The 72,089-nt window shown below is 36.9% G+C and overlaps 1 protein-coding gene and 1 pseudogene across 1 annotated transcript; both read right to left on the bottom strand.

The window, feature by feature from the left end:
• Positions 1-4,492: 4,492 nt before the first annotated feature.
• LOC114053997 lies at positions 4,493-9,533 on the bottom strand (annotated as a pseudogene).
• Positions 9,534-15,660: 6,127 nt separating this feature from the next.
• Positions 15,661-59,269, bottom strand: LOC114054105 (UBX domain-containing protein 2B-like). Its single transcript, XM_027877219.1, has 8 exons — positions 59,111-59,269; positions 50,753-50,859; positions 45,134-45,293; positions 44,003-44,086; positions 35,289-35,398; positions 20,068-20,205; positions 18,187-18,348; positions 15,661-17,595 (listed from the first exon to the last, which is right to left on the bottom strand). Exons 1-8 carry the CDS (start codon positions 59,267-59,269, stop codon positions 17,433-17,435), a joined length of 1,083 nt encoding a protein of 360 aa, XP_027733020.1. The 3' UTR covers positions 15,661-17,432.
• Positions 59,270-72,089: the final 12,820 nt, after the last annotated feature.

Here is a 72,089-nt window from a genome sequence, read left to right as displayed (position 1 = left end):
TTTTTTTTATTAATTTCTTTTGATTTATCAATAATCACTTCCATATGCTTTTGAGCTTAAAATTTTTCTCCCCCTTCCTCCCCAGCACCCTCCCCAAGACGGTGCACAATCTGATCTAGGCTATACATTTACATTCCTATTAAACATATTTTCACATTAGTGAGGTTGTAAGTAAAAATTAAAACCAATAGGAGGAACCATCAGAAAGAGGAAACAAAACTCAACAGAAGAGAAGAAAAAAAATAGCAATTCAATTTCCATAGTTCTTTCTTTGGATGTGGATAGCATTTTCCATCACAAGACCTCTGGAGATGTCTTATAGCCTTCTAAGTTTATCAATATTAGTCATCACACAGCGTGGCTGTTATTGTGTACAACGTTCTCTTGGTTCTGCTCACTTCACTCAACATCAGACCATAGAAGTCTTTCCAGGTTTTTTCTGAAGTCAGCCTGTTCATCATTTCTTATAGCACAATAGTATTCCATCACATTCATATACCACAACTTGCTCAGCCATTCCCCATTTGATGGGCATCCTTTCAATTTCCAATTCTTTGCCACCACAAAAAGAGCTGTTATGAATATTTTTGTACATGTGGGTCCTTTTCCCATTTGTATGATCTCTTTGGGATATAGCTCTAGAAATGCTATTGCTGGGTCAAAGGGTATGCACATTTTTATAGCCCTTTGGGCATAGTTCCAAGTTGCTCTCCAAAATGGTTGGATCATTTGTGATAGCCTTTTAAAAAAATTAAATTCAATAAACTTTTAATATGCTAGGCAATGTGCTAAGCACTAGGGATGCAAATAAGAAAAAGAAAGACAGTCCCTGCCCTCAGGAAGCTTCAGTCTAATGAGGGAAGACATTATACAAAAGCAAGCTGGAAAGGAGTTGGGGAAGAAACTATCAAGTATCTGGAATTGAAACCAAGCAGAGCTGCCTAAGGAAAGAGGAGACTGAGCTCTGTAATAGCCTTCTAAATGAATGGTCTCTCTCCTCTCCAACCCATTTACCACATAGCTTTCAAAATATTTCCCTAAGGTCCAGGCAGGGGTGACCATTCACTTTTGCTCAACAACCTTCAGTGATTTCCTCTTAACCTCAAGGTACAAACTCTTTAACCTGTCCATTCAAGGTCTTGAACAATCTGGTTATGGCCACCCTTGCAGGCTTATTTTACATGACTCCCCTGTATACTCTCTGTTTCAGCCAAGCTGGACTACTAGCTATTTCCTGAACTTGACATTCCATCTCTCTCACTTCTGGGCATTTGCATGAGCTGGCCCAAGCCTGGAACAAGCTCCCTTCTGGCTGGTTCTGAGAATTCTTTTCTTTTTTTTAAGTCTTATTTCAGGTGCTACCTCCTCTATAAATCTTTCCCTTTTTACTATAATCATTAATACTTTCTTCTTCCTCAAATTACCTTCTATTTACTTATCTGTATCCATATTGTCTTTCTCACTAGAATGTAAATTTCTTGAGGGCAGAGACTTATTTTTTGTCTTTGGATCTCCAACACCTAGCACAGTCCAGATTCAAGAAGTGGTTCTGGATAAGTATAACAGAGTAGGTAAAAGTAGTATTGTATTTTAGGAACATATACTCATGTGAGAAAATCTAGGCAGCTAGGTGGTTCAGTGGGTAGAGTGCTGAACTTGGTATCAGGATGACCTAAGTTAAATCCAGCCTTACGTACCTCTGAGCTGTTTGATCCTGGCAAGTCATTTAACCTGTCTGCCTCAGTTTCTTCATATAAAATGTGAATAAGAATAACTTTACCTCCCAAGGTTGTTGTGAAGGTAAAATGAGATAATAATCATAAAGCACTTTGCAAACCTTAAAGAATTTTATAAATCCCAGCTATTAAGTATTAAATCCAGGAACCAGAGGGAGGGAAGCATGGTGAAGATCAATGTGAAAGAAACATGTAATTTTGTAATCACAGTATATTACAGAGCATGAGGACAGAAAGAGATAATAGATTAGAAGATTGGGAAAGACATCATGAGCCTAGAATAGAGACATCAGATAGAAGAAATGAGAAATTTCAATTATTCAGACATGGACTGGAGCTCTTTCTTTGCTAAAAGGAGAGAAGTTAATAGGTTCTTGCTTTAATGATAATTTCATCCTTCAAAATGCAGAAAAACTAACTAGAGGAAATTCTACTATGTATCTGATTTTCACTAATAATGAGAAACTGCTTGTTAGGGTAAGACTCAAAGAGTAGTTTTTTAACATTTCTATGTCAACATGGCAGGTCTCCACTGGAATGCCTCAGATATCTATATCTGACCTTGCACTATTGAGTTATTTTTTTAATTAATTAGAAAATTTTTATTGAAGCATCAAGTTTTATTGTACAAATTTTTAAAATACATTTTACCTCATTAAAGTTCAACATGAAGAGAGAAATTATGACACGAAAACTTCCCCTCTTCTTATTATACTCAATTCTAAATTAATTCTAGATTAATATCTAGATTATAAATAAACTCTATATCAATAATATCAAGATAAATTCTAGATTAATATCAGTTCAATAGCATTTACTTTTCTGCCAGTGGACTTTGTTATCAGATTTATATAAATTTTTGCATTTTTCAGCTAGTTAGAAAGTGATCTTTAGTATACTTTTAAAAATCAGACCTTGAGCCAACAAATGTCATCATTAAATCTCTTCAGATGTTGCTTAAGATTAAAATCTTTGGTTCTCAAAAATATAAAGCACCAAAAAGTATCAGATGCCACATTACTTGTGGATTTCAGAATCAAATTGACCATGTTGGTGGAATGCTTCTTTAACAAAACCTTCAGTCAACAATATGCCTAAAATAAAGGGTAAAACTGTGTTCCAACTACTCCATTACCAACTCAGCAGATTTTTAAGTTTATAAACATTAAAAAACAGAGGTTCATTTATAAATATGCAAGAAATAAAATGCCACTACATCAATCCAGAAAGAGTCAAAACAATATTTTAAAGACCAGAAGGAAATATAAAATTTAAGTTAATTTTGCTGGATCCCACAGCTGCCTAAATCCCTGAAAATGTTGACTCTTGAAAGCCTGCATCTTCTAGTCATCCATTAAATGATCTTTTATGACTATGTCTTGTTTTGCGAATAGCATTTTACTTCACTGTCTGTCTTAATAACTTAGATAGTTCTCACTTTGTGCAAACATTCACTTGATGCCATCAAATCATGGTTAAAGGAATTACCATATTAATTAAGAGGAATAGAAGATGATACAGCATAATAATTACATGTATCACAATATTACAAGATTTTTAGTCATAAGAGAAAAAGGTATTGTTTCTGCTTGGAACAATACAATTATGTTACTAGTCTATTAATCACAATTAGGACTGCTAAGGAAAAAGTTATGATAAATAATCCAAGCTGACCAGCTTATCTAGTCTGAGAAGTTCCATATTCTTTACATTAAATCTCCCTAAAAATTTTGTTCATAAAAATCCACTTTAGTAAGAATTTGAAATCTGTGGCTATACTTTTAGTGTGCTTCTAACTGTGGAGTATGGAAATGACATTGTTAGAACCTTCAAATAACTCTGCCAATGCACTCTACTATTAAGCAAAATATATTGGAGTAAACATTGGTGCCTCCAACTCCACCCTGCCTACCACCAACCTTGCAAATCACACACAAAAAAGAGACCATTAAACCCATCATGACACTAATTAAGATCTGAACTAAGGGTTTTTCCTCTCAAAGGTGAAAAGCTAGTGTCAACTCCCTATAACAGTATATTGCTCATTTTATAAAGGGGGAGGGGGAATCTTTGAGCTTAAAGAACTAAAGGGAGCAAAAGTAATGTTCCAATACTTAAAATCTGTAATAAGCAAAACCATCAGATGTAGTTATCATTAATTTTCTTAAGAAGATAAAATTTGTAACTCCTCAAGTGAAAAGGAATTTTTAAGTAGGAATTCCTGGCTGCTCTACAAACAAGACGCTCCACCTCTGGGCTCCAGGCATTTTCTGGAATGCCCTCCCTTCTACACTCCAACTTTACTGGCTTCTTTTAAATCCCAACTAAAATCCCATCTTCTACAGAAAGCCTCCCCTACCCCCTCTTAATTCCAAGGCCTTCCTTCAATTATTTCCTATTCATCTTGTATGTAGCTTGTTTTGTATTTGTTTGCATACAATTCAAAATAAGTCTATTATGATTATACCTGGGGCTTTCCCCAACTACAGGGTGGTGGGTATGGAAAGCATGGCCCCCTGTGACTAGAAAGTGGCCTTCTATTTGTGTTTGCTTTTTGCATTTTTCTTTTTTTTTTCTTGTAGTGAGGCAATTGAGGTTAAGTGACTTGCCTAGGGTCACACAGCTAGTGAGTATCATGTGTTTGAGGCAGGATTTGAACTTAGGTCCTTCTGACTCCAGGGCCAGTGCTCTATCCACTGCGCCACCTAGCTACCCCTATTTTTTGCATTTTCCTTAATCAACTCTGCTGTTGCTATTTATTGATTCTTAGTAAAACTGGTAAGGATGAAATTGTAATCATTGAACTGAGTAATCTGGCTATCAAGACATTTAAACCCTTTAGTCTTTTAAGCTAATGAAAATAATATATGACATTCAGAACTCTGATTTAATAAAGACTGTAGTCACAAATTTTCCAAGCTTAAAAACTTCCACTACTTTCCTGATCAGGTTATTGTGAGAGGTCTGACTTAGAGTAGTTTCAAAACTAATATAAGAAAATTCTGGTTCAGGAGAGATATAATAATACAATCCAGGAGTGTCCAATAATTTCCATCTGATTTTATTCCATTAATTAAATAACCCAAAGGATTGGATGGAGGTGTACTGGACAGAACATGGTTTTACAAATTCCATTCGCATCAGTGACATCATTTACGGTTAACATCATTTTTCATGTAGAATAGGTCTTTAGCTGTTGGGCCAAGCTCACTGATCAGAATTTCTAGGATCTGATATGGCTGATTAATACCTGATTCTTTGGGAAATACAGAACATATAAGTACCAGCAATCAAAATTTATACACTTCATACAATTGTTGTTCAGTCATTTCAGTAGTGTCCAGCTCTTTGTGACCCCATTTAGGGTTTTCTTGGCAAAGATAAAGGAGTGGTTTGCCATTTCCTACTCCAGTTCATTTTACAGATAAGGAAACTGAGGCAAACAGGGTTAAGTGACTTGTCCAGGGTTACACAGCTAGTAAGTCTGAGGCAGGATTTGAACTAAGGTTTTCCTGACTCCAGGCCTGCAGCTCTATCCACTGTGCCACCTAGCTTCCCCATACAATATGCTGCTTCATTTAGGAAAATTTCATTAAGGAATTTTATTTCTTCTTGTAAATTCCTGTGTGGGTACTCTTGGTGGGAAGCTTTCATGAAATTTTTATGAGAAAAAAGCTTTGAAATAAGTCAAACCCACTGAATTTTGTGGCAAGCTTCCAAATTCAGAGATAGTTATTTCTTAATACCAGGTTTTCCTGAAAGAAACTACGTGTTCTGAATACGATTTGAAACAATTCTTGACTAGCACAAATCTTTGAGTCCTTGCCTACCTCTTGATCTTGAAATTGTTTTTAAATGACAAAATGTCACATTTTAAGACATAGTATTTTGAAAAAACAATGAAAATATTTATTTAACTTATATGATCGACAATAATAATTAGGTAGGAATACCAATATTCATGCAGCTCCATAATTTTTTTCAGGTAAAAACATGAAACTAACATGCATTGCTCTTGTCCATTAATTAATGCTCTTTGGAAATTTTTAATTCCAGGTTATCTCTATCTTTACGGCTTGCGTGGAAGATGAAGCAATGAAGTCAATTTAAAAAGAGAATGACAAACAAATCATGACAAGTGGCAAGCTCTTCACGGTATCAGCCAAAGGGACCTGTTGACAAAGCCAACATTCACTTCAAGCTGGCTGGTCTTCTAGGTTGTGAGTCACACATGATTGCAGCTGCGGTGTCATTTGATTTTCTACAACACTTTGTTTATTTTTAAGTTATTGTCTGTACTTTAGCATAGTTTATTAGCATTAAACTTTATTAACCTCATATTGATTTGAGATCTCAGAAAATACTTTGTAAATCTTAAAGTACTAATAAAGCATCAGTGATTTCATATGGTATAACATTTGAAAGAGGAAATTATAAGTATTACCAGTAGAGCAGCTGGGACAATCCCTCCCTGTCACATGGGATCCCCAGAAAAGTTATCTCAAGTTTAAGGGATTCTTTGGGCTCACATTCACGTAAAATTGATTTGCTCCTACAAATGCTCCTACAAGTGCTTACTCTTACCAGTTAGCCAGAGAATACAGTTCAAATTAAATGCATTTAATGAAATAGCACTTTTTGTTTTAATGTAACAACAGAATATTTCTCCATAAACCTAGAGCACATTCCCCCACACGTATTCATACTATTAGTAAGAAGAATGGATACACTTAAGGAAATTATGCAGGGCAAACTTGTAAGGAGCACTTGAGGTCATGGTGCATACATGGAGGGGGCACCAACATAATGAGCATGAGTAGCCAAGGTAGACATGTGGAGGATTAAACAATGTTTCTAACACCTAAAGATTGCTGATGCATTCTGGGGATGACATTGTGCTTCTCCCAATTTCTGCTGGGCTTGGATGGTATACAATCCCTTCTTGACAATGCTTCAATGGTCTAATGGTTTTTGATGGTTAGTGCTCTGTTAGTCTTATAATTGGGGGAATCCACTGGGTATATATTTGTGAAATTTCTTTTACTTTTAGCTTTGGTGGGAGTCTTCGATTGAGGTGCTGTTTCCCATAAGAGGAAGAATAGGCTCTATCACATTCTTTAGCTTATGGGCCAGAGGTATAAGGTTCAGTTTGTCAGACAACAAGCATCTATTAAGCAATTTCTATGGGCCAGATTCTGAGCTAACTGCTGGTGTGAAGAACAAAAACATGGTGACCTCCATTACAGTTCACATTCTACGGGGGATAGAAATAACTATGTACACAGAAGAAATATACAATATAAATGGAAGGTAAACAGAGGGGAAGCACAAGTATAGGGGAGGTCCTCAGGGTAGGGGGTTGGGGGGAACCAAGAAAAGCTTCTTTTTGAAGGTAATGTTTGAACTGAATCTTGCATGGATAGCCAAGAGATGAGAGTAAAGATGAGAGTAAAGAACATTCCAGGCATGGGGAACAGCTAGTGAAAAAGCATGGAGCTGGGAGATGCAGTGTCCTGGGTGAGGAATAGTAAGTAGATCAGTGTACTTGGATTATGATCCAGTGTATATTGAAAGAAGTAATGTAAGAAGATTAGAAAGGTAGGAAGGGTCCAGGTTGGGAAGGATTTTAAATGCCATACAAAAGGAGGTGGATTCAAGATGGTGGAGCAAGAGGAAGCAATTCTGCCTAGCTCATTCAATACACTTTCACAATAACCTAGAAAATATACCAGACCAAATTTTTGAGCAGGAAAGCGAAGAAAAAATCACAGTGAGTCATTTTTTCACCTCAGGGCTGTTTAGGAAGATAGAGACACTGGATAGGGAGTGGGGGTAAGGGGTGGGGATTGGGAAGCATTACAATATTCAGTGACTGAAAGTGATCTAAGACAGAGCACCAGGGCACTAGGGAAGAAAGAGATTTCAGAGGACTCTTGAACCATCCTGGGAGCAGAAACAGGTGCCATCTGACAGCTCTGCTGCTCATGACTCAGTTTGGGGTCACAGATTCAAGACAGAGAGAAATGGTCTTCAGTGAGTGTGGGGACTAGCTGGGTATTGAGAACAAGTTTTGGAAATGTAGCTATGTGGCCGAGTCCAGGAGCAGAGCAGCAACTTGGTTAAGTTGCATAAGGTTCAAAGTCAAAAAGTAGGCTTGAAGAATGACCAAACAAAAAAGAACTCAACCATAAAAAGCTCAAGACAGAAACAAAGAAGACTTGAAAACATCTACAAGTAAAGAAAAATACAGAGTGGACACATGCTTAACAAGAATTCCAAAAAATGTTAAAGAATTTTTTTTAAAAGATCAAAAAAAGATTTTGAAAACAAAATAAGAGTGGTTGAAGAAAAAATGGGAAAAGGAATAAGGGCTATGTAAGAAAATTATGAAGAGAATTAATAGCTTGGTAAAAGAAGTACAAAATATTACTAAAATAACTTCTTACATATTAGAATTGGGTCAAATAGAAGTTAATGACCCTATGAGGCATGAAGAAATAATGAAAAAAAAGTCAAAAGACTGAAAAAATAAACTATGAAATATTTCAATTTAAGAATAATTGGATTAGCATTATATTACCACAGTCAGAATTACACAAGATTTGGCAGCCACGACTGAAGGAATAAGGGACTTAAAACATGATGTTCCAGAAGACAAAGGAATGAGGATTACAATCAAGAATAACCCACCCAGCAAAACTGAGTGTAATCCTACAGGGTAAAAAAATAGATATTTAATAAAATGGAGGACTTTCAAGCATTTCTGATGAAAAGACCAGAGATGAAAAGAAACTTTGCCATTCAACACAGAACTCAAGAAAAGCATAAAAAGTAAACATGAGTGAGAAACCATTATGGATTAAAGAAAGTTAAACTTTATATTCTTATATGGGGAGATGATAATGTAACCCCTCAGAACTTTATCATCACCAGGAGTTTTACAAGGAGTTTAATTTGACAGAGGGCCTGGATGTGATTCCATTATGTTTGGATGATCTCAAAAGATGAATGGTGGGGAAGAGAAATTCACTGGGAGAAGGGGGAAGGGAGAGGAAGAACGGGGAAAAGTATTTCCCATAAGTTGGACATTCAAGGAAGAGTTTATACAATGGAGGAGGCAGGGGTGGTAGGGAACAAGCAACATTTGAACCTCACTCTCATCTGAACTAGTTCAAAGAGGGGAAGAATACACATACATGCACAGTTGGGTACAGAAATTCATATTATCCAAGATGGAAGTAGAAGAGAAAGGGATTATGAAAAAGAGGGAGGAATAAGAGGAAAGATAGATTAAGGGAGGCAATGATCAGAAACAACAGACTCTTAAAAGGGGGACAATGCAAAAAAAGTGTTGAAAGGAAATAGCAATTGCAACTGTGAATGGGATGAAGATGGAAGCTAACAGAATGGATAAGAAACCAGAATACAACAATGTATTGTTTATAAGACATGTACTTGAAACAGAAATATACCGTATTACACCATATAATTGTTACACCCTGTTTTGTTTTGAGTCCAAAAATTGGTTTATAACCTTTCATTGTGTAATCATTGCATGGTATAATTCTGTTTGTCACACTGCTTAAAAGGCAAACAGCAGCAATGTCTTCACCAGTGCATACCGATACGCTTTTATCTCTTGCACATTGTGAGGCGCGAGGCTAGAATTCTCAGTGCAAGTGCACTGTCAATATATTTCCAAAAGCCAACTTGTGTGGTTTTTTTAAGAGTGCTATCGTATTAATGGTATTGTCACTCCACCCAATTAAAAGCCATAGGCGCAAGGGGAGTGGGCATGCAGGCGAAGCTGCCATGAGTAAGTCACAAGATATAAGTATATTACCATATATTCATGAGTATACCCTGCATCCTAATATTGCACCAAAGATAGTTTAGTAATAAATGATTTTTAAGTAATACCAGCACTATTTTTTTTTAAAAAAAGCTTCACATAATGGTTGCACCCCACTTTTTTGTTTTTGTTTTTTTTTTTGATGAGGCAATCGGGGTTAAGTGACTTGCCCAAGGTCACACAGCTAATACGTGTCAAGTGTCTGGTCTGAGGCTGGATTTGAACTCAGGTCTTCCTGACTTCAGGGCTGGTGCTCTATCCACTGCCCCTTGCTCCCCACTTTTTTACAAAAAGTTTGGCATAAAATCTGTGATGATTATGTGGTGAAATACAGTACATTCAGAATTAAAAGAGATGGGTGCAGAATCTTTTATGCTTCCAAAGCAAAAAAGGCAGGGGTAGTAGTTATGATCTAAAACAAAGTAAAGGCAAAAATTAACTTAGTTAAAGGAGATAAATAGGGAAACTACACTTTGCTGAAAGGTACCATAGGCAATGAGTTGATATCAATACTGAACACATAAACATCAAATAACATAGCATCTAAATTATTAGAAAAAAAGTTAAATGAGTTAGAGAGAAATAGTGATACTATAATGCAGAGAACCTCAATTAATCCCTCTCAGACCTTGGTAACTAACCATAAAATAAATGAAAAGTAGTATAGGGATGAATGGAATATGATCTGAATAGATATGATAGACATCTGGAGAATACTGAATGGGAAAAGAAAGGAATACATGTATTTCTCAGTGGTGTGGCACCTTCACAAAAAATGTATTATGGCATAAAAATCTCACAAATGTAGAAATCAGAAATATTAAATGAATGCAATTTTTCTGACCATAATGCAATAAAAATTACATTCAATAAAGTGTCTTTGAAGCATAGATTACAAAATAATTGGGAAGTAAATAACTTAAAAAAGTGGGCCAAAAACCAAATCACAGAAACAGTAATTTCATTAAAGATAAATGAAAGCAATGAGACAATATACCATAATTTGTGGGATGTAGTCAAAGCAGAATTTACAAGAAAATTTGTATTTCTAAGTACTTATGTCATTAAAAGATAGAAAGCAGATAAAAGAATTGGGTATACAACCAAAAAAACCCCAGAAAAACAAATTTAAAAACCCTAATTAAACACCAAAATATAAATCCTGAAAATCAAAGGGGGAGATTAACAAAACTGAAAGTAAAAAACTAATGAACTAATAACCAGAAGCTGGTTTTTGATTGGCTAATTTGATTTTAAAAAAGGAAAAAAGAAAACCAAATTATCAGTATCCAAAAATGAAAAAGGTGAATTAACACCAATGAATAAGAAACAAAAGCAATTGTTAGGCACAATTTTGCCTAACTATAAGCCAAGAAATTGTCAATTTTAATGAAATGGATAAATATTTACAAAAATATAAATTGCCCATATTAACAAAAGTAGAAATAAAATACTTAAATAACCCTACTTCAGAAAAAAAGAAATTGAACGATCCATAAATGAACTCCCTAAAAAAAACCAACCTCAGTACCAGTTGGATATACAAGCAAATTCTACCAAACATTTAAAGAATTAATTCCAATAACATATAAACCATTTAAAAAAAAATTGGTAAAGAAGTTCTATCAAATTCCTTCCTTGACGCAGATACGGTCCCGATACCTAATCCGGGGATAATCAAAACAGAAAAAGAAAGCTATAGACCAATTTCTCTAATGAATATCACTGCAAAACTTTTAAATAAAATACTATAAAGGGGATTATAGAGAAAAATAACAAAGATCTAACATCATGACCAGGTTGGATTTGCACTAGGAATGCATAGCTGGTTCAATATTAGGAAACTTTAATTGACAATACTGACAACCCCCCCCCAAAAAAAAACCCAAGTCATATGATTATTTTAATATAGAAATGTAATAGATATAGAAATATATTTTTGACAAAATATAACACTCATTCTTACTGGTTGGTTGGTTGGTTGTTGTTCTTTGCTCTCAAAGAGGGCCAAAATGACATCACTATATTAGAGTCAAGTTACAGTGTGTCTGACCAATATGAACTTGGAATGCTCTACCACAGGTCAGGCACAAATAGCTCATGTGAACATTTGGACTGGTTTCTCTAAATTTGTACATCTCATGCTTCTTTTGAGCTGCTGCAGTTCTACTTTGCTCATAGATCACAGCCCCTTCTTTCATGTGGACTTGGCATACTGGGTGGTCCTTTGCCAGTGTCTCCCAATGTCACACAATCAATTTTTCAGAGAGACTTTGAAAAGTGCCCTTGTTATCACTTCTTCTGATCACCATGTGAGCGCCTTCTTTGTGTGAGTTCTCTATAAAGTAATCTTTTAGAAAGCATGGGAATAAATGAAGATTTCCTAAAAATGCTAAGTTGTATCTATCTAAAAACCAACTGTAAGCATTATCTATAATATGGATAAACTAGAAGCCTTTCCTGTAAGATTAGAGATGAAGCAAGGATGTCTATTATCACCACAACTATTCAATATTGTATTAGAAATGCTAGCTATAGTTATAAGACATGAAAATGAAATTAAAAGAATAAACATAGACAATGAGGGGAAAAAACTATCACTTTTTACAGATAATACGGTGCTTTACTGGGAGAACCCTAGAGAGTTCATTAAAAAACTAATTGAAACAATAATTTCTGCAAAGTTACAGAATATAAAATAAATACACCAATAAACAATATTACCAACAAAACCCAGTAGGAAGAAGTAGAAATTCCATTTAAAATAATTAGACAGTATAAAGTATTTGAGAGTCTGCCTGTCAATATATACACAGATGAATTATATGAACACAATTACAAAACATTCCACACAACTAAATAATTGGAGAAATATTAATTGCTCATGAATAAGCCGAGCCAATGTAATAAAATGACAATACTACTTAAATTAATTTATTCAGTACCATGTGTAAGGAAAATACCTTATTATTTATTGTTTGAACTTAGCTTTGTTGTTCAGTAGTTTCAGTTGTGTCTGACTCTTCATGACCCAATTTAGAAAGGTTTTCTTGGCAGATACTAGAGAGGTTTGCCATTTCCTTCTCCAGCTCATTGTCCAAAAGATGAACTGAGGCAAACAGAATTAAGTGACTTGCTCAGGGTCACACAGCTAGTAAGTGTCTGAGGCCACATTTGAACTGAGGTTCCCCTGACTCCAGGGCTGGCATTCTATTCACTGTACCATCTAGCAGCCCATGAAACTAGCTTTATGTGGCTAAAAATCGTCTAGTCTGGACATGCTGACCTCAAAGATGTTTCAGCAAAGGAGGGTGCTGTTTTTTGGATCAACCCAAAACACTTGTTTTCAGTTAGCCTACCCAGGTCTTGGGTCCAACCAAAAAGCTTGTATTTTTACTTTGCCCAAATTTTACTGAATGTTTAGATTTACCTTTTGATACACATTTCAAGCAACCTTACCTGGAAACTGTCCTTTTCTGGAAAATATCTAACTTCCTACACATGAGCCAACTAGCTATGTGTCCTTAATGCCCTTGTTTGAATTATATGTGAAACTTGTAGAGACTCCAGAGGGAGTCACACCTTTTTTTTTTTTTTTTTTTTTTTTCTGGCTCTTTCCTGTGCTCAACCAATTTAATAAAATTCTTTCTAAAAAGTTTTTTAGGTTTGGGGTTTGCTCTCAACAAACAATTTTGGTGTCAGAAGTGAGATTTCTAACAGTCTACCACGAATGGAAGGATGACCAATATGGGATCAAATTAGGCATTGTAACATAACTATTGTGGAAACGTGTTTAATATGACTGTACATGCATAGCCTATATTAGATTACATGCTGCCTTGGGGAAGGGAAAGTGGGGAAAATTTGGAATTCAACACCTTGTAAAAGTGAATGTTGAAAACTAAAATTAAATAAAAAATAAGGTGAAAACAATTGGGCATTGTAAGACCCTGGTGAATACTCAGACTGGTACTTGGGTGGGTTGAGAACTAGCCTGGATACCCTTATCAGCAAATTAGTAGTTTTCTTGCATTTTTTTGGTTTGTTTTTATGCATGACTAATGTTGAAATGTGATTTGTATGTCATATTTGTATAGGGTTTTGTTTTTCTTGCCTTTTCAATGGAATATGGAAAAGAAGAGGAATTTGGAACTGAAAATAAAATAGAATTTTAAAAAATGACATAGGATTTTATATTTGATTCTGGAGTTATCAGAGAACAGCTGGAATTTATTAATGGGTTAACACAGACCTACATTTTAAGAATAACACTTTGGTAGTTGAGTGGAGGATGGAGAGAGTAGAGACCTATTAGAACACTATAGCAACAGTCTGGGTGAGAGCAGCCATCAGGCTTCTGAGCAATCTCAAAGCCTCTGGCCTTTTACAAGTATCTCAAACTACAATCATACTGTCAAATACACACTCACATATATATATATGTATAATATACATACATGTATACATACATAAGTGTATAGATGCATTTATCTATCCATTCCCTTTCCTAGTTCCAAACTGAACTCAGCAAGGGAGCAGGACCTATATCTGACTCTGTCTGGAGGACCGAGCTTTTGGGCCTTCGAGGGAACCTTGGAGTCTATCAATTCCAGCTTCCTCATTTTACAGATGAGGAACTGAAGTCTAAAGGAGTGAAGTGACTTCACAGTTGTGAAGCGATGGAGCCAGAGTTCAAACTCAGGACCGCTAAATTTCTACATACCACAATGCCTTTCAGTTTTTTTTTTACTTCATCTTCTGCAACAAATGGTAATACGTTGGCTTGAATCATCTTCATTGTGGTCTTTTTTTTATGCATGCTCATCACGAGCACTGACTGCAAAGGCAATATGACCAAAGGGCCCATGAAATGCTGTTTCATTTAGATGTTCAATGAAATGAACTTGTCTGACTTTTACTTTTCTCTCCTAAGGAAACTTGTGAGGCTCCCCTTCCATTCAGTCGCAATTTTAAAAAATGTCATCTTATTAAAGTGATGAATGAATGAATTTAAAAAGCATTTACTAAATATTTAAGGCAAATATTAAATATTTACAAATATCTGCTAGGCATTGTGCTGATTACTGGAGAGACAGATACAAGAGCAAGACAGTCCCTGCCCTCAAGGAACCTACATTCTAATGGGGAAAACAACACACACACAATGAAGTGGTGGACAGGAAAGAGTACTGGCCTGTAAGGTCACTGGATTGGTCTGTGGCACAAAAAGGCATCTGATAATGACTTTCCAGAATCAATGGTAGTGTTCATTCAATTACAGTTCCTAGAGCAAGGGAAAGCAAGGGAAAGCTATGTATAGATACAGGGTAGAAGGCTGGAAAATGGCTGGAGTAAAAAAGTATGGCTGGATCTGGGCCTGCCTGATATAGTGAAGTCTCACCAATCAGGACACCCTCACCCCCTCCAATAGTGTACAATTTCACGAAGCTATTCTAAAGCTTGTAAACTTAATGAAGATTTCACATTTGGAACATCAACAGCTAAACTAATGTTTCTATATTGCTGATAGATATAGATTGTTTTATTCTTAGGACACACCCTTTCCCACCACTTTGCTACCAGCACTACAGAAACAGAATAGGACTACAAAGGACAGAAGGACATTATCTATGTTTTTTTGTTGGTTTAATCAGCTGCTGCAGCTAAATAATTCAGGTAATCAGCCTATGTGATTTTTGGCTAGGACTTTAGTACTGGACAATAGGCTGAGTCTGAGGCTGGGACCATGCTCAAATTCTTTCCAGTTTGATAGACTCTAACTGTGTTTTGCCCACCCTAGATCTATCCTAATGAGGCATCAAAGTAGGGTTTTTGTTGAAGATGGTCATCACATATTTTTAAAAGCTGATTAAAGACATATACCTGCATATACACATATAATGACTTGCTCTGACTCCACTCTAATAAAAATACAGATCAAAGAAATTTTGAATAACAGAAACCAGTGAATTTATCAAGTACAAATTTCTTTAATGATTAGCATAAATTGAAAAACATTGTTTACACAATCATGCAAAACTACTTTTTGAGGTCAAAATTTAAAATAAATTATATTAACTTAATAAGTAAAAGGTCTTTCAGGAAAACAGCATTCAACAAAGTAAAATATTATGAAGTATTTGTTAAACTAATGTTATCTCTTCTGAGGGTTTAATTTTCTTACATGGGTCCAAGTATTTTGGAAGAAAGTTATGCATAAACATGACAGCCAATTTTATACATGCAGCTATGGCCACTCTCATCAAATGTAGAAGGAAACCCACAAAAACGAAATTTCAAAGAATACAATAAGGTTTGGGTTAAATTTCTTCACAATTTTAATTTGCTTATCACCACAAGGCTGTTTCAAACTACTGGCAAGAGGCAAGTATCTCCTCTATTCTGAGTATAACTTGGGGTTTGGGGGGAAAATTCTCTCAAAGGGAAAGGTTAGCAGCCTCATTATTATAACTGCTTGCAGAGCTTGCATAGGCTCCGTCTATGTCCAAGGGGAGAAAAAAAGTGAACTGTTTTCATAATAGCTTTGTAAAGTTCACTTACCCCAGTGCTATAAATTTAGTAAAATGGCAGTGACAAAGCACAGACAGACATTCTTAAGTGCCCTTGTTATAGAACGTGCTGGGGAAAGCTATGTAAGCAAAAATGGTGACTTTGAAAGAAATAAAAAAGCATTATCCCAACACTTCAAATGCTGCCATTCATATCATCCCTTATCTCTCCTGTATCATGGTTCTAGTAACTATTTCAAATATCTATGTGGATAGTTTTTCAGGCTAGAAATGCCTAAAAAGGACCATTATAATAGTACATTTCAAAGAGGCTACAGGAGTTATCTCTTGCTCTGGCAATTCTGCCAGGGAGTAGGAAGGGACAGGAGGTAGTGTGCCCCAGGTTGAACAAGACTGTAGATGACTAGCAAACAGCACAGAGTTTTACCAGTTGACAGCGTCTGCTTACATCATTACCTCTAGTACTGCTGGCATTTATGTGTTTTTGTTTGGTGTCAGACACAGTAGTATGATTAGAATGGAGAAAAATTATATATGCTTGAAGGTCAAACTAGATTATTTGGTATCACAAAAATACTCAATGCAATTGATGGCAATGCATATGTAAAAACTTAGTGTGTTGAAAAATGACTTTTTGCATAATCAATCTGCTTCTAAATCAGAATATAGTTATATTTTCAATATAAATTATAGTGAAAGAAAAATTTCAGTTAAGCTGATCAAGAAACTTTTGAATGGCAGTTTGTCAACATAACATCAAAATACTTTAGTGTAAATCTTACCAAATATAAGGTATATATTCAAAAAGGTGGTTTTATTTTGTAAGGGTTAAGCATATTTTAAAAAAAACTGTCATGTCACTGTGGAAGTAATTCATTTTTAGTAGAGAATTATGGAATTTATAAACATAAGGAGGTTCAGTTATAAAAAAGTCTAAAAATCCAAATGAACAATTACTGTATTGGACCAAATATTGGCTACTCCTGGATACAAGCTGTATCCCTCCTTTTTTTCCTTTCAAAGAGATCTATAGCTGAATGTTAGGGGAAAAATTACCAACTACACTCAGGTTTTTATACAAGCCATATTTGGAGGGAGAGTGTGGCCTATATTTGGACCAACACAGAATAGAAAAAGTCCATTCATAAAATGGATTTAGGTACACTGGAGCTGGAAGACAGAACAATAAAACCAAGATTGATCTAGGAAAAAAATAGTTGTGGTGATTCCTATTTTTTCTGAAGTACTTTTTTTTCCTTTTTAAAATTTGGCACATTATTTATCCCACATGCTACTGCAGAGATAGGAGCAAGATTACTTTAGTTGTTGAAGAATCACAGTGTTAAGTATATCTGCTTCTTGAAGTGTCAGGCTTTCATCAGTTAGCTCTTTGTTTGGAAACGATGTAACAAGAACAAAGCCAAGAGTTGCAAATTCAGGGCGGGACTGTACAATAAATTCTCGGACATCCACGATCCTGAAGAAAGGACATCATAGTAAGTTATGGTTGAAAAAGATCTGTTTATTCTAAAGAGGTTGAGGATACTTGAAAACAGAATTATAAACATTCCCCAATAATCCTGTTTCTAATTTTCACTATGCAGATTTGTTTTCTTAAAAAAAAAAAAAAAGCAATGTTCAAACCAGTCTCTTTTAGGTTGATCACAAATTCCCAAATAGTGAAGTTCAAAATGAATAAGGGTTACATTATCAAATAATGGTTTTCAGAAAAATTCAGATATTTATAATTTCTATACATTCACTCATCAATAACGCTGCTATATATTCCAGCTCTTGTGTTTTAGAATCAGTGGGACACTGTGCTTTCTGCTTTGATTTATTTTTGTATGAATATTCAGATGCAGAAAAATACTTGTCATGTGAAACCTTCTCACATTTAAGGACACTTTTGAAAATATTCAGTGAAAAATGAAAAATAAAAGTACATATCCAAACCATTTATGTTTCTATACTATTAAAGTCACTTATTATTTTGTATAATTTTAAACCAGATGGCATAATATATGCTTATTGTAACTGATAATTTGAAAGTACAGTATTAGCTTACCTATGTGTGTGGTTGAATCTTTGTATCAACCGGCTTCCATCTGCTAACCTGATTTGAATTTTTGTTGTTGGCACTGAATCATCAACAAGAACAACTGCATTTACTATTGACTTTTCCTCCTCTTCAGGGGAAGAAGGTGTACTGACTATTTCAGGTGTAAGACTAGGAGAAGGCAGAAAATAAAAAGAATTCCAAACCAGAATTTGCAAAAAAAAACCCCAAAAAACAAAAAAAACAACCCAGTGTTTTAGCAAAAATATAGTTAAATAAAACACTAACACAGCAATAGAGATGATTCAACTTTTCTCCCATCTACAATAGTAACTGATGATTTTCAATTATTCCCCCCAGTGGAAGCCGTCAGGAACACTCCAACTTTTGAGTTTGCTATGCTTTTCACTCTCATCCTAGGGTTTCAAACATGAATTTTATGTTAATTATGGTTGCCAAAACCTTTCTTTTTCTAACCTGTTAATCAGAATATTGTCTGAGTAGAGAGAGAGAAAAACGATCAACTACATGATAAAGTTTGGGAGCTATAAGCACCTTTGCCTTATTCTGTTATTTGTATAAATGTTCTAATAACATTTAAAGTAGGTATCTATTAACTCATTCTAATGCCTCATTATATTACGTACATGACCTTGAATCCTCAAGCTAATAAGCACAATTCCTAGTACATTTTGCCAATGGGGAAAATCTTGGTTATGGTCTCATAGCAGACTGTCCAGAGGAGCTGTCAAGCCTGGTCTGAAAAGGTTCATCATTAGAGGCCTGAACACAAAGGGATGATTTTTTTTCTTGCCATGGCAACCCACAGAACAAAAATATGTAGTCTAGATGGCTCTGCTTTCATGGAATTAATGGAAGAATGGCAGAGAAAGGGACGAAAGTGTTAGTAATTTAAAAGTTCCTAAGACCCTCTTCAATTATTAAATTATTGATTTCTTAATGTAATCTTTGCCCAGTGAAACTGGCTGACACACTACAGTAGGAACTAAAGCACATTTATGCTGATTATTCTTTCTATAAAAATTTGAATAATAATAGGTTTTAGCTACTTAGTACAGTTCAGAACTTCTCAAAAAGGTGAACAAATGCATTGGCTGGTATTTAATTACATGGAACTCAATTCTAACAATCATAGGATATGGAGCTGGAAAATTGGAGACGAGAAAATAAATTTTGTCTTCATAATTGTGTCTGCTTCACTTTCAACTATATACAGATGAATACACTCTCAGTATGAAGGTACAGTGATGCATATGTATTACATATTAGGAACATTCATTGAGCATAGAAAAAACAGCAGTATTTTTTCCACATGATTTGTCAAATAAAATTTTTAAAAAACGTGACTGAATTTCTTTTACGAAGACTTTCATTTCTAGAAGATCCATTAATTGAGGTATAACTATAGCACAACAGTCTGCACACGGAGAACTCAGCTATTATTTTTAATTGTATACTCTTGACTTTAGAGATTCAACACCTTAAGCCTGTAGAAACTGGTTGCTTTATTCAACTTATCCATTAGTTTTAGAACTAATTAATTCTATTAGGCTTGCATAAGTAGGACTAAGGGGCAGACATAGTTAAAAATGAGTAAAAGCGTGGGAAAACTCCAAGGGAGTAAATCCTAGTAGAACTCAATCCAACTAGTTTTAATCTTGATCAAAGTCAGGCCTTCCTATCTGTAGAGTCAATGGTACTTTAGTGCTGCCTGTCTGTCTGTCTCAGTCTTCAGGTTTTTAATGTAATGGCTTTCATAATTCAAGAACAATTTCTCACCGTTGATATTTGTTTTTTCCTCTTTCTATTCCTTTCCCTCCCAACCCTATGCTAAATATGTAAAAAATATTTTCTTCTCTCATGTTTTACCTTCCAAGTTTTTGCCCTTCTCCGCTAAAAGCCTTGAATCGCAATCTTGGTTTTATATATTCTTGCTCCTGGTGATCCTCCATGTCCAAATTCACCTGTCCACCATGGACCAGTCGCTGAAGCTCCAGAGGAATTTCACTTTGAGAGAGGGGAAAATTTAATTGATTGTTATTATAACCATTGGGGTGAAGAGGTCAAAAATGTACTAGTACAATAGCCTTAAGTAGAAGTTTTCCATAAGGAAATTACAGGTTAATAGGTTTTATTTCCTAAAGTTTTATAAATTCATTATATCATTCCAGGGGTTACCTTTAATTTTTTTGGTAGCAGAATCTTGAACAAATCACATCTGAATTTTTGTTGATGAAAGAAAATTATGATGAAATTCTGATTGATTTTTTAAAAAAATTATTTTGTGAAATAAAAATAACTCATTTCACATGTGGGCTCACTTAAATTTACATGATACTATGCAGACTTACGTTTTCCCTTTCTCTCACCATTCCTCTCCCCAGTACCAATTTTTGCTGCAGTGGGAAAGGCACTGCTTTTGCTATTCACTTGCTGAAAACAGGCACTGACCTGCCTCCAATCCCTGGCTCTGCCCCAGGCCACTAAGGCTAAAGAACAAATCCTCAGCCTTGATCCCTGGTAGCATCTGAGTGATTTGCCGATTATCACTACTTGATAATGGCAGGAGGGGTTAGGACTTAGAAAAGTAAGGACCTCTTGTAACTTGTAAATAAGCATTTTTACGTGGAGAAAGATTTAAAAAGTTTAAAGGTGAATTTAAACATGGAGTAATACAGCACTCCATTCACCTCAGTTCAAAAGCTTTTTAAACCTTCTAAGACTCATAAGACAAACTTACCTTATGTTTCATTGACAGTATTAACAAAGATTACTTGTATATTCATATTTATAAAACATCAAACAAAAATTAATAAGATTTTAAAGATAAGAACAGTGTAATTTGTAGATACATTCAGGGCTGATTATAGTACAAATGCAGATCACAAAGTTCCTGATAATTTATGGAAAAGGAATATTTCTACTGTTTGAGATCTACTGACAAATTAAAAAAACATAATGGTAAGACTTCAATACAAATAAAACAAACTTGACTAATAAAATTTTAAACTTGACTAAGCACTCAGTCTCAAAAATAATTTTAAAATATCAAGTTTTCAGTAATATATACTGCTTCTAAGTGGAAAGTGCTATAAAAATAACCAAGTGATTTTGGAACCAACTGACATAGTAAAAGATTCACTGATGCTTTTTCAGACTTTCCCATCATTCTTACCTAACTGTAAAGGGAGTGAGTAAAAGGAGGCAAGTTACAAACTTCTTAATCTCCACTGTTGATATCAGTTAACAACCTATTGTCTGGATGTCTGTGATGGCAGGTATATGTTTTATTTAAACTTTCTTTTCTCTTTAACATCTACCACAGTGCTCTGTCTATATCAGGGGCTTAATAATTATTGAGAGGTGTCATGGTGTAATGGAAAGAGTGGTTAGCATAGAGTCAGGAGGGACCTATATTCACATTCCTACTCTAATGATTCCATATTACATGACCATTGGAAAGTCATCTAACCTTTTTTGTACCTCATAATAAGGCCTATAGCACTTTCCTCTCAGGGTTATGAAGATACTAGATAACATATGCAAAATACTTTGTGACCCTTAAGATACTCTATGAGCCATTTTAATATCATCAAATGAATGAATAAATCAAAAGACAACAAGAGTTGTTATCTGCTAGTTTTCCTCATTATCTTCAACACTTTCTCAATTACTTTAGATTGGGGGGGGGTCACAATTTTCCTCTCCAACTGATTTCATTATCATATTCTGTGATATTCAGTGTCTATGTTCACAATCCTAATACCCTCGTCTCAAGATTTCTCCATCTTGAACTTTATTAACTTTTATCTCCATTTTATTTTAGACACCTACAAGCACAATAGTACCTTAAATGGCACCATCACTCAAACACATTACTGTCAGATATTTAACTCGTTAGAATGTGAACTCTTTGAGGAGGGACCATATTTCTGCCTTTCTTTATATCCCCAGCATTCAGCACAGTGCCTGGCACACAACACTCACTTAATGTTTGTTGACTGACCAAATTCTGAAATTCTCCCTGGTTATAATCAATAAACTATAAACTTCATGAAGGCAGAATCTGTTACTTTGAATTTTTATGGCCTGACATAGTAAATGTCATAGGTACTTAAACAGTGTTGAAAAAAAATCAAACCTTTTTTACTTATTACTCTCTCACACCTATCTGAATCCATTATTTACCTTCACTGAGCACTCTAGTCCCTTGACTTCTCTCCAGTCTCTCTGTCTACTATTCAATTCCTCTACTCCATCTTTATTCTAGCTTTACTTACCTTTCTATCCAGGGTAAAATTTATATTTAGCTACTTTAAAAACTCACTATCACTTGCCCTCAGATTTTTCTGCCACATCTTCCTTGCTAATTCCCAACCCTATACAGTCTCAACTTGCATCTCTCTGGCTCTGAGTCAGTGATTTAGTCTACTGCAAATTCATGCTATCTATCCTCAGCTGAGAAGCCTCAATGAAGCTTGGTAGCTTTTATTTATCTTTGATTAACTGTTTCATGTTCCCAACATCAGCTGCTACAAAGCTTTCACACTCTCCTTAGGCCTCCCAATCCCTACCTCCATGTATTCTTGGGATCTTCTGAGCATATTCTTCCTCACATAATATCCTAATGATTGATAGATCCAAAAACAAACTATTTGGATAAGGCTTCCCTATTCAACAACTACTATCAGGAAAACTGGAAAGTCATTTAGCAGAAATTAGGTTTAGATCAATGTCTTTTACACCATGAAGCATGATAAGCTCCAAACGGACTTGAAATGTAAGTATTACCAAAAACATTTCGCTAACATTGAAATTATCCCCCAAATTTCTTAAAAAAGGGAATGAAAGGAGATACTTGAATGATGACAGTTAGGAAGAAAATTCTTAACCAAACAAGGCATACGTAGAGGTGATTATAAGAAGTAAAACAAATAATTCTGGCTACTCAAATTAAAAAACTTTACACAAACAAAAGCAATTCAAATAGAATAAGAGAAACTGCTGACTGGGATAGATTGGGGTAAGTATTCAAAACAAATATCCTTGATAAAGACCAGACATCTAAGACACATAGGGAGCTGAAACAGATATATAAGAATATGAACCATTCCCCACAACATAAAGTGGCTAAAGCATATAAAGAGATAAACTACCAACAACCATGTGGAAGAATCTCCAAATCACTAAGAATTGTGAAATGAAAACTAAAACAAATCTGAGGTTTTACTTTATGCCCATCGGATTATCAAAGACGACAAAGGATTAAAAATGTTAAGTGTTGGAGGGGCTGTGGAAGCAGGTGCTCTAATTTACTGTTGGTACAGTAAAGACTGGTTCAACCATTCTGAAAAAAATGGGAAGTATACTAGACGCCACTAAACTGTACATACCATTTGACTTATCCATATCACTGGCACATAGGCCATGGAGGCCAATGACAGGAAAAAAGAAAAAAAACAACACTGAAAGTCATCATAATTCTGATCAATGCAGCTTCCAATCTTGACCTCAAAAGGAGTAACAAGTCACGACTCTTCAAGAAAGAGATGAGTCTTGTAGGCATGGAATGAGATGTCTGTCAGATGAGTTATGTCTTGATTTTATTCTGCCTAACTGTACATATAAAAGGGAAGATGGAGGGGCACATCACTAGAAAGTGACAGATGTTTTTAAAAAGAACATCAAAACATTAATGAAAGTTAATTTTTTTTAGAAAAGTATATACTACCTCTATTTCAAAATTTCACCATTATCTTCTTCACAATATTCATCTCCTTCCCTCCTGTCTCTGGGAAGAACTGTCTGTTCCATCTTTCCGCAGGCCAACTCCTCTAATTTGTACTCTTAAAAAAATTTATGTGTATATATATATATATATATATACATATGTATGTATATACACATACACACATATACATATACACACATGCCTGTATGTAGAGATGTGTGTACCCTCCCTCCAATACGAGCAGCTAGGTGGTGCAGTGGATAGAGTGCTGGGCCTGGAGTCAGGATGAAGAGACATCCTGAGTTCAAAAGTGGCCTCGGATGCTTATTAGTTGTGTGATTCTGGGCAAGTCACTTAACCCTATTGTCCTCATCTGTAAAACTGAGCTGGAGAATGGCAAACCACTCCATTATCTTTGCCAAAAAAAACCACATATGGGGTCATGAAGAATCAAGTGCGACTGAAACAACTAAACAAACAAAATACCCCACCCCAACACACCTCTATTAGGAAGTGAACATTTCATCATTAATCTTCTGAAGCTGTGGTTGGTCATTATGCTGGATCCCTAATTCTTTCAAAGTTGTTTTATCTTTGCCATATTGTTGTCATTGTATTTTCATTATTTTTCCTGGCCTAGTTTATTAGCTCTGCATCAGTTCATGTAAGTCTTCCTGGGTTTCTCTGAAACCATCTTCTTCATAATTTCTTATAATACAATAATATTCCATCACATTTATATACAATAATTTGTCTGGTCACTCTCCAACTGATGGATACCCTTTCAGATTCCCATTCTTTGCCACCTCAGAAGGAGCTAAAGATATTTTTGTGTATCCTTATGTAAAATTTGTTTTACTTACAGCTGTTTCCCTCAATCTAATCTCCCTTTTAGAATTACCACTCCTTCCTTCTCCCTCCCATTTCCCTGATGACTAAAATGTATTTTTGTACTGTGAGTGTGCATATGTGTGTGTATTCTTCCCTCCTTTGACCAATTTAGATGTCAAGTGCTCCCCCCTACCCCTCCTCTTTGTTTGTAGATGTCTACTTGTGTACCCTCATTACATTTCCCCTAGCCTTTCCCTCCCTGCCCCACTCAGTATATTCTTCTTCCCCTCTCTTTCTATACTTCTTTTAAGATCATGAAGACATGACAGAATTCCCAGCCCTTATTTAATTAGACTGCCTCTATGACCATTGATGATGACAGGGATCAGAAAGAACACATGTATCATCTCCTCATAATTGAATTTAAGTAGTTTATCATTGTTTAGTCCCTTGTGATTGTTCATTCATGTTTAACTTTCATGTTTCTCTTGATTTTTGTGTTTGAACTTCAGAGTTCCTATGCATCTCTGGTCTTTTCATCAGGAATACTTGGAAATTCTCTATTTTATTAAAGATCCATTTCCCCCCTCTGGGATTATACTTGGTTTTGATGGATAAGTTATTCTTGGTTATAAGACTATGTCCTTTGCCTTCTGGAACATCATATTGTATGCTCTTCATTCCTTTTCAGGGTAGCTGCTAAATCACATATGATCTTTCTTCCTAGCTGTTTATAATATTTTTTAATTTGACCTGGAAGATCTAGATTTTGGTTACGATGTTTCTAGGAATTTTCATTTTGGGGTTTCTTCTAAGAGGTCACCAGTGGGATACTTTCTATTTCTACTTTGCCTACGGTTCTAAGAGATCTTGGCAGTTTTCTTTTAAGATTTCTTAAAAAAACTTTTTTTTTGGTCATGGCTTTCAGGTAGTTCAATGATCCTTAAATTTTTTTTCTCCTTGTTCTGTTTTCCAGGTCAGTTGTTTCTGTTATGAGATAATCTTACATTTTGGTCTATATTTTCCCCTATTATTTTGACTTTGTCATATTTCTTCTTGTCTTACATAGTCACTGGCTTCTATTTGGTCTATTCTAATTTTCAGGGGGTTTGTTGGTAAGAAGGACTTTGTAACTCATGTCAAATTGTGAATTCTCTTTTCCAATTCTTTGTTCCACAGTTCTTGTTCCTTTTCCATTTTTTTTCTTCCAGCACTCTCACTTAATTGATAATTTTTTTTTAAAGAACTTTTGCTTCATCTCTTCCAGGAATTCTAGTCAAACTTGTGACCAAGCTGTGTTTATCTTTGAAGCTTTACTTGCAGACATTTCGGAATCATCCTCTTCTTCCAGGTTTGTGTCTTCAGCACCACTGTCACCATAATACCATTTTGTGGTAGGATTCTTTTACTATTTGCTCATTCAGCTAGTGTACTTCATGACTTTGAATAGGATGTTAGGACTGGGGTCTGCACACTTCTGAAGGAAAGGTCAAGGCTGGCTGCTTTCTTGGGGGTACTGAATTTTGGGTTACTCTTAGGATCTCAGAGATAGCTCAGTCCAGGGACCTGCAAGCTTTCGGTGTTCCCAAGTGGTCTGATCCAGGGCAAAGTTTTATTGCTGCTCTCCTGGTCTAAACTCTGCAAGCTCCTGACCTGGGTCTGAACAACTACCTGGGTCCAATGGCTGGACTCAACCATTATTAATCAGCCGAAATGCTCTGCTGGATCACAGTGACGAAACGGAAAGATTTCCATTGGCCTGAGATTCCTATTTTGCTGTTATTTTGCTGCAGACATCCAAGAGAACCGGAGACTGGAACTGCAACCCCATGCCAAATTGCTACTGAATGCTTCTAAACTCCCTCCTCTCAGTATGTGGCCCAGGACCTGTGGCCAATCCTCACCTGGACTGCGACCCTCGGGCACAGGTTCCAACCCCTCTTCAGTCCATCCTGAATCTGTGACCCACAACAGGGTAATGTGCGACAAAACTGCCAGTTAGCACCCATTTTTGCAGTTTGCATGAAGTCACTGAGCTCCACATGGGTCTGGGATCACATCCTGCCCTTGGACACATCCTCACCCTGTGCTCAAGGGCTCTGCATGGGGCTTGCTCTTTGACCATACCCTACCTCCAATATCCAAAGACCTATGTCTCCTTATGTTGATCTTGCTGGAAAAATGACTCACTATGATTTTTTCTTGGATTTTACTATCAGGATTCAATTTGGTACTTTCCTAGATGTTTCAAGGTTTTGGGGGGATTTTTTGAGGGGAAGAAAGTTGGGGGAGCTCAACTATACTTCTTCCTATTACTTTGCCATCTTGATTCCACCTCTTTACTTTCACTCTTGATCCCATCTTCTCTTTACATAATTGCTTCATTAATTAGGCCTATATTTCACATATTTTCAATTGTTCTCTCTATTGGAAGCAGCATGGTACAGTGGTTAGAATGCTGGTTCTGGATTCCACGAACTTAAGTTTAAATCTTATACATGACACTGGCCAAAGCCAGTGACCCTCCCAGTCAGCGATACAGTCCGTCAAGAAGGATTATTAAGTGCTCACTATGTGCCAGGCACTGAGCTAAGCACTAGGGATACAAATAAAAGCACAAGCATATTATGCATTTTTTTCTAACGAGAGAGCCCACATTCTAACAGGGAACTGAAATTCTAATGCAGGAGGCAATGTGCGAAAAAACTGTACACATCAGATAAAGAATGGAAAGTAATCTCAGAGGCAAGGCATTAGTCAGGGATGGTGAAAGGGAGGGATTGGAAAAGGTCTCCTGCAGAAGGTGGGACTGGAGCTGAATGTTAAAGGAACCTGGGAAGTCAGGAGACAGAAATAAGGAGGGAGAACATCACAAGGATGAAGAAAAACCAGTGAAAAGCATAGAGTTGGGAGATGGAGTTTGTGATGAAGACCAAGAAGGCCAGTGTTACTTGATCACAAGAATAAATGAAGAGTAAAATATAAGAAGGCTGGAAAGTTAGAAACACAGTCAGGCTTGGCTTTAAAAATCAAAGAGAAGATTTTAAATTTGACTCTGGAGGTAATAGGGAGCCACTGCTGTGTTTACTATGTAAAGGGTGGAGGGGTAGGGTGACAAAGTCAGGCCTGCACTTTAAGAGCCTTAAAGGGTATTGTACTAAATGGTCTGTAAGGTCCTTTCCAACTCAGTATCTATTATTTTAAATGTTGGTTCCTTAGCCTTTGCCTGTAAACATGCACATACTCCAAGTTAAAACAAAACAACAAAACCCTTCCTTTGCCCCAGTTACCTCTCTAAGGTACTACCTTCTTTCTCCTTTCTTAACCAAAGTTCTCAAAAATGGTAATTTATATTCTACTCCTTTACTGCCAACTCAACTCTTATCTCTTTGTAGTTGAGCTTCCGCCAAGAAGAAGAAGGGGATAAAACCTCACTCTTCCCTGGTTAGACAACTCAAGTTTTGTAAGGTGATTGATATTAGAAAGTGCCAAACTTCACTGTTGATATAATTAATTCCCCTTTAGTTCTTTTGTTTCAGTAGTGGACCTTAAGCATGGTGATTCTGAGATTGATTAGGCACAAGGAGTGATATGCAGCAGCTGTGAAACCACACAAGATGCAAAAAATCAGGTCAGGCAGGCAAGCTACAAGCATTGCTAAGCATTTACTACGTGCTAAGTGTTAGGGATACAAATAAGAGTAAAAATAATGATAGTTCCTGATCTCAAAGAACTTAGATTCTCACAGGGGAAGACAACACAAAAAAGAAAGCAGTAAAGCAGGGGTGCATGGTGGGGGAAGCCCAGAGAGTCAGGGACATAGCAGAGGAGAATGAGGCATAGCGGCACTGGGCCCCTCCCTAAAATGAATGTTCCAGGGAGAACTTATCAATAGGAAAAGGGGACCACAAGGATATTCTAGGGATAAGAGAACAACTGGCTTAATGTAGGGGGAAATTCCAAAGTGAGAAGGCAGTTGAGACATGGTGTTGAAGTCCAGAAGAAACCTGAGAGGCCAGAAAGTCTAGCCCACTTATTTTAAGATGAGGTAACTGAGGTTCACAGAAGCTAAATGACCTGCCCCTGGTCACAAAGGTTTTGACTTTGACACTCTTGCATAAGATATACTAACACAAACACTAAAAATTATCTATTCTCCAAGGAACAAGGGAAGAATTTCCAGGAATATTTTTAATCAATGATTCTGTAAGTTTTAACACAAAGGGTTTTCTGCAAATCTAAATAAATCTAAACAAATAATATAAAAAATAATAAATATAAATAAATCAAATATAAAAATAAAAAGAATTTCCCTATCTATATTTTATAGATATAAAAGATATGTATTTATTAGTAAAGTTAATTTTTCAATCAAACATATATTTCTGCCTAATTCAGCTTACTGAATATAAATTTACTGCTGATTCATAGGAGTTATTTTCTAATTTTTTCCATGTTACCCAATTATTACTATGTTAGAACAAAATTTTAATTAAAGCTCCTATAATATATAAATAAGCAAAACTGAATTTGAGAAACTACCAAAAAGAAACCCTTTACTGTTAATGGAAACAGTTTATTAATATTTGTTTAAGATTATGTTTATATTGTAAAGCTGTTGTGGTAGGATTCTAGCAAGGTCTCTCCTTCCTGGGTTCAAGGCAAGCAGCAGGCCCTGGGGATGATTAAATCAGCAGCAGAGGCTTCCAGAGTTCTCAGCCCACAGATGGTAAGAGGGCTGGACAACTGGTCAGAAGTAGATTACAGTGGACCCTCTGTTGGCACTTGGTACAGGACTCTGTTGCATTGCCCATACTTGGTTCCAGGTCACAGTCTCAGAGTGAGGAGGAGCACTAGAACTCTAGAGCTTGTGGCTGCAGGAGAGTGGGGACCCTGGTCACAGTTCCAGGGCAGAAAAGAATGCTTGTGGTCATTCACAGACCATTCACAGGTCACACAGCACAGGCCAGGAGAGCAATGACCACACCTCTCCTTAGATCATACCACCTTGAAAGAACTGAAAATTTACAGACCCCAAGAACTAGCTCTGAAAACAGCAGCACAAAAAACCTGAGTGTACCCTGGGAGCAGAGCCCAACTTTAACATAAAGTTAAAAGTCAAGAAATAGGCTGAAAAAATGAGCAAGCAAACAAAAAAAGAACCTGACCACAGAAAGTTACTGTGGTGACAGGAAAGTTCAAAACACAAACTCTGAAGACAACAAAGCCAAAACTGCTACGTTCAAAGCCTCAATGAAAAATGTGAAGTGGTCTCTGGCCCAAAAAGAATTCCTGGAAGAGCTCAAAAAGGATTTTAAAAAATCAAATAAGAAAGGGAGAAAAAAAATGAGAATGATGTGAAAAATCATGAAAAAAGAATCAACAGCTTGGTAAAGGAGGAACAAAAAATACTGATGAAAATAACACTGTAAGAAACAGAATAGGCCAAATAGGAAGAAGCACAAAAATCAACTGAAGAGAAGAACTCATTAAAAAGCAGAAGTAGCCAAATGGAAAAAGATATAAAAAAGTTCACAGAAGAAAAGAATTCCTTAAAAATTAAAATTAGGTAAGTGGAACATAGCACAAGATATCAAGAAACAATAAAACATGGGGCAGCTAGGTGGCGCAGCAGATAGAGCACCAGCCCTGGAGTCAGGAGGACCTGAGATCAAATCTGACTTCAGACACTTGACACTTACAAGCTGTGTGACCCTGGGCAAGTCATTTAACCCTATTGCCTAGCCAAAAAAAAAAAAAAAGAAAAGAAAAGAAAAAAAATAGAAGAAAATGTGAAATATCACAATGGAAAAACAACTGACCAGGTAAATAGACTGAGGAGAGAAATTTTTAAATTACTGGACTACTTGAAAGCCATGATTAAAAAAAAAGAGCCCAGACATTTTTTTCAAAAAATTATCAAGGAAAACTGCCCTGATATTCTAGAACCAGAGGGTAAAATAGAAACCGAAATAATTCACTAATCACCACCAGAAAGAAATCCCAAAATGAAAACTCTTAGGAATATTATAATCAAATTCCAGGGTTCCTAGGTCAAGGAGAAAATATTGCAGCAGCCAGAAAGAAACCATTCAAATATCATGGAGCCATAGTCAGGATAACACAAAATTTAGCAGCTTCTACATTAACGGATGAGACAAGGCTTAGAATTTGATATTCCAGATAGCCAAGAATCACCTACCCAGCAAAATTGAGTATAATCCTTCAGAGAAAAATGGATATTTAATGAAACAGAAAAATTTCAAGTATTCCTGATGAAAAGACCAGAAAAGACCTGAATAGAAAATCTGACTTTTAAATGTAAGACTCAAGAGAAACATAAAAAAAAGGAAAGAAAAATCAAAAGGCATTTGATAAGATTAAACTGTTTACATTCCTACATGGGAAAATACTTGTAACTCCTAAGAATTTTATCACTATTAGGGCAGTTAGAGGGGGTATACATAGACAGAGAGCATGGGTATTAGTTGACTATGATGGGATGATGTTTAAAAAAATAAAATGAAGGGGTGAAAAAGAGGGAAGCACTGGGAGAAGGGAGAAGGCAGAGGTAAAATGGTGTGAATTATCTCACATCAAAGAGTCACAAAAGAGCTTTTACAGTGGAGGCGAAGATGGCGGAGGTGTGGTGGACAATGCTTGGATCTTAATCTTACCAGAACTGGCTCAAATGCACTAACATACACACTCAGTTTGGTATAGAAATCTATGTTACCTATGTTACCCTAAAAGGCAGAAGGAAGGGAAGGGAAGGGGTGACAGAAGGGAAGGTAGATTGTGGGAGGCAGTGGTCAGAATCAAAGCACTTCTGCGGAGGGACTGGGTGAAAGGAGAGAGAATAAACAGGATGAAAACAGAATAGAAAGAAATACAGAGTGAATAATCATAACTGTAAAAAATGTTATAGCAAGTTCTTCTGATAGAAGTTTCAGTTCTCAGATATATAGAGAAGAGAGTCAAATTTTTAAGAAAACAAGTCATTCCCCAATTGATAAATGGTAACTATACCCAAAGTGCTATAAAATTTTGCATACCCTTTGACTCAGCAATACCACTACTAGGTCTTTTTCCCAAAGAGTTTTTTTTTTTTAAAAAAGGAAAAGCACCTATTTGTACAAAAATATTTATAGCAGCACTTTCTGTGGTGGCAAAGAATTGAAAATTGAGAGGATGCCCATCACCTGGGGAATGGCTGAACAAGCTGTATATGATTGTGATGGAATTTTATTTTGCCATAAGAAATGACGAGCAGGAAGCTTTCACAAAAACCTGGAAAGACTTTACATGAACTGATGCAAAATGAAGTGAGCAGAACCAAGAGAACAGTGCACACAGTAAAAGTGAAATTTGTATGATGATCAACTATGAATGACAGCTATTCTCTAAAACACTTCTGAAGGTCTTATGAAGAAGAATGTTATCTACCTCCAGAGAAAGAATTGATGGAGTTTGAATGCAGATTGAAGCATACTTTTTTTTAAACTTTATTTTTCTTGAAGTTTTTTTGGTCTTTGCTTTCTTTCACAAGATGACTAATATGGAAATACATGTTGTATGACTGCACATGTATAACCTATATCAAATTGCTTGCCTTTTCGATGAGGGGTGAGAGGAGGCAGGAAAAGAGAAAATTTGGAACTCAAAACTATAAAAAACGAATGTTAATTTACAAGTAATTAAAAAGAAATGTTTTTTTTAAAAAAGAAAGGGAAGAATGGCTGGAGCCAATTTGTAAAGGCCATTTAATGCCAAAAAGAAGAATGTATTTTAGTCTAAAAACTCGGGAAACCACTGAAACTCTTGAGCAGGGAAGTGGCATGATTAAACATGCAATTTAAGAGTATCAATTTGTCAACTGTTTGGAGGATGGATTGCAGAGTGGAGAGCACAGAGGTAAATTAGGAGAATATTGCAATAGTTTGGGGAAGAAGTGATGACAGCCTAGACCAGGATGTGTTTGATGTGTGCAGAAAAGGTAATGAATGAAAAAGATTGTGAGGAATACAATCAACAAGACTTGTGAACGAAATTAATATGGAGGGTGACAGAAAGTGAAAAACCTGACAATTACTAACTAGTCAACAATTGAGGCGTATAACTTTTTAGATGGAAGTCTTGAGGCTTCTTCTGTAATGAAGAAAGGAAAGAAAGTATTCTAGCTCAATCACTCATACTATGAAACCTGGCAAGTTCCTTTGGAAATATAGCTGAAGGAATTTCTGTCATTTCTCAGGGGCTTAAAATGTTGCACTGAAAACCATGGGAAATTTCCATCTTCATCCCACAACTGAAGGCAGGTGACTATACTATACTGTAGAAAAGGGGTTAAGTTTTTTTGACCTGGCATTACCTAAACTCTGTCACGGATTTCTTTAGTCTCTCACTATTCTCGCTCTTCAAGGTAAAAAAAATTTGGTTAAAATTCTCTTCTAGGCTCTTATCCTCTTTGATAACAAAGATTCATCCCCTTTGATATTCTAGTGGCATCCTAGGGACATGATAACAGAAATTCTTTCCTGCTTCAGGAGAATATTTTAAACCATTTTAGCCTTTAGAAAAGTGTCTAGTTCTGATGATACTTTTCCTAGAGATAAATACAATTTTATACTTCCATAGCTTTGTAAAAGGCACAGCAAATACGGCTCACACATATGAAGTGTTTAATAGGGTGCAACATAACCAAAAGAGTTTCAAAGAAGGTAAAATGGGTAATTTTCATTACATAAAATAAAAAAAAATGTACCTACATTAGAAGAAAAGCTGGAAACTGGGAAAAATCTTTCACAAGTTACTCTGATAAAGGTTTCATTTCACAGGGAAACTGAGTCAAATTTATAAGAATAAGAGCCATTCTCCAACTGGTAAGTGGTCGTCAAAGGATATGAATAGGTGGTTTTCAGAAGGAGAAATAAAATCTATCAATAGTCACGAAAAACTACTCTAAATCACTAAAAATTAGGGAAATGCAAATTAAAACAACTTTGAGGTACCACCTCACACCCCTCAGATGGCAAAAATGACAGAAAAGGAAAATTACAAATGCTGGAGGGCATATAGGAAAATAGGTACATTAATGCTTTGTGGGTGGAGCTGTGAACCAATCCAACTATTCAGAAAGCAATTTAGAATCATGCCCAAAAAGCTATGAAATTGTTCAATGAAAAACCAGCAATACTGCTACCCCAGGGGATGAAAAAATGAACAAAAGGATCCATTTGTACAAAAATAATCATAGCAGTTCTTTTTGTGGTGGCAAAAAACTGGAAACTGAGGGGATGCCCATCAATTGGGGAATGGTTGACCAAGCTATGGTATATAATGTGATAGAATGCAATTGTGCTGTAAAAATGATGAAGGTCATAGGTTCAGAAAAATATGTGAAGACTTTAATGAACTGATACAGAGTAGAGTGAGCAGAACCAAATCTACACAGTAACAGCAATTTCATAAATATAATTAACTGTGAAAGACTTACTAATTCTTATTAACACAATGACCCACCACAATTCCAAAGGACTCACTGAAAAATGCTATTCATTTCCATACTGACAAATGATGCACTACAAACTGAAGCATAATTTCCCCTCTCTCTTTTTTGGGGGGAGAGGGGAATGGCTAATGTGGAAATTTGTTTTGCACAGCTTTGTATTTGCAATGGGTTTTATATTTCTTGCCTTCTCAATGGATGGAAGAGGTTGTGGGGAAGAGGAAGAGAATTTGAAACCAAAAATAAAATAAAATTCAATGAAAAAAAAGGGTACAACACAAATTATATTGTTATCAATTAATATTTGATCAGGGCTTCAAAATAACCCCCTTATGAAGTTCCTAACTACAGAGTATCTGAGTATAATTTGATTGTTTATATTTTTAAAAAAAACTGAAAATATCTAGAGTTTATCCTCTTCTTGCACTAACCTTTTGAAATCTTCTGCCAGTAGTAAATGCCACTTAATAGATTTCTAACATAAGTTGCTGAATTTCAGGCATACATGCACTGAGAGTCACCCTGTCAACAGTAAGCAGGAGAGTGGCTTAGTGGGTGGGAAGCTACATTCTAATCCATTTAGTGAATAGTATTAAATCATCAATATCAAACAGATTTGGCATAAAAGAAATAAAAGTCTCTCCCTTAGAAACAAACCACTTCTTATGAAACAATTCGTTGTGAATTTTCAGGAAATGGCAATGATTCTCCCTCTTACTTCCCAAATGTATTTCCAGTAACTCTGACAGAGCTCCTATAGTACATAAGTATTTGAAACATTGACAGCTTTATAGTGGATAAATTAAAGAGTAAAATAAGCTACGTGTTCAGGAAGTAACCACTTAATTAGGGAGAAACACATAATGACTTTTCCTAGTATATCAAATGCTTGACATTTTAGTAGCCACTCCGTGAAAACTCTTAAGTTTTCATACTGAATCATAATGGTCTAATTAAAAAAAAAAGTCCCCATTTTTCAATACTGCATAAAAGATAGATTACCACCAATATATATCTTACCCTCTTTTAACAGATTCTAGAAACTGGGCGTTTGTTGGATCAGTATAAGATCTTAATTCTCCATCATCTAAACTGAAGCCATTGCTCCAAAGTTTGAGCAAAATTTGAACCTATTGAGCAAAAACAAATAATTAAACATGTAAAAATGATATCTTTTGGACAAATAACTATCCATATTTCAAATATTAACTTATCTAACAACACACTGAGTCATTTATTTAATCTAAGACAGGACACACTATTATTTATATCAGAGCCAAAAGACAAAACATATCAGAAACCGTTCTTTTGCTTGGCAGATTATATATCTGAATAACAGAATGGATATAACTTGCCAAAATTACTCGTGGGTCATGGAGTCCTGACAATGTCTTTAGAGGTAAAACTATATAATAAACTAATAAACTATATAACTTACTTAAAATATTAAAATCAACTTTAGTCTTACAATCAATAACTTGGATGAGATATCTAATAAGGGTGGGTTTTATAAAAGTGCACTGTGTCAAATGAGTGATACTTTTTTTTGGTACTATGCTTTATTCTAATCTGTGCTGAAATATACACATACTTTCCAATTCATAATTTTCCAGTATATCAAAGTTGGAAGGGACCTCAATGTCTACCTAGTAAAATACAAACCTGAAAAAGAATTCCGTATACAATACAATAGGACTGAGTCATTTAGCCTCTGCTTCAAAATCCCTAGTTATAATCATTCCATTCAACTTGAGTGTTCCTAGCCCTTTGATTTTCTTTTCTCCAAAAATTATTTTAAAAAACCATGCCCAAACCAAAACACACTTCAGCCCCTCAAAGAGAATATAACACCAACAACCTTTTTCTGTTGCTCTTCGTTTTCTCCACCAGTCCCAGCTCATTCTGACCTTTAGCATTCCTGACACTATTATTACAGTATTATGCCATGCACTTATGCTCATGTACCATCTTCTACATAAAGCCCTTCCTGATTCCCCCAACTACTAGTGCCCTCACTTCTTAACTACCACATTTATTTATATTTATTCTGCTTATATTTATTCTATATATACCTACATATGTACTTGTTCTCTCCCATTAGAATGTATATTCCTTGAGTACAGCGATTATTTTATTTTTGGCATTTATATCCCAAGTGTCTGAGATAGGGCCTGGCACATAGTATAGATTTATTTTTTGTCAAATGAACCTGTTTGTTGTTTTTTTCATTCTAGCTTTTGTACATGAACATTTAAAAATCTACCTACACAAAGTTTTACACTGATATGGAGGCAATTATGAGTTCTCTAGGGCTAGGCAAGCAGAGCATAAACTCTGGTGAACTCTATTATGCTGGAATGGCTTAGCATATAAGTCTGGCAACAGGATGAATCTGTTTTCCAAGTATCAGCCCAGCTAACTAAGGAAAGACACAATAGCAGTAGGCTGGCCAACTAGTAATGAATCTGTTTGGCCTAGCAACTAATGAAACAAAGAAAAAAGTGTCTTTTAGTTTTCTATAACCCTGCTTCTACATCTTCAGTAATGGTGGCAGAGAGGTGAAAGGTGTTAGAGGGTACTAAAAATCAGTTTTCAGTATGTCAACAAATTTTAATTTGCCTTTTGGTATTCTAAATGTGAGATGCTTGTCCAATGATTAATGAGAACACATTACTGAAAAAATCCAATCAAAAGAATCTAGACATTCTTGTTATAAATGAGAATAGAAAAAAAGAGGAAGGTGTGGCAAAATGGAAAGATGGCTCATTGCTATACTTTCTGAAGATGCAAAGAAAGTAGTTGATGGAGTGGATTTTACCATATGCCCCAAGGTAACAAGAAACATTACCACATGAGAAGTTTTGTCATTCATGTATTGTAACACAAATGATAAAGACTGGCAAAAAGACCACCATGAAAATAACTGCAGCTTACCTAACACATCAGTTGCTAAGGATGAAATGCAATTAGTTCTGCAAAGAAATTACCACAAAAAAGAGACCAAAAAGAGGCCAGAAAGCACATTAGTCAGCAACACCTGTTTTATTTGCCAAATAAAGATGGCTGTCAATCATCTCTAAGGCAACACTAAGTAAGAATAAAAATTAATTTGTAAAATCTCACAGAGGATTATGGACAATTATCAGAAGAATCATCTCATAAAGCAAAGAGATGCAGTGTAAGGTAAAAACCAGTTTAAAGAAGGCTTGGCAAGATATCCGATTAATCAAAATTATCTCAGGTGCATTAAAGGAATGAAAACAGAAGGAAAACTATGAACAGAAGAAAAATGGAAAAGGTTTTTAGAAATCATTTAATAGTTTTCATCATCAAGGATAATGAAACTACCACATTTGGACTTCAATACTGCAGTCCCAGATATACTTTCAAAGGAAATAGAAATAGCACTATAGAGATGGGGCAAGTCACTGGAATATATCAAATGTATAGAGAGGAGATCCATGCTGAAGGTGATGTAATTGCGAGGGCAATGAAGGTCCTATATACTGGGCATCTGAAAGAGGAGAAAAATTAAAAGGATGGAAAAAATCTTAGAATTTATCCATACTAAAAAAGGCAACTAAGAGAATATCAATAACTATTCAAGTATATCCCTACTTTCCTATCTAAAGAAAATCCTTATGAGAGTCATCTATATACAATTGAGGGTATCCTTGATGAGGGTATTAATAGGGAACAAGCAGGCTTATGGAAGTGATATTCAATAACAGACCACACTTAGATCCCTGTGCTTACTCAATATTGATTATGCTGATTCAAAACATGTGAATCAGCAGAATAAAATGCTTCCTTACAGGTTTTTTTTAAATAACATATTGTTTCCCCTCCATTCATCAAAATCATTCAAGACTCTCTGGAAGATAAAACAAAAGAAATAACCCTCTTCAATGGCCATTTGACAATAAACATCAGGCGAGGCATAAAACAGGGAGATGTATGCTCACCAAAAGTATTCACTACTGTGAAGGAAGAGATTTAGTGCAGAGTCCGGATGAAAGAGGGATTCCTTAGGGATGGTGAGATCCTCCATATGCTCCTGTCTGCAGACTGACACTGTGCTGATTGCATCAAGCCCCAAAACATTGCAGAGCCTCCTGGAAGAGATCTATAATCACTCAAGAGAATTCGTCTTGACTATGCACATAGGTAAAACCAAGCTGATGAAGAATGTCTATTACCCAGGTTATAAAACATATTTGGACAAACAACCTGTAGAGCTTGTATCTGGAACAGACAATACAGATGCACAATGAGTTTGGTTCAGAGTTAAACAGGAGGAGAGCACCTTGGATGGCAATCAGAAAATTTACAAAGTTCTTTTATTGACCCCAAAGTTCCCATGTAAGCAAAGGCCCATCTTTTTAACATCTACATTCTACTCAGTGCTGCTATATAGGAGCAAGACATAGAATATGATGTTCTCCAAGGAATTAGAAAATTAATACTACACCAAGGGCAATGGAGAGGCTCATGGTGGATATGAAGAGGCCACCACATATAACCAATGAAGAACCCGAGGCAAGCAGGAGTAAAAGACATCGTCAAAGAACTGAGAGGAAGAGAAGATGGTCTGGTTATATAAACAAGAGCAAGGGATGGTAGATGGTCAGCAGGAGTGCTTTACTGCTATCCTCATACCATCAGCAGACTGTAAGGAAGGTTGCTTGAATACTGGTGGGCAATGACAAATATATATGAGAACAAGACAAGACTTGCACAAGATAGAAAGGCATATGTGGGCAACAATCTGCTTCATTGGAGGGGACTTCCAAGTGAGTATCATCAGAGATTTGAATTATTTAAGATCTAGTTTGAATAGGGCATTCCCTATGCAACCACACTGGTCTCTTTGGACAATTCCTCCATTTCTTCCTCATTAGAATTGTTTCTTTTTCAGTCTAGAGGATTTCATTCTTCAGAGTTCCCTATCCCTCCTAGGCTGAATTCCCTTGTAGCACATTAGATCATAGAATTGTACCTATCCTTTCTTTGGAATCTTTAAAATATGCTCTCCAAAATAAAGGGTGCCTATCAGGCCATTTCCAGGTTTCCTTTCCTTTTCTATCACAAACTATAAGATGAAGTGGTCAGTTTCCCCTCAAGGGTCTTATAATTTCTATCTGAGCAACCAGCTCTTCCCTGGTGGTGAAAGAGATCCAAGAGAGATTGATGTTTGTTCTTCAGCTTTTTGAAGGATGAAATAATCATTAAGGCAAATAATCATTCTACTTTTAGAAGAGGGCCCTCTAGCAGATATACCAGAAAGATGAAACATTTAATATGGATAGCCTGGCCCACACAGCACGTATAGAAATTCTCCGCTTCGGTCCAGGTTACCACATGAAACTTTGGGGGCATGATTTTGGTCATTTGTGACTGAAAGATTTAAACTGTGAGACGATGAAGAGTCCCATAATTGGCTGCTGAGCTGGAAGAGCAGATGATTCAGGAATTTGCAATGGGAGATGTCAAAGAATTCCCTAATTGCTGAGCCAGAACTCGACAGATATGCAACAGAAGCAACTCGCTTCTCTGTAGCATTTTTTCCTTCATGGCTATAAGTGAGCTACTTTCCAAGAATTAGGTAAGGGGAGGGATAGTTAGCCTCATTCCTTTATTTGACCATGGCAACCACAAGCATGTTACTACCTCTCTTAGTATTCATTCTTTTTTGAATTTTGGTGAACAAACATCTCAAGTTAGACGTGTCCAGGCAACCTTAAAAGTTCTGAAAAGGTCTGAATGTCCTGGTAGGATTTGGTGTGACAGTTGTGATATTGCAGCATTGGCAGTAGCTGATGACAAGGGAAATGTCTGAATTGGGTGTAGCGGGACATAATGAAGTCAGATGGGTGCAGAAAGAAGTTACCTAAGGAATGCAACTGTCACAAGGGAACATTACCCCTCACAGCAGAGAAAATTACTGGATATGGACCCAAGAAAGAAATTCTTCCTTGGGGCCCAGATGAGTAGTCTGCCAGTCAGAGATCTACACTCAAGGAGAGTTGTGTGAGGATTCTATGAAAGAAGAAAGGTCTACCGACAGTACCAGGAGTTGTGATTTACTCATCTGTCACGTGTATTTCCTACTTGTGTGCCTTACCACCACTGTACTCTAAGTCTGAATCCACTCTTTCCATGGATGTAGTGCATATTTGGGGAAGAGTAAGACCCAGATTTGAGGGGAAAATTTCTGTACCAAGTGTTCTTACTATGTCATTTTAGTAAATACTTTTCCTAAAAGCTAATTAAGCTTACTAATTATTTGTTAATGGGAAACAAACCAGTGGGGGTCCAAGGGATTGAGGGTGAGAAGTAAAACCCTATAAAGTTATGCCTAGAACCTGAGGGTAGTAGGCATCCTCTTAGGTTCCAGCTTCAGAGTGGGAACTGGGGGAGTAATGGAGGGGAGAGTATTACAATTGTAAGCACATGTAAGATTTGTGAAATTTATTGTTACCTTAGACAAATCACTAACCTCCCTAGGCCACATCCTCATCGTTTGTAAAGTAAAGGTACTACACTTGATGGCCTCTGAGGTCCTTTCCAGGTCTGTATCTAGGACACAATAATGGGAAGTTCATAACTTCACGTGAAAGCCAACTCCATTTCTGGAGAGCCTTCACTATTACTGAGTTCTTTCTTATTTCTGCCTCTTTGTGATTTTTACCTATTAGCCTTAGTCTTATCCTCTGCAGTTACATAAAATGTTTAATCCTTTTTCTGGGTAGTCCTTTTTAATAATAATAGTTAGCACTTATAGAGCATTGTAAGGTTTTACAAAGTGCTTTACATATGCCATCTCATTTGGTCCTCACAACAATCCTAAAAGGTAGGTGTTACTACTATCTCATTTACAGATGAAGAAACTGAGGCACAAAAGGTTAGATGACTTACCCAGGGTCACACAGTTTGTATATGACCTAAGGCAGGATTCACAGTCAGGTCTTCTTACTTCAAGTCTAGCATTCTATGAACCACCTTGCTGACTATAATATTTGAAGCAGACATTAGGATACACTGAAGTCTTGACTCACTAGGCTAAATGTGCTCAGTTCCTTCAAATATTTTTCATGACCTGGTTTCAAGTCAATTACTTAACGCAATTAAGCAATCAAGAGTAAACATTCAACTTTTTATTACTCAGAGCTGGCTTATCAATTTATAATAATGAAGCAGATGATGTATATACATACATGCATTTTTTAATAATTTATAAATTATTCTCTCACAATTCTCTGAACTAGGTAGTAAAAGAATAATATCTTCTTTTGCAGTATTAGTTATGTAAATTATATTTCATCTTGCTCACACTACCACCTTTCAAAATCCCTGAATGATATTGGAAAGGGGACTGCAAAGAGTAGTTTCTACAACCATCAATCAGTCACATTATGGAATTTAGTTCCCACTACTCTAATATGAAGCCCCTGAGGGTTACTGGGGATATAAGGCATAGAATAGGAATTATTTTGGGGGACAAGACTTCAATGGTACAGGAGTTCTAGTTGGAGAAACCTCCTACGCCAGTGATTACAGGCAATTAAAAACAACTCTAAGAACTGCTGCATTCCCATGAAATGGCATGACATTGACATCATTAAGACTGTAAACTCAAGTTCCTCCCCCTCTCCCCTGATTCTCTTCATTCTAATTTTTACATTTTTTTCCTTTTGCTTCCTAGCACCATAGTTCATTTATTTACCTTAATAGTTGAAGTGTAATTTTAAATTACACAACATACAAATTTAAACTTAATATCATTCCTAAATTGCACTTAACATTCTTCTCTAACTGGAACATTAAAATGTGATTGTTTTCTTTAGGAATCATAAAGGTTCTTAAAATTCCTTAAAGGGTTGCAATTCATTTAGTCAGTGATAACTTACTGTTAATAGGAAAGCACTGTATCTTAAAAGCATCATCTGTTATGTCCAAGCATCTCAAGCCCAGCTTAATTCTGAGCCTACATCAGCTTAAGAACTAATCAAGGATCCTCTAATGTGCTCTTTTACAAGATATCCTCCCTGTGGCATTTGAGTTTTGTTAGACTTGCAATTCCTGCCATCAAATTTCAAAACCATTTTGATAAACAGTGGAATTTGCATAAAAGAGAGTGACAATAGGATCTCTTCTCACAGCTTACTGGGATGAACAGCTTTTAATACATAATATATTATTTCCTACTAGCTTCACTGTAGGAAGATGCAAACTGCTGAAAAAACCGTAAGGCAATTTAACAATCTGCTATAATAGTCCTTATAATTAATAAATGTAATCAACCAGCCTGTTGCTACAAACAAGAAATTGAGTAATTTAAAAATATGTTTGAGCATTAACAGATTCAGCATTCGAAGTGACTTCAAAGACCTTGGAACACAACTCATAGAGCACTGGTCTTGATATCAGGAAGTTCTGAGTTCAAGTCCTAAGACTGACTTAGCTATATGCAACTCATTTACTCTTTCTCAATTCATTTCCCCAGCTGTTAAATGAAGATCATAACTCCAGGATTTATTTCACAGAGTTGTTGTGAGGATCAAACTACACACACACACACACACACACACACACACACACACACACACACACACACACACACACACACACCCCTTTACAAACTTTAAAAGTGCTATATGAATACTGGCTATTATTTTTTAAAAAAATGGTAGTAATTGATTTGAATAGCTGAGATTTTGCCATTTGCAACATTATAAGCCATTTATAAGTGGTGTTTCCTAAACATTTTTGTTGATTTATTTATAAACTTAAAAATATTAGGTTTTTTTCTCCTTCCTTTGGACTATTTGAAATATTTTTGCAGTAAATGTTCTCTGAGTTTCATTTAGGATCCTGACAGATTTTTCTACAGAGATAAAGCATATCAAGGTAAGATTAAAGTTCCAACAATAGCTAGCACCAAGACTGCTGAATGATGGGCAGCTAGGTGGTGCAGTGAACAGAGCACTGGTCCTGGAGTCAAGAGGACCAGAGTTCAAATCCAGCCTCAGATACTTGACACTTACTACCTGTGTGACCCTAGGCAAGATACTTAACCCCAGTTGCCTCACCAAAAAAAAAAAAAAAAAGACTGTTGAATGACTTAAAAAACTGAAGGACCTCAATATCAACAAGTAGCCTAAGTTTATTAAGTGCTTATTGAAGCCTTCATCTTTACAAATGGACTCAATCAACGTAAATAACACAGACTTGGACAGTATATAGCTTATAAGTTATTTTTAGTTATAAATTTTACTTTGAACAATTTTAAAAAGAGCAAGACTGAGTTGGTGGTAAGGATTCAAAATGACGTTTTATAGGAAGAGTACAGTGTAGTGTAAAGTTGTACTAGGTTTGCAGTAAAAGGCCTACGTTCCAAATTCTAACTTTTCCACTTATTCCCAGTGTGACTTTGAGCAAGTCACATCCTCCTTGGCCTAAGTTTTCTCATCTGTAAAATGATGGGGGAATGAAATGATCTAGTGATTAGAGGCCCATTAATATCGCTTCCAGCTCTAAATCTATGATTCTAAAATCCTGTGAAAAATTCAAAAATCCTATAAACATTCTTAAATATATAAAACAAACCAAAACCCCCAACTAAACAAAAAAATCTTCGATCTAAAGTAAAATCATGATATTCCATAAACCATAAAATACTGGTAACAAGAAGTTGTTTTTTGAAAATTGCAAATTTCAAATATTTCACTTACATCTTGTAGTTGATTTTCTCCATAGACATATTCTGATTTCTTTCGAGAGGAGTCACCCAATCGATATCCACCACCCAAAAATGACTAAAAAATTAAATTTATATGTAAGCTAAAATTTTATTTAGTTTCAATGTTAATTAACACAACCATTTAAGAACTAGATCATTTGTAATCAGGCTTATTTATCTAATTAAAAAGGAGGTTTAATATTAGACCAGAGGCATTGTGGTATAATGAACTAATGTGATAAGGCAATAAGTTAATTTCTCTGTGGGAGAAAAACCAAGAGACTTGAAGGCTGATGATTCAGTTTAAACAATCTTAAGCATAGAAAAGGGAATGGGGTAAACACTTACATTTATTTACTAAGTGTGTAGTACATCAAATTAAATTCATCACAAAAAACTTTAAAAGTAATGGTTTTATAATGAATAAATACCTCAATCAAATTTTAAAGAGATACCACAGGAAAGCTCCAATTTTACATGTGGTTTTATATGTTATACTGGGGAACAGGCATTGAACTCATCTTTAAAAACACTTTTATTTGAATGTGACGGCTCAGCTGTATCTGGAGCTTTTCTAATTTAAGGTAATTTAGTTTACGAGTTAAAAACATGGCATGTATAATGAATTCATCTACATTATATTCATAATTCATATTCTTGAAGATGGTTACTGATTAATTTTAAATATTCTCTTCTTGAGACCACCTAAAGTTCCATTAGCTATTCTTCAACACTGACAAGAAGTTATTTAAAATTCTTAGGAGAGTATTCCAATGTGATTGTTAGTAGTGAACTGAAAACTAAAACTTAAGCTTCATTTGGAGCACATAAATTATACAAGCATAAAGATATATAAGTATCCTTCTTCAAAATACCCATGATGTCCCAATCTTAATAATTATGAAACCACTGTAGACAATCTGAACAAAATCAATTATTTTAAATATCTATAAGAATAAAAAAATGAAATACACATTTATAAAAAAAAGAATAAACATGTATAAAGACCCTGCATTATAATGCACAAAGATTACAAAAGTGGAACAAGTAATAAAAATGCAAACCTTGTAACCTTCTAGATTTCAGTTAAGGTCTAATTAAAAACATGATATTTGTCACTTACTTTAGATTTGTTACCATCACCTGAAGCTCTTGTGGTTTCATTCAGAGGTACTGCTCCATGTTCCTTTGCCTCTTTGAAAAGTTCATTCACAATTTTTCCAGTTGTCTTTGAAGGTCCTGATATATGTAGCCCACTGTACTCATGTTCACCTGAGTATAACCTTTAAATATTGTCCATGATTAGAAAGTATTAACATAGAACTAAATTACTTTTTAATGAAAATAACTAATTTTCCATTATATTAACAAATGTTAACCTATAACTGATCACTCTGTAAAATAAGAGTCATTTCATTGATTTTCTTGGAACCTTGCAATGTACAACAATGTTTATTAAAACCTGTGAGGAAAATAACAAGAACAATGAATTCTTTTTCCGAGTTTACTAAATGGGTAGAGAGCTGGCAGAGGGCACAAACTGACATGGGATGGAAAACACCATCAGAAAAGGAAAAATTATGCAATTCTTTAGTAGTATAGGTGTTTCTTTTTTCTTTTATTCAGATGTTTGGAGCCAAAGCTTAGGTACGTGACACTGTGCATATGAAGACTTGTAAAAATATGTAAGCCAAAGCAAAAATTCAGATTATGAGAAACAAACCGAGAGCTTAATACCAAGGCAAAATTTAAAGATTAAATTTAACTCAAGATTATACCTTGTCTGAGGAACTAGAAAAAGACATTAAGTCAAAAAAGAAAAAAGGCCAATATTCTATTGAATAGGTATGAAATATTTACAACTTCTTATCCTTTCAGACTCATGCTCTCACTCTTATCAAAGAGTTCAGATCGTTGTTCTGCCTGCTTTTCCACTTGGGTATTTCAATATTGATGTCTCAACCCTTTGATTTTTGAACATTCATAACAGGTCTTCATTCCACCTCAGTCACCCAAAGCTGGTGTGTCGTCTTCAGGGTAACTGTCACCCATAAATGTCACCTATTACTATGTTATCTCAAAGATCCTGAACTCTAAAATGTCCCTCTCTGATGATAATTGCCTGCCCTTCCATCTCTCCCTCTGGTTGACTCCTTTTAAAGTCATTCTTTGTCCTCATAATGATCTCTAGTCCTTCCATTCCTCCGTGTTTCCCCCAGTCTAAAACTGCTGCTGTAGTCTCACTTATCTTTTTCAGTCTTGATCCTACAGTGGACCTATTAACCTATGTATACTGTGCTCCAATATTGAAGTCCCCAACCCCCACCCCCAACCCATGTACTGCTATTGTTCATACTCTGCCTTGGAAAGTCTCAGGTTATCTCCACCATCTGCCTTTCTGGAGACAGCAATCCTCTCTGGTATGCTCTTCCAACTCAAACTAACATTGCTAGACTGGTCCCCAAAGAAGTGCTACTAACCTCAGGTTCAATGTAAACTCCTAAAATTATAGTCTATGAGCCATTACCATTAACAATCAGCCAGTGGACCCAATATACTCTTAGCAAAGTATTTACTAAGATACCACACTAAGAGGAGTAGTGATAAAACATTTCCGCCCCCCCAAACCCTGGAAGAGTGGGATATATTCTCCCCAAAACATGTTTAGTATCTGTGGGAATAGTGGGCACAAAGCGAGACATACATATAGAGAACACATTGCCAAGGCACTTGACTCACTAGTTCCATGTAGACACAATTACAAAATATTAAAAATTTGAAACTAAAGCATTATTCAAAAGGAATTGTCAAAATACAGAATCGGTCAAGTGAATACATAAAAACAGTGGCCTAACCATAATTATTTGGAATATTTAAGCCATACTAACTATAAAAGCTTTGGGGGTCGATTTCTTTTTCTTTTTTTCTTTTAAAGTGTTTACACTCTAATAGAGGGAGATGATATGAGAAGCCCCTCAGAACCCTAATGTCATCAGAGGTCAAAGATGGAGTTAAATAAAACCAAAGGCTTGGGCATGGCAACTATATTCTAAAAAATCAATTCCCATTGCAACATGAAAGGAATAACAGACTAAGCTGAATGTATACTGACTCTATGCTATAGTTTGGAAGTTGTTATTTTTAACTGAATCCATGATACTATCTTTTTTTGGTCATTTGTGTCGTTCTTCAAAAAGTAGAGAATGTAAAAGTTAAAAATTACTTGAACTATTCAGGACTTACTGTATCTTACATTCAAATGGCATCTTTATTATATTTCTCCTATTGGAAGACTACAGAAATCAAGATAATTTCCATTGGATAGGCTTATTTTAGGCCCGGCTTTTAGGGTACCAAAAGCAATTCCCCGGAACTTCTTCAGATTCGTCATGGAGCAGAAGAATTTGCATAACTCCTGAGCCTTCTCTTCCAATGGATTCCCAAAGTAGTCCCAACTTTTTTCTCAAACATGTTCATTTTGTTATTTGCTCTATTATGTGAAATAATTTTCATTTGTACAAAACCATATTCTGTATAATGAATTCTATGCTCCAACCAAAATGGATGGTTACTCATCCTGACACCCACACTTTCTGACTTCCATCCTTTTGCGCATGCTGTTCTGTTCTTTGGAATATTCTCTCACTATTTAAAACTTAGATTAAATGTCATTTCCTCCAAGAAGTCTTCTCTGATCCCTCCAGTCAAGAGATGATCTTCTCTGTAATTCGACTGTCCACTGGCATGGTGGGATTGTCCTCCCTCATTATTCTGATTTTGTTTTCTTTTACTTGATATGTATAGTTCAAATTAACTTATTCTACTTAAGTTTAATTCAGTAGTTAACCAGAAAATATTACTGTTGTTTTTAATTCCCCTGTGATAATTTAATTGAGAGAACCATTTCTTTCCACATTTGCAAAGTGTACCTGTCAATTAAAGCACTTATTACCCATACTACATGAACAATTAAATGCCACAAAGAGATGGATAGTCCCCAAAGGCTCAGGAACAGAAGTTTTCCCAGTATCTTGTCCCTGCTTCCAGACTGGTCCTTGCAGTGTTAATCAAGGCTGTAACTTTGTGGAGAAGGGACCTATCATCCCCAACAACCACCAATGACTAACTACCACTGACAAGGCAAAGAAGGCCACAGATAGTCAAAGAAGCGTCCATAGACCTTCTATGAGCTCATCTATGCTATAACCAAGGAATCATGTAACTAAAATAAGGGATCCACAGTCAATTTAAAGGTAGAAGGAACAACTCTGTGTCTATGTGGCAGCCAGAGAGGAATTCTAATGGGTCAGAAAAATGAAAGGTAGTTTCCTGAGCTGCCTTTTCACAGTTTAGAGCCAGAGTGTGACAGACTAGGCTCTCTTTACCCTCTTACAGTTCAAAGGTGTGACACTGAGAATTGAGTACAGGACTCCAGTGATTAGAGGCTTCATTTACGCATTTATTTCCAACTCATACAGAGTTAATGGGTTTATTTTTCTAACTCTTCTTATATATTCTCCATTCTTAGAACTTGACAAACTTGACAGTCCCATGTAAGTGGCCTGGGCAGGGGACTATAACTACCATCTAACCATTCTTACTCAAGTTCTCCTGGAAAACCCATCTGGGGTCAAGTACTTGGGTATTCCTGTCCCTATGACCAAGGTTGACCAAGGCTATCTAGGCTGATGCCCAAATAAGGTTCTCTTCTAGCTTTGGAGTTCTACTTACTTCCACAGTTCCTAGTGTTAAATTTAACCCATATTTAAAGGGAATAAAGACAAGATTTTTCCTCACTCACTGCTGCCTAATTTTACTCCTAATTCAATCATGCTTCTCTTACTATTCTAGCAGACAGTCCTAGATAGGTAAAAGATGGAACTATTTTGCTCTGAGATTTAAGGAGAGACCTCTCTTCTCATTTGCTCAGGGATCTGGATTGGTTACATGAGCAACATATAAATAGTCTTTTTCTGCTTCAGGGGCCACAACTTCCATGAAGGAACTGATGACCTTGAAGGAGCAGCATTGAAAATAAAAGCTATTTCTACAGTTATTATAGCTCTGCCTCTTCTTCAGCACTGAAAAGGTAACAGAACAGCTCATATAGCTTCTGAAATTATGGTGGGATAATATTTTCAGAGCTTCTCTGAAAGGTAAGATACCTTGCTCCAAATTACTTTATTCTTGTTCACAAATAGGACAAAAATGAAGAGATAAAATTCTGGAGTGTAGGTGAAGAGGGTGGGTCTCAAGCACAGTGTGAGTGCTCACTGGCTCACAGCCACCTTGTTCTATTGTCTGCATCTTTGTGAGGCTGGATGACCTATTTACAATTCATAAGACCAGGACTAGGACCAAGCCAAACTCAAGTCTAGTTGGGACAGCCTTTCCTCAGCACCTTACCAGAAGTGCAGGATCTCTCCTCTAGGACCTATGTATTTTCATATGATCTCTCATTACAATAACCCTTTGAAAGAGGAAGATACTCCAGATATTATCCTCACTGTAGAGATTAAGAACCTAAGGCTCAGAGAGGTTAAGTGGCTTGAGACCAGGCCCCTCCTTATTCCAAAACTAACATTCACTCCATAGCACCATGCTGCAATGAAAAGAAGGTATTTCAGGAAATAAGATAAGAAAATTTCCACAAAATACTTACAATAAAGGTTAGATTGCAAATTGAGAGAACTCACAGTATGCACGGGTTAGGCTAGAAGTAGAGATGACTTCAGGGATCTTGGGCTTACTTACTTGTTTGTGGCAGTTGACTAGAAACATGCTGGTGCTAGGAGAGATGTTGAGACCTTTTCCCAAGAGAATGGCTCCCTCTAATCACATCTGCAAAGGTCAAGTGGGAAGAAGGGCTGGTGGTCTCAAGATGAGCATTGATATTTATGAGGCTCTTGGGCTTGGGATCCTAGGTTATCTTCATCACATTCTGAGAGGATGTAGGAGTCCAGGTGGTTTGATTCACCTGGCACTTGGTACCTCCCGTTTCTGCCCTAGGGTACTTTGCTGCTTCTGCTAGCCTGGTTTGTCTGCCTTGTCAGGGGTAGTCAGTCATTGGTGGTTGTTGTTGGGGATGATAGGTCCCTTCTCCACAGAATTACAACCTTGATTAACGCTGCAAAGACCAGTCTGGAAGCAGGGACAGGAGACTGGGGAAACTGCTATTCCTGAGCCTTTGGGGACTATCTATCTCCTTGTGGCACTTGATTGTTCATGCAGTTTGGGTAATAAGTACTTTAATTGACAGGTACACTTTGCAAATGTGTAAAGAAATGGTTCTCTCAATTAAATTACCACAGGGGAATTAGAAACAACGGTAATATTTTTGGTTAACTACTGAATTAAACTTAAGTAGAATAAGTTAATTTGAGCTATAGATATCAAGTGAAAGAAAACAAAATCAGAATAATGAGGGAGGACAATCCCAGACCAAGAATGGCATCTGGAATAAGAAGGAAGACAAAGGAGTCAGGTTTTCACACAGAAGATGCTCAATAAATGTTGAATGACTGACTGAAAGGGATTACTGAATGGACAAAAAAACAATGCAGCAATATGTTGCCTACTGGAAATAATGTTAAAATATACGTAAAAATTTAAGGTACTAGGATGACTCATGTTTATCATAATTTCATGAAAAATGACTTGAAGTTATTTTTTCTAGTCTAAATCTCTAAACGTATTATAAACTCAAGATTAATAATACAATATAACAGAATTTAACACTTACCTTTGAGGTGGTGTTCTTGGGCTTTTAAATATTTTAGCTTTGGGTTTGTCAGATTGAAATGATGATCTGCACTTAACTTCATCTTCATATAATTCTGCTAAGGCCAACTACAAGATAGAAAAGGCTTGTAAAAATATGTAACACTAGAAATAAACTTTTCTGGTCAAGTAAAAAGCCAAACACACACACACAAAATATGTATTACTAAGGAAATGGTAAAGGTTCCTTTTCAATCAGAACAGGAACATTTGACTCTACTTATAAGGGAGGAGAGGGACCTTTTTCTTTAATATATAAATAGAATTATTACCAAATGGGTTAATTTAGGAATACACTATGAGAGAAAAATTATAAAAATTTTATTATATTCACTTTTCTGTTTAATGTTTCCAAACACTAAAAGTGAGAATGATATTGCTTTTAATTAAAGAACTTTTTATTCTCTTGAATGCCTTTGTAAATTTTTTTCTAGATTTTTATTTTTTTCTTAAATTTCATAAAATTATTTAACTAAGCTATTAAATTATTGAAGTATAGATAACACTAAACTGTTCAAATTCCTTATACTTTATTTAGTTATCATACTATATCACTCATATTTAAGTTTAAGAAAATAATTAAGAATTTAATAACAACACATGTAGTTATAAATGACATAAAACCATCTCACCACAAAAGCACAGCCTAGTTCAGACAACCACTTTATGCCTAAAATGCTGCAGCAGCCTCCTAACTGATCTCTCTTCCTTGAATTTCTCCCCTTTCTTTTACAAAGCTGCCAAAATAAGAAACTTCCTATGGTATAAATCTGACAATGTACTGCTATGCTCAAAAAAATCTTCCAAAGCTCCTCTGCGATAACAGGATAAAACAGAAACCTCTTAGCCCAGCAGACATTTAAAAACCTCCCCAATCTAGCTATCACTTAACTTACTAGTCCTATTTCATCTTATTCTACCTCAATCAGTCAACTAGCATTTATTAAGCATTTATCATGAGCCAGGCACTGAGGATAAAGAGCAAAAAATAAAACTATACCTGTCCTCAAGGAGCTCACATTCTACTGGAGGAACCAATATGTACCTATAAATATATACAAAATAAATATGAGATAATTTGAGGATGCTTGAGCTGAGCCTGGAAGGAAACTTGTAAGGACTCTTAAAAAGTCAGAGATAAGGATAAAGTGAATTCTAAAAATGGAGGATAGCTAGGGCAAAGGCATGGAGGTGGGAAATGGAGTATCCTGTGAAACAATAGGCCAGTTTGGCTGGATAGTACAGGATGGGAAGGGGAGTAATATGTATAAGACAACTACAAATGTGGGTTGGGACTGGGTCACAAAAGGCTTTAAAACCAAACTGAGGAGTTTACATTTCATCCTAAGGGGGCCATTTGAGTTTATTAAGTAAAAAAGTGCCATGGTCAGTCCTGTGCTATATGAAAGATGAACTGAAGTGGGGACAGAGACTTGAGACAGAGAGACCACACAGGCTACTATGCTAGTAAAGGAAAAAAGTGTTCTATTCTGTTCTATTTGGACTAGACTACTAACTGTTCGCCAACCTGACATACCATCTCCTACTTCATGCACTCATGAATGCACTCCCTCATACCTTTCAAAATATTTCTCCCTTGAGCTTTGGTGCTACCACCTCCATAAGCCTTTCCTTATTCTCCCAGGTAAAAGCGTTCCTTACCTCTTCAAATTTTTCTAGAGCACCTCGTCTCTATCTCTCCTTTGCCCCTACCATTCCCTACACCGTGTGAAATACTTATCTATGTACATTCCAACCAAGCATAAAATAAACTCTTTGCACGGAGGTACTATGTCATTTTTTTTAATCATTGCAGCCCTAGAATCTGGCAGAGTATGTACACAAAGTCACTGCTTAACAAATATTTGTGGAGTGAATAGATCCAAATATTTACAAATGGAAGTATAGATAAATTTGTTTTTGAAATTGAAATTCAAAAAGGTTTTATATGTTTCGGTATATGTGTATATACATGTATATATATACATACATACAATAAGTATTTATATATAAATTAAAGTGTATTTATATATACATATATTATATTTACACACAAATACAAAAAAGAAATTGAAAATAGAACTCTGGTACTGGGAGAAGCCTTAGAGATCATCTACTCAAACTTCCTTACTTAACAGGGGAAGAAACTGAGGCCCAGTGAGGTGACTTGCCCAAATTCACACAGCTGGTTAGTTAGCAAGAAAGATTCCAAATGGGTAAGAGAGAGGGAAGAGTTGAAGAAAATGCTGAGATATTCAATCTGATTTATGGAAAGATAGTAGTGCCTTTGACAAATTAGGAAGTTTGTAAGAGAGTTTTGGGGGGAAAGAGGATGAACTCAGTTTTAAATGAGTTTGAGAGTCTCTAGCATATCCAATTTTAAATGTCCAACAGGAAATGGTAATATTGGCAGTTAGCTGGTGCAGTAGATAGAGTGTTCACCACATAGTCAGGAGGACCTGAATGCAAATTCAGCCTCAGACATTTGCTAGTTGTGTGACCCTGGGCAAGTCACTTAACCCTATTTGTCTCTGTTTCCTCATTTGTAAAATGAGTTAGAGAAGTAAATGTCAAACAACTCCAAGAATCTTTGCCAAGGAGAAACCCCAAATGACTGAAACGACTCAATGACAACAAAAATATGGGACTGAAGCTTAAGAGGAGAGACTAGGGCTGGGTATATGGATGAGAATCATCTGCATAAAGATGATATTTAAACTCACAGAATCTTATGCCATTTCTGAGAACAGAGAGAGAAGGCCCAAGAGAGAACCTCAAAGAACATCCACAATTAGGAGGTGTGGTGTGGACAATAAGGCAACAAAGGAAACTAAGAAGGAGCAGTTAGAAAGGGAGGCAAACTAGGAGAGAATAGTGTCACGAAAACCCAGAGAGGAAAAACAAGCAGGAGAAAATGGCCAAATTTGACAGGTAGGTCGAGAAGGATCAGGACTAAGAAAAGACTATCAGATTAGATAAGTAAGAGATCTCTGCTCATTTGAAGGGAATCATTTCAGTTGAAAGCCAGATTGCAGAGGAGTGAATGACAGGAGAGGAAGTAGAGGTAGCAAACACAGGCAACTTTTTAAAGTAGTTTACCTGAAAAAGGTGGAAGAGACATAGTTTTAGGAGATGGAGGGATCTAGTAAAGGTTTTTTAAGGATCGGGAGACTTGAGAATGTTTGAAGGCAATAGGAAAGAAATGAGTCGATAAGGATAGGTTGAATATTTGGGAAGGGGGGTGGCGACGATTGAGGATGTAGCTTGCTGGAGAGTTTGGGAGGGGATGGATTTAAACATATACGTAGAGGGATTGTCCTTAGCAAGAGGATAGAGTGCTGGGCCTGGAGTCAGGAAAACGCATCTTCCCAAGTTCAAATCTGGACTCAGACACTTCCTAGCTGTATGATTCTGGACAACTCACTTAACCCTGTTTGCCCCAGTTTCCTCATCTGTAAAGTGAGCTGGTAGAGGAAATGGCAAACCACTCCAGTATCTTGGCCAAGAAAATTCCAAATGGGGTCACAAACAGTCAGACACAAGTAAAATGATAACAACAACAAATGATACATATGTATACAAACACATACTTATATATACATATATGCATATCACAGCATGGTTCAAAGCTTCTAAGGCTATGGAAGCCTCTCTTCCTGAGCATCCCAACTCTCTAACCCAAAAATCTATTCAACAGAACATTAAATCAGGAAGAAAATCTTGATCCCCAATTCCCGCCCCCACCCCCTTACCTCTGCAGTGTTGGAAGGTGGAAGGCAATCTAGTAGGCTAGTCCACTATTACTAAAACTGTACTAAACACTTAAGGAAGCACTTGAATTCAGAGTCAGAGTTACTTTATTGTAGTTTCCCACAGTGAATCAGATTCCTGGAATAAATCACTTTCATCTTATGTCATAAGAACATAATGGTAATTTAAAAGTGATGAAGTCATAATTTATGCAAAACACAGTCTTAAAAGAGAATTTTTTAACTAGGCTATAGCAATTAAGTATGATGTAGACTTGGTAAATTGCAAAATTTCATTCCATTGCTGTGTCCTGCTTTAACAAAACACAATACCCCCAAAATTGGAACTCAGAAAATAAATTAGGGAGTGAACAGTATATTGAATAAAATTTCTTTCATTGAAAAATATTTACCAGAAAGATTCTTTAAATAGCAAGTTCCCATAATACATTTGAGATATAATTGCAAAATGTCAAGTTACAAAAATAAAAATAAGTTGAGCAACATAACTATGTTTATAGAATAATGGAATCATATTGCATTGTAAGGTTTTACAGTTTAGAGCATTAGGAAAATTGTTTGAGTAGCCATGTGAAGGATGTCCTCTACCAAATGAATGCTGCTGGCACTCTTTCCTGGTCAGAACACATCTGGAGTATTATATTCAGTCTTGGGAATCACATTTTAATTAGGAAATGGATCAGTTGGAGAATGTTTAAGAGGTAAAAAGGCTGGTAAATAGTCAGAGAATTGCACCATAAGATGACTGGAACAGAGGAAATTTAGCTACAAGAAGAAAAGATTTGAGGGATGTGACAGCCTTCTTCAATATGAATGGTTGTCCCCAGGAAGAAGGATTAGACTTAACTTGTTTTGGCCCAGAGGGTAAAAGTAGGAATAATAGGTAGAAATTACAAGCAGGCAAATTTAGATTCAATATTAAGGGCATGATTTCTAATAACTAGAGATACCTAAAAGTGGAATGTTGTGCTTTGGGAAGCGGTAGGTTTCCCTTTACTACACATCTTTACAAAAAAAAAATGAAACTGATACCTTAACAATCATGCAACAAGAATTTAATAATATGTTATTTAAATAAGTCTCTATTTCCTCTCCTCTAACTTATTTCTCAACTTATTGCAATTTGGCTTATGATCTCATCACTCAACTAAAACTATTTTCTCCAAAGTTAACAACCATCTCTTTAGTCTCACATTCTATGGTCTTTTCTCAGTCTTCACCCTTCTCGGATTTCTCTGCAAGGTTTGACATTGATGACCACCTTCTCCTGGATACGCTCTCTTTTCTAGGTTTTCATGATAGTGCTCTCTCTTGGCTCTCCTACCAATCCGACTAGCCCCTTCTCTGTATCCTTTGTTGGCCTATCATCTGTGTCTCACTGATTCAATTTTTTAAAATTTTTATTTTTAGGCAATTGGGGTTAAGTGACTTGCCCAGGATCACGCAGCTAGTAAGTGTCAAGTGTTTGGTTTGAAGCTGGATTTGAACTCAGGTCCTCCTGACTTCAGTGCTGGTGCTCTATCCACTGCACCACCTAGCTTCCCCGAACTGATTCATTTTACATGTATTATCCCTAGTCCACTCTTCTTTTCTTTTCACTCTTTTTTTAAACTCTCCATTAGCGACCCTCATCAGCTCCCAAGAGTTCAATTAACATCCCTATGTAGATGACTCAAAGATCAATATATCCAATATAACCAACTGCCTGCTGGACATTTCAAACCAGAAGTCCCAAAGATGTCTCAAACTCCATAAAAAGACCAGAACTTATTATCTTCTCTCACCCCTCAACCCCTATTTCTACCAAATGTCTCTATTTTCAGAAAAGGTACTACCATCCTTCTGATCTCCAAAGTTCATAATCTTGACTTCTCTCTCTCCTTTTCACCCACTATATCCAACCAGCTGACAAATCTTGCTCTTCTGTCCCCAAAAAATAGCTTCCATCTATCTCTCTTGCCATTCACACAGCCACCACCTTAGTTCAGGACCTCACTGCAATGTCTTCTTCTGTATATCTCTCTGACTCAAGTGTCTCCCTACTCTAATCGATCTTCCATATAATGGAAGAATAAAAGAGGACTAGAATGCCACTGGGAAATTATACAGTATTTTTAGTGAAAAGCTGTTTCTCGATACAAAAACAAATTTTTTAACAAGAATATTTTCTAGTAGACTAGAGTCAAGTAACTAGTATCTGGACTCTAGTTGGATATTATGCTATACAGCTATAAGTAATGGAACATCATAAGTTTCAAAGAATCAAAATTTTGAGTGACCCAAAGGGCAATGGGAAGAACACCTGGATACATTGTAGTATTTGAGTATTATTGAGTACTAAGCTCTGAGGAATGATAAATATAAGGAATTCAGAGAAACCTGGGAAAACTTGTAAGAACTGATATGGAGCAAAGAAATGATTATAATGTAAGGAGAATATAATGTAAAAGGAATGATCATAATGTAAATGAAGACAATATAATTCAGAACAAATACAGTGACTAACATTATTTACTGAGAAATGATGTTGGAATATCCTCTTGGAGTTGGTGGACTATAGGTCCAGAATGGTACATTCTCTTTATGGTATGAGGCCTGGTTGCTAAATCAGTTTTGCTTAATTTTTTAATAAAAGGAAGGGTATGATTGAGGAAGGGGTAAGAGTTACTGAGGAGTAATTGTGGTGTAAAAAAATTAAATGCATCAATAAAACATTTTTAATTAAGAAAAAGAATGTAGAATTACACAAGGAATGGTGTAAAAGAGATCATCCAGGGAATGTATGAAATGTATTATTTGCAAAGTAAGTGTGGCAATCATAGAGTGAACAATAACTGTGGGTCTTCAGTGAGTTGGATAGACATTCTAAAGCAGGTTTATGGGAGGATGTAACTAGAATTGCATGGGATGAAAAAGGATGGATGAATTGAAAAGAATATATGTATATATATGCACATACATATATTAATGATATTATGAATTGACTGAAGAATTTTTTCGCTTAGGAACTGCAGTTATTTCTAAAATGTATTACTGATCTAGACTGAATGTTCTTTCCTGAGATAGATTTTCAAGGATGGAAAACATAACCATGTGTTTGCTGAAATTTGTCTAGTAGAGCAGATAAAAGCATTGAATTTTACTATACTATGAGCTTTCCTGGGCCGGGCATTTGTATTTAACAACTCTAAAGTTGTTATAGTATCAAATTGTTTCTCTCTTTTAAGGATGTTTTCCAGCCCAACCATGTTTCTCTCAACTGTTTGCAAGGCTCATGCTTACACTTTCACTTCATTTCTTTAAATTTATCAGCATGATAAAAGGATCTATAGAGGCTCAAAGACTGTCACTGAGCTCATTAATTTCAATAGCCGGCTTTGAACCCAGATATTCCTGACCAGAAGTTACTTACTCTTGAAGTTACTTACTTCATCCACTACTTTTCTGCCTACTGGCTTCCCCCAGCCAAAATCTCATCTACAGGAAGCCTTTTCCAAACCTTCTTAATTCTAATGCCTTCCTTCTTCTAATTATTTCCTATTTTTCTTGTATATAGCTTGTTTGTGCATATTTGTTTGTCTCTCCTATTACATTGTGAGTTCCTTGAGGGCAGGAGTGCCTTTTGCCTTTTTGTAATCCCAGCGCTTAGTACACTACCTGCCATTGAACAGACACTTAATAAATGTTTACTGATTGACCCAGGATACCACTCAACAGCCTCTCAAGGAAAAACGGTCAATAATCATCGCTTATTAAAATGGAAGAAACAAAAGGCTATCTAGGAAAGCTCCTAAAATATTTATTAAAATTTCAGCTCTTTAAAATAGTCCAGGGATGTAGAGAAACCAATATATATATTTTTTAAAGTACCCATGCTTCTATGTATACATCTTTTACGTGAAGGTTTTCTTCCGGATAAAATTTGTATAACACTGCTGAGACCGTGAAATCAGAGCCACAAAATATTGCAAAAGAACTGCTGCTAATCCGGTTTCAACAACTGCATAGGGAGATAAAATAGGCTGCAGTGGAGGAGGAGGAACGGGAAAAGCAATCTGGTGGGAGAGATGAGAAAATAAGGTCCGGGATCTAATTTCCAAAGTTTTCACTTCCACAGGGTGCCACTGGCCCTCGTGCATCCTGACCCAAGGAACAGGGCGACGGTGCCTTTCCGCGGTGACAATGGAGAAGGCTCGGGGAGCTAGGGGAGCCCTGGCCTGTCCTCCCTCCCTTGGTCCTACGATGCTCAGCCCTCCTTGAACCCCACCACTGCCCCGAGCCCCTGCCCTCTTCTTGGGGGAAGCAGAAGGGTAAAGAGAGCAAAGTGCCGGGGCGGGGAGGCGCTCGCGGGGTTGGGGAGTGGGTTCGAGGGTGGATTTCAGGGCAAGACTCGAGCTCGAGCCCCCGCCCCGTGCACAAGGGGGAGAAGGCAGAAGCTCGTGGGGGAAGGGGAGGAGGATGGGCCGGAGCCCCCCCCTGCACCCCCCCCTCGCCCCCCAGCTGGGCCTGGCTCCGCCGAGGCTGCCCCAGGCGTTCCTCTCCTTCCCTACCTGCAAGTCGCGGGCGGTGGGAGGCCTGGGCCCAGCCCGCGACCCCGAGGGCCTCTTCTCCTGGCGATGCCCACCCGGGGTCGGCGGGGCCGAGGCCGGGGCCGCCGCAGCCTCCTCTTCCCGGTCCTCGCCCGGGCGAGCTGCCCCGCCCTCCGCCATCTTCCGCCGCGACCGCAGCCACTGCAAGAGGTGCCGCCGCCGGTCAGGCTCGCCTTCCCCGAGGCTCAGGGGACTTCCGGGAGCGTGTTACCCTGGCAACCGCCGCCACCAGGCGCGAGGACGCACCTGCTCCCCTCCCACGCCGGAGGCGCTGGGACGGGTGGCAGTCTTCAGCTACAGCTCCCTCTCCTGGGGTGGGTTTCCCCACTTGTCTCCGGGGTGGGTGGGTGGGGGGGAGCGTAGTACACTCTCGGGCTTCTCCTTCTAGAATGTATGGGGGGACACCCAGCAAACTCTTACGTCACCCCACCTGCCTCCTGGCCCCGCCCCCTGCGGACTCCTGCCCTGCTTGGGCTGCTGGTGCCCCGAAAGCGGGCGCCTTGTGGGCGACGAGTGGGGCGAGGAGTGGGGCACGTGGAGAATTTAACCGGATCAAGAATTGGTGTTTCTGGCTCTCGAAACTCTTGAGCTTATCTCCTTTCGCCTTCTGGAACAGGGGTTCTTAACCTTTTTGGATGTCAACCTTTACTAGTCTGGTAAAGCCTATGGACCCCTTCTCAGAGTAATATTTTTATTACAGAAGTAACCAGTTACATTGAAATATAATGGTATACACACACATATACATACATACATACATACATACACACACACACACACACACACACAAAGAACCCCTCAACTAGTTTCATGGCACATCCTTATGTACTGGAAGCAGGGACCAATCCTCGGGATAATTTCTAGCTTGTGTGTGCTTCTGGTAATAATAAAGCAATTATTTTTGTCTCGCATAAACATTATTTCTTCGGGGATAGTCCTAGATACATTATATTGCCATATAAGATCTCAGACAAAAATGCAAACCACATGACCATGGATTAAGCCCCTGGATTAATCTTCCTGATTGGGAAGTCATTTTGATATCTCCTAGTCTTCACCAAAATCAGAGTAATTATATGCCAAACACTGTGCTAAGCTTTGGAGATATCAATACAAAGAATCTAAGAAACCCAACTCTCAATGGGCTTACATTATTTTTTTTCCCTTTTAATCAACAAGCATTTATTAGAAGAGTAGAGGGAACAAAATAAATACAGAAGTAACAGTAAGATGTAGTGTGGTGGTACAGAAATAGTCTGAGATTTGAGAAGAGAGAAATTGCTTACATAACCGTGAAGATTATGTATGCCACAAGGGTAGTCTAAATATAGTTTGCAGGGAAGCATAGATAGATCTCTTTGGAATCCGGTGCATCTTTCTCCAAAAGAAACTGTGAATAACGCGTTAAGAGGAACAGTAGAAAAGCCATAAGACTGGCCACTCCATTTTCCTTAAGGAGTTATCAGGCTAGACTTATGTAACTTGAGGGATCCAAGAAGGCTTCAGGAAGGAGGTGACACCTGACCTAAACCTTAAAGGAAGGGAAGGATTTCAACTGACACAGATGAAGTTGAGGTAGCATGGGAGGAGTCTCTTCCAGGCATGAAGAGTTGCAATGAGTTAGATGAGTTAGAAGAACTTACAGAAGACAAAGGGAATGAAAAGTAGTCCAGCTTGCCTGAAACATAAAGTTTGTGAAAGGATGTTGATTATGAGCCTGAGAGCCTGGAAAGCTGGCAGTGCTTTTGACGGAAATAGGGAAGTTTGGATGAGGTAAAGGTTTAAGGAGAAAGGTAATGAATTCAATTTTGCACATATTCAGTCAGTTAACCATTTATTAAGTATCTACTATGTGCAGACTCTGTACCTAAACACCAGGGCATACAAAGAAAAGCAACCTCCCCCCCCCCCCCAAAAAAAAGTTCCTGCTCTCAAGGAGCTCACAGGAATGAACATACATAGTTTGAAATGTCCAATAGGCAATTGTTCATTTGAGACTGAAGCTTAAAGTAGAGCTTGGGACTAAATATAAATCTGGGAGTCAGTTGCATGGAGATGGTAGTTAAATCCATGGAAGCTGATAAGATTACTGAGAGAGTGGGCCTACCTCATTTGTGCCCCCACGACAACCCTGTAAGATATGTATTATCATTATTAGAGAAGCAAAATGGTATCATGAAAAGAATTTTGGATTTGGAGTCAAGAGAAACAGGTTCAAATCTTACTTCTGATACTAGTGTGACTTTGTACACAAACACTTAACTTTTCTCATTTTCCTCATCTGTAAAATGGGAATAATAATACCTTTAGTTCTTTCTTCACAAGGTTATTGTGAGGCTTAAGTGAAGTAATGTATTTAGATGTACTGTATATAGAGTGCTTTGAAAGCTTTTTTGTTTTGTTTTTATTTTTTCCTTTGAAAATTTTAAGATGTTAGTTACCCTTATAAGAGAGGCACTCCATGGTATAGTACATAAAATCAGCTTTGGAGTCAGAAAGAATTGGTTCAAAGTCTCCCTCTGATACATACTAGCTGTGTTGATTCTAGATAAATTACTCAACCTCTCTGTGTGGCCTAATAAACTCCCTGAACTCTAAATTAAAAAGTTGCTGATTTTCATCAGTGAAAGGAATTTCAGTACCAGTTATTATCATTACCATCCCCACTTTACATATGAAAGAACTGAGGCTAATGGAGATTGTGATAATGGTTTTGATGAGTTAATGGATATGTGGAGTGAGGAAGAAGGAAAACTCAAAGGTGGCTCTAAGACTTTAAGCAAGATTGCCTGAGACTATTTGGGCCATCAGCAGAAATAGGGAATTTTGTGAGGTTGAGGGGGAGTGTTGAATGCGGTGCGATGATGAGTTTGGTCTTGGGCATGTTGACTTTGAGGTAACCCTAGTAATCCAGGGTACAGATAAGCAGCAGATAGTTGGAAATGGACTAGAGTTCAGGTGGGAGATTAGGACTAGAGATCTAAATATGGCATTTGTCTGTATTGAGATGGTAACTGAATTCATCGATGCAAATAAAGTTCTCCAAATGAGGGATTATACTGAAGAGAAAACTTTGAGGAATACTCACAATTACGGGAGAGGAGGAGGAAGAATAGACCCTAAAAAAGACATAAAAGGAATGTGATAATAAAGAACATTTTCTGTGTACTTGTACTATTTGTCTATTGTATCAGAAAGCAAGAATTAGCCACCTGTGATTCGGATTGACTATATGACTTTTGTATGTATTTAATGTGATTCACTTGAATTGGGATTTAACTGAAACAGTGATCAATTTAACCACCAACATGTATAAACTCCAGTAATGAAAGAGGGGTACATTAATTAATAATAATAATAAAGAGGGGTAATTTCTTTTCTTCCTTCCTTCCTTCCTTTCTCCTTCTTTCTTTTTTCTTTCCTTTATCTCAATCTGCACTCACCACACCTTCAGCTCTCTCTTCAAGCCCCCTGCCTTACCTCCTTTTGCCAACCCCTTTCCATATCCCTCAACTTTGGCCCCAACTGTTGCTTTTGGAGAAAGTATCTATGGTAAACCTCCTCATCTTTCCTGCTTCTTACCTTATAACATCCCTTAACTGTCTCTTCCTCTCTTGTCTGGGAAGACTCCTTACCAAGGATAACCCCATTTCTGATGCCCTTGGTCCCCAACATTTCCTTCTCCTACGGGAGCTTGCCCCTTAGGTGATTAGCTGTCTTTCTGTGTCTCTGTTTCTCTATTTTCAATCTTTTGTTCCCACTATAATGCTTCTTTTGTGTCCCTAGAAATATGGCAAGATCTCCCACTTGACATCCCCTCAAGCTATCATTCTATATCTCTTCTTTTCACAGCCAGATTCCTGGGAAAAGTCATCTATACTAGTTGCTTCTTCTTTATGTCCCACTCCTCAGCTGCTTTGTAATCTGCCTTCCCAACTAAAGCTGATTTCAGATGACCAACAGTCTCTTAAATGCTCAATCCCATGGTGTTTTCTAAGTACTCATGATACTTTACTTTTCTGTAGATGTTCATACTGTCAATCATTCCTCCTCCTGGATACTCTTTCCTCCTTTGGATTCCATGACAGATCCATCCTGCTTCCCTTCCTACCTATGTGACCATTCCTTCTCAGACTCCTTTGCCTTCTTTTTCATTCATTCATTCACATAGTAGGTATTTAATAAATGCTTGATGATTCAAAAGAGCAAAAAAGACTTTCATTCATTGAGAACACTACATTTTTGGCCTGAGAAAAGATATCAGTTCCCTGGAACAAGATAGTCTTTTATTCTCTCTTTTAAAATTTTTTCTTAAAAAAAGATTCTGAATTTAAAGAACACCAAAAAAATGTTTATACAAAGTAGAACAGAAAAATAGAATGACATGTGGAGCTGCAAATTTCTATTATGTACAGCTGGCCTTTTGAAAAAAAGTATATAACAAATTCAACACATTATTTTCAATTATTTTGCTTGTCTGTTTCTTTCTGTGAATTTTAAAAATGCATCAATGATCTTCTTTCTTTCCTTTTTTTGACAACACTATCGCTAGCTCCCCTCTCCTTTGTAACTACCTCCCAAATAAAGAAAAAAAAAATTCCTGCAATTCTTGTAGCAGATAAGCACAGTAAAGCAAAAAAAAAAAAAAAAAAAAAAAAAAACAAAACCCTACTTATTTGCCATGTGCAAAAATGTTTGTCTCATTGTGCTCCTTGATTCTATCACCCCTCTGTTAGGTGGTGAGTAACATGATTCTTCATGAGTCCTCAGGAGTCTAGTTTGGTCATTACATCAGTGAGAGTTTTTCAGTTTTTCAAAGCTGTTTTCTTTGCAATGTTGTTACTGTCTAAACTGTACTTCTGGTTCTATTGCTGAATGATGTAATCAGTTAGAATAGAGGGCAACTAACTGGTAGATGTTCTAAAAGAAACAATTTGTTAAGATATTAAATGCTGAATAGGGTGAAGGGCCTATGTATACAGAAAAGTACCTCTCTCTACTTGTTAGCCCTTGTGATTTCCCTTTCCAGTTTTGAGACTGACAAGTGAATCTTACCTTCGTTTCAGAGACTGGAAATGACATTTTCTTTTCAGAGAAGTTTAATGGAGTTCCAGACATCTGGGAATAGAAATTTGGCACCCTTCACTGTCACTTTAATTTGCATAACATTAATATGGCCAATGCTTTCTTCACACATTTTTAGAGCAGTTCATTACAACTTGGCAGCTCCTTTTCCTACTTGAAAAATTAACCTATGTGTTTCTTGGTTTCTTAAATACTTTAAAATGATCTCATTTATATTTTCCCAGAGAGAGAGAGAGATGCTTTATGAAATGAAAATCTGCAGTTCACATTTGTAGCAATAATTTTGAAAAAGGGACCTTAAATGGGATATAATTAACTCCTAATTATCTATGATAATGGAGGAGAACATTAGCATAAATGGCTGAAAATAGTGAATAATCTGTCTTGGACTACTCTTAATTAAAGAATCGTACCTTATTCCCAAACTCAGAAAAATTAGATTGTGAGAGAAAGAGCCAGAAGAAGCAATTCTTAAATCAAAGGATTTTCAAGTTCCAAAGGACCTTAGAGATAATTAAGCACCCTAATTTTACAGATTGGAAAACTTCCACCACCCTGGTCCAGTCCTTCATCCCTCATACCTGGACTATTGTTTGACCTCCCTGCCTCAAATTTGACCTTCCCACTCTAATCCATCTTCCACTTAGCTATCAAGGTGATCTTCCTTAGCACAGATCTGATTACATCACCCCCCTAGTCAGTAAATTCCAGTGACTCTGCTTTACCTCCCAGATGAAATGTGAAATCCTGTCATTCAAAGTACTTCATAACCTGTCTTTCTCCTACCTCCCTAGTCTTTTTACACCTTATTCCCTATTTACACACTGCACCCCAATTCTGTGATCCAGAGACTCTAGAGTCTTTGGATCAGCAACCTGTCTTGCTTTTTCTCAAATAAAACACTCCCATTTCCTGATTTTCTAGAATTTTCACTGGCTGTTCTCAATGCCTGGAATTCTCTCCCTCCTCATTTATACCTCCTAGCTTCCTTGGCTTTCTTCAAATCCCAGTCTCAGCTTCTGAAAGAAAGCTTTCTTGAACCCCCTTAATGCTAGTGCCTTCCTACTGCTGATTATATCCAATTTACCCTGCACATGGATGTTTGTTTACATGTTGTGTCCCCTATTAGACTGAGCTCCTTTAGAGCAGAGACTTTCTGTTTTTTTGTTTTGGCCTTTCTTTTGTACCCAGGGCTTAGCACAGTGCCTGGTACATAGTAGGCTCTTAAATAAATACTTGTTAACAACTTGCTGAGTTCCAGAAAGGTTAAATGATTTGCCAAGGGTCACGTGACTAGTTTATGGCAGTTAAGACCCAGGTTTCCTGATAGCCAATCCAATGTTTTTGCTACTATATTTGACAGTTGAAAGAATAAAGGTTTAAGTGAGTTGGAAAAACTTATCTTTATGATACATTTCCTCCTTGATTTTTTGGCTTGCCTTTTTTTTAGGTTAAATAAAGCCAAACAACCCTTTGGTGTTTGTACAGAATGTTCCTGTTGTGTGATACTCTGGATTTTCTTTGGACAATAATTCATTAATATAGTCAAGTATAACAAAAGAGCACTGACCTAGGGACACAATCTCCCCACTAAGAATACCCAATTTTGGGCTCACACAAGGACTGAATCCTTTCCTAGAGGAGCCTGACCTCTAATGAGACCTCTCTGGATTTTATGCTCTCTGGATCTTTATTCTCTGACCCTGGAGCCCCTGGGGAAAACTTAAAGCCTTTGAATAAGCCCCAAATTCACAGAACTTTGACGTTTGGGTTCAGTCAAAGGGCCATACTTGAGGACCAGGAGGGCCACATGTGGTCTTGAGGCCCCAGGTTCCCCACCCTTGACTTGAAGCTTACCTTTGACACAAGTTGTCCCCAGAAGGGATCACAATGGTAATCTATAATGTAGATTAGGTCTAGGACAGCTTTTTATTTTCTCCATACAAAAGAAATACTTTGAACACAAAAGACTCATAAACACGCATTGACAGAGACTTAAAACATGAAACTAATCCATAACATCTATTTTACTCCTTGGGAGGCTGACTCTTAAAACAGCAAATCATGAGGCTCTTAGTGAGACTGCTAAGCAATCATTTCACCTTAACCTTGGCTCTGCACTGTCTGCATATAACACCCTCAAGGTCCATATCTCCTGAAAAGATAAGACATGGCTTGGGCTCATGTCTTGGTTTTTTTCTTTGAGAAAGATATAGCTGCCTAAAGCTTCTCCTTTTTCTAATCAGCTCTGACTGAGGGACCCAAGCTTACCCAACCTCTGAACTAATGACTTTAATTCAAACACTGGAACCACCCATCTCAAGATTACTATTTGTTCACCTCTATCCACAAAGCAGAACAAGAAGCCTGAAGCTGGAGACCCTGTCTTATCTCCCATGGGGCCAAAGCATATTTTCCAATATGATTAACTATTTTATGAGCATTTGTTATTAGAAGAATAAAGTAGGGGGATGTAAAGAGAGAAACTATTTAATTTTCTCCTTGATCTGGGACTACACCAAGACACCTTTTCAGTAAGATACAACTTGTGTCTCTCTACTATGTTTCCCTAAAACTATTATTTCCTACTGAGATCAGCCTTACTACTCTTCCCCAGTCGCATTTCATTGTAGTTTGTCCCCTTTATAGCCCACCTCATGGGGTATGTGGGTTGTTCAGTGAGTATTAGCACCACTGGTGTGAGGGCTAGCTGAGCTCTTTTCGGGCTGCTCATCCACCTTTAGTGTTCACCTGTCACCCAGCTCTTACCTGTGGCTCCAAGAAGTTGTAGCATGTGTAGCAGCCATACCCCAGCACAACCTTCTCAGCAGATGAGCTGTACCAGGTTGAGGGTAACTGACAGGCCTCAAACCTGTCAATGAGGTAAGGGGATGTCTACCCCAAGCATGTGAGCACTTTCCTTGGTAGAATGGATGGATGAGAACAATTTGTTCTAACAGCCATGAAGACAGCTGAAGCCGGTGCTATGCTATTGCACTTAGAGGCTGGTCAGAAATCAAAAACACCCAGATCATGACTGCATCCTGGGCCATCACCAATCATCTTAACTTTTGTCTTGTCACTGGACTTGGATGACTCTGGAAGAGAGAGTGAGGCCAACAATTTTGTGCAGCTCTGCCTTACTTAAATCCAATTCACAAACAAATCAAGATATCTCCCTGTGATGTCATTGGTCCTCTTCAAAACAAAAGAAGAATATCAACAGCCCGCTGCATGAACTCTTGATAATCCTCCCTCCATCTGTCACAAAATCTCCTGCATGTTCAACCTTTTCCTCCATCTCTTGCTTCAGCTAAGGGCTGGTTCTCCCTTAAAGATACTCTGTAATCCTCTTCACTAGTGGCCACTTCTACCATATCCTCATATTCACAGGGCTAAATGGAGGATTTGGCATGTTTTTGGCCCCATTTCCACTTCCAAATCATTCTTTAATATTTTTCCTCCTGAGAAATCAGCTCAATCCATTTAAAGCACCCTTTCTCCATCCTTGTTACTGTCATCTACCTAGGTACCTACTGACCTCCTCTATGACTTTATTATCTGCCTCATAGCCTTCCTCTATAGCCTGTCCTAATGTACACGTTGATGACTTTTCTTATTCCCTGGGTCATAAAATTCTTCAACCTTCTCAACTTCAATGACCTTTCTTTATCCCAATTCAGTTGGACATTTTCATAATCATACCAAATTCCCCATCATTTTATGGGAATGAAACACCTACAGAATCCTGAACTTTCAAATTCTTTTCTCTGACTACAACCTGCAGTCCTTCTACTTCTCCCTTCTGCTCAGTCACATTATACCTATTCTTGGTGTTTGGAGTCTTCAAGGACTGTTTCATTTCACTTGCTTCTATACCTATTTTTGACTTCATGCATGTTCTGCCACTAAGATCATTCTCTTAACACCACTATGACATCCTTTGTCCCTCTGATCTTCTGCCATTACAGACCTCCTAATCCTTATATGTGGTTCTTCCTCCCTGCCCTCAGTCCAACTTCTCCATTCTTGCACTCAGGATTACAATGTCATGAAACTTAATTGATTTCACTACATCTAATGTTAGCTAGCATTTATATAGTTCTCTAAGGTTTGCAAAGTGTTTTACAAATATTATCTCATTTGGTCCTCACAACAATCCCTTGAGGTAGGTGTTGCTATTATTCCTATTTTATAGTTGAGGAAACTTAGACAGAGGTTGAGTGAGGCAGGGTCTGAGGTCAAATTTGAATTGGAGTCTTCCTGACTCAAGGTACAATGCTCTCTGTTGATTGACTGACTGGTGGATGGATTGATCCTTACAGACACTGGCCTGGAATTTCCTAAAGTATGTCTGGATCCATTTATGTATAATTTAGAATTCTCTTCCTCTGTAAAATCTAGTAGTACATGTTCCTGTATGTCCTTTTGCAGAGTTTAGTCTGTGTAGCAATGTATACTGTTATGTTATCTTTACTCAGTTCTGTGATAATCTTTCAATTTTGAATACTACTACCTCGTCTCTACAATTAAATCTGCTCACATTTATCTGCCCCTTGAGTGAATGTACTTGATTATTTAATAATGGAATGTACTGTTTTGCATATGAATCCTTTCTGAGCATAAACTATCTGGCTGAATGCCTTTGTTTCTACATGCTGCCTAGTAACCACTTTCTGAATCTTACTTGATTGGGTATATTTTGGGTGAAGGGAAGAATACTTGGCCTGCATCCTCAGCCAAAATCTCTCCCATTTTCCATTAAAAGCTCAATTCTCAGAGGAGGGAGCTGAGCACCTGAAATGAAGTTCATAGAGCTATGAGATTGAAGAGCTTATTTAAGGGAGAAAAAAGCTAATTATATAGATATTTCTATACAAATAGCACTTGCTAAAATATCAAATTTTCTATTGGTTATACCTTAATTGGGCAAAAATGTTCAGTTTCTATTGTATTTGATCTTAGCAAGCACCTAAGAGATGAGCAGGCTTTTGGGACAAAGCTACAGTAGGTCAAACCCCACTTTAGAAATTCAGCATACAGCTAGGAGCACTCAGATAGAACAACCCCTCAAAAAAACCCATATGGGGTAGAAAAGTGATTATTAGTCCAGGGTGTTCTCAGGCCACAGCCCAGTTTCCTTAAAGAGTTTACTTGTATCTTCATCTTTAAAAAGATTTAATCTCCAAAAAGGGGTTAATCAGTATGCTAGCACAGAAAGTGTAGCTGCTTGTGGAAAGACTTGTTATGGGAAAACTTTTTAAGGAAATAGAGAGGGAGAGAAAATGTGCTAGTGGGAGGAGCTTGCTTACTTTCCCTGATGTCGTTTGCTTTTTATAGAATCTAGAATTGGAAGGAATTGTCTATGAGGTAAATAAATTTATCCCTTCATTTCCCATATGACTGCACTCTATTGGACATGTTTGAACTTCACCATAAGCCCAGGAACTTCATCACTGAGACGTCTCATCATCCTGCAGGATCAAATTGGCCTTGGTACTCAATGCTCTTTAATAATTTCTGCCCCTCTGATATGGAGAACAGAAAGGAGACACGAATTCCTGAACCTCCATTTCAGGAGGGAGCCCAGGCCAGCTATCTCTTCATATACAGTGTGGCTGCATTCTTAGACTTCTTTGGACTTTTCCATTATAGCCTGGTATTACCCCCTTTCCCCCCTTTTCCGCTTTATTTTTTTTAATGTATTGTCTTCCTCCATTAAATTGCAAATTCCTTGAAGGCTGGTGGTGTTTTTCTTTTTAGTATTTGTGTCCCCAATGCTTAACACAGTGTCCCCAATGCCTAACACAGTGCCAGCACAGGCACTTGTTAAATACTTATTGAGTATTAGGACTGATAATACTCTAATAAAGACTTACACTATCGATGCATTCAATCAAGTTTTACTGACTATTCAACAATACAAACATCAAACCCACAGGAACAAAGCACCAACCTGATTGCTAAAGGTCTAGGTAAATATGTCTTCTAAGGATGTTCATGACAAGGTTCTCTCTCCTTAGCTGGAGGCTGGGGTGGCATTTTAGCAAGACTGTCAGTTAGCATTGTCGGGACAATAGGATTCCGGCATTTCCAAGTGTGGAGAATTCAGGAGTCTGGTTTAGTCTGATGGCTGATTACCTAAGTTTATGATGAAAAAAAACTATCAAATTTAATGTCATTAGGAAGTGGTATCAGTTTTTTCCCCAGAATTGTGACATATGCATATTTATTAGCAGGTGTTTATCAGTCTAGGGGGATACACGTCATTAGAGAAATTATTTGCCAAATTTGGGGGACACACATCATTGCCAAACTTATCACTCAAGCCTTATATTATTATACAAAAACAGCTTACATAACAACTACTTAGTCTGTAACATGGGTTCCACACTTGGCTGATGATTTACCTTTACTTACACTAACTGGGAGACTGAAATACTAGTTAGACTTATACTTTTTAATGCTAGCAATTAAACTTCATTAATCAAAGAATGAAAATAATGTTCTCCTCTAAGAACAAATCACCAACTTGATTCTTAGAAGTTCCAGTAAGTTTCTTCATAGCCAACTTGAGACAAGGTTTCCTAGTCAGGCCTTATGCAAACAGGCTGATATCTAGGGTCCCAGGTCTGATTTTTAGCTACAGATGTTCCTAAGTTGCTTACCACATAATTTGATTAGTAGTTTATTACATGAACTACTGACAAAGTAATTTATAACTTTTTTTCACTGGTGGTCTACCTTAACAGAGGGTCTACATATGTTTATCAGTTGTTTAAGAATACACAGATGTTGTTTATTACATTGTATTACACAGATATTAATTTTATTGCTGAAAAAGCAACTTATAGGAAAACAACTCACTTGAGATAGCTCAATCACAAAATAGAGGCTAAAACCAAAATGGATTTAGTTGTGCTGAGTTGACCAACTTATTCCTACTGTTTTATTAAGGTGATAAAATTTATTCTCACTACAGTCACAAAATGGTGGCTAAAAATAAAATGGAGTTGTCTCTCTTATGTTAATACACTTATTCCTATTACAAGGATCTTAGAGGTCATCTAGTTCAACTCGCTAATTTTACATGTAACTCCAGAGTTCATTGGGCTAAGACTCTTCATTGGTAGAGATCAATGTCCTCTGAGAAGTGCAGCTGAGTTGGTGAGAGCAGATTGAGGGGAGCTTCAGTCTCTTTAAGAGTTCAAGTCATTTCAGGCTTATAGCTTTAAGAGAGAGGATGGATGACACCCGCCTCACCTTGCCCATCTTCTTCCTTGAAGCTGGAATCTGGAAGCCTGAAGAGTTCGAAGTGACTCAAAGAGACTAAAGAGACCTGAAGAGACTCCCAGAGAGGCTGAAAATCTCTCTCTAGCTCTCACCAAATCCATTGGTCTTCATCATGAAAAGACAGTCCCATACCAATGGACTTAGGGACTAGGGTTACATACATCTAAAAAAAAAATTTAAGTGGGAGTTAAATAACTTGCTCAAAGTCAGGCAGGTAGAAAACATCAGAGGCAAGATTTGAATCCAATAAATCAATCATCAGACATTTATCATTTGTACTATGTGCCAGGCACTGGGGATACAAAGAAAGGCAAAAACAAGATCTGCGCCTTCAAGGAGGTCAATAGGAGAGAAAATATGCAAATATCTAGAAACATATATTTTGTTGTTGAGTTATTTCAGTTGTGTCTAACCCTTCATGACTCCATTTGGGGTTTTCTTGGCAAAGATACTGGAATGGTTTGCCATTCCCTTCTCTAGCTCACTTTATAGATGAGGAAACTGAGGCAAACAGGATTAAGTGACTTGCCCTGGGTCACACAGCTAGTAAGTGTCTGCAGCC

This window comes from Vombatus ursinus, unplaced genomic scaffold, assembly GCF_900497805.2.
Source record: "Vombatus ursinus unplaced genomic scaffold, bare-nosed wombat genome assembly UNPS02014812.1, whole genome shotgun sequence".
Classification (NCBI taxonomy): Eukaryota; Metazoa; Chordata; class Mammalia; order Diprotodontia; family Vombatidae; genus Vombatus; species Vombatus ursinus.
Note: the sequence above shows the minus strand (reverse complement) of the source record. Positions and strands in the feature narration are given on the sequence as shown.

Bases quoted from the DNA above. Each gene is read 5' to 3' on its own strand.
- LOC114054105 (XM_027877219.1), bottom strand. From the start codon at position 59,269: ATGGCGGAGGGCGGGGCAGCTCGCCCGGGCGAGGACCGGGAAGAGGAG. The intron at 45,294-50,752 runs GTAAGTGTTAAA...CAATATTTAAAG, and splicing joins CCAAGAACACCACCTCAAAG to GTTATACTCAGGTGAACATG. The intron at 44,087-45,133 runs GTAAGTGACAAA...TTAATTTTTTAG, and splicing joins GTGATGGTAACAAATCTAAA to TCATTTTTGGGTGGTGGATA.